General features: G+C 39.6%; 3 protein-coding genes and 1 pseudogene across 4 annotated transcripts; all 4 read left to right on the forward strand.

Moving 5' to 3' along the window:
• Nucleotides 1-3,367: 3,367 nt before the first annotated feature.
• LOC117703932 (olfactory receptor 1J21-like) lies at nt 3,368-8,272 on the forward strand. Of its 2 annotated transcripts, none has more exons than XM_076928231.1 (2): nt 3,368-3,491; nt 5,647-8,272. In XM_076928231.1, the coding sequence occupies exons 1-2, from the start codon at nt 3,399-3,401 to the stop codon at nt 6,598-6,600; spliced, it is 1,047 nt and encodes a 348-aa protein (XP_076784346.1). In that variant the 5' UTR covers nt 3,368-3,398; the 3' UTR covers nt 6,601-8,272. The 2 variants fall into 2 exon arrangements, with proteins under 2 accessions (XP_076784346.1, XP_076784347.1); XM_076928232.1 differs by having other exon boundaries at nt 3,372-3,491; nt 5,650-8,272.
• Nucleotides 8,273-9,723: 1,451 nt separating this feature from the next.
• Nucleotides 9,724-15,491, forward strand: LOC117702880 (olfactory receptor 1J21-like; annotated as a pseudogene).
• A 12,493-nt stretch (nt 15,492-27,984) lies between these two features.
• On the forward strand, nt 27,985-34,600 carry LOC143441288 (uncharacterized). The gene is made up of 2 exons (XM_076928618.1): nt 27,985-28,394; nt 33,291-34,600. The coding sequence occupies exons 1-2, from the start codon at nt 28,197-28,199 to the stop codon at nt 33,477-33,479; spliced, it is 387 nt and encodes a 128-aa protein (XP_076784733.1). The 5' UTR covers nt 27,985-28,196; the 3' UTR covers nt 33,480-34,600.
• A 1,953-nt stretch (nt 34,601-36,553) lies between these two features.
• LOC117703938 (olfactory receptor 1J21-like) lies at nt 36,554-43,464 on the forward strand. The gene is made up of 2 exons (XM_076928619.1): nt 36,554-36,677; nt 38,733-43,464. The coding sequence occupies exon 2, from the start codon at nt 38,745-38,747 to the stop codon at nt 39,681-39,683; it is 939 nt and encodes a 312-aa protein (XP_076784734.1). The 5' UTR covers nt 36,554-36,677; nt 38,733-38,744; the 3' UTR covers nt 39,684-43,464.
• The last annotated feature ends 28,625 nt before the right edge of the window (nt 43,465-72,089 follow it).

Here is a 72,089-nt window from a genome sequence, read left to right on the forward strand (position 1 = left end):
CTGTCCAGGCCATTCTGCCTTTAGAGTTGGGTGTAATTCTGGTACATATTACTTTATATGTTACTTTGGGGGTTTTTTCCATGTGGCTCTTAATTTTCTGCCATTATTTGTTATATTTACTGTTTTGATTATCATGAAGCAGGAGGATTTTTTCTTCTGATCCCATTTATTGTTCTATAAGCTTCTTGGACATTTATAGGCATCTCTTTCTTTAGGTTAGGCTAATTAGCTTCTATGATTTTGTTTAAAATATTTTCTGGGAATTTTGAGCTGGGAACCCTCTCTTTCTCTTGTAACTATGATTCTTAGGTTTAGCCTTTTTGTGGTGTCCCAAATTTTGTTTTTTTTTTTATCTCATAAACTTTTTAGATTTAGCATTTTTAAACTGATGCATCCATTTCTTCTTTAGTATCTTCTATACCTGAGATTCTCTCTTGTTTTTTTTTTAATCTTATTTATTTATTTATTTATTTAGTCAGTGATGCTTGTGTCTGGCAATTCCTATGTTTTTCCTAGGATTTACATCTCCAGAATTGCCTCTATTTGTATTTTATTTTCTTTTTCTCTCTTTATCTTCTTTTTTGTTATTCATTGCTTATGGTAGCTTTCATGTTCTAAAAAAAAGAATTTATTTTATTTTTTAATTGGTTACTTTGTTTATTTATTTGGTTATTAGAATTGCTACTCCAGCTTGTTTCTTGAGACCATTTGCTTGAAAGATTGTTTTCCATCCTTTTACTCTGAGGTAGTGTCTGTCTTTTTCACAGAGGTGTGTTTCCTTTATGCAGCAAAATTCTGGGTCCTCTTTATGTATCCAGTCTGATAGTCTATATCTTTCTATTGGAGAATTGAGTCCATTGATATTAAGAGATATTAAGGGAAAATGATTGTTGCTTCCTGTTATTTTTTGTTATTAGAGGTGGAATTATGTTTGTGTAACTATGTTATTTTTGAGTTGTTGGAAGATTACTTTCTTGGTTTTTCTAGGTTTTAGTTTTCCTCCTTGTGTTGGAGTTTTCCATCCATTTTCCTTCCTGATTTAGCCTCTGTAATTCACCCATTCCAACCCCTCCTCTTTGCCTGTATTAGGGTGCTTCCCATCCACTCCCCATTCCTGCCTCACCACTCTAGCATCCCCTCATGCTGGGGTATCAAGCCTCCACAGGACTAAGGGCCTCCCTTTTTATTGATGCCAGATAAGGCAATTCTCTGCTGCAAATGTAGCTTGAGCCTTGGGTCCCTCCATGTGCAATCTTTGGTTGGTGGTTCTGTCCCTAGGAGCTTTGGGTGGTCCAGTTAGTTGATATACTTAATCTTTCTTTGGTGTTGCAATCCCCTTCAGCTCCTTCAGTTCTTTCCATTATTATTCCATTGGGGTCCTTGGGCTCAATCAAATGGTTGGCTATAAGTATTTGCATCTGTATTGGTCAGGTGCTCGCCAAGCCTGTCAGGGAACAGCTACACTTGGTTTCTTTCAGCAAGGGCTTCTTGGCATCAGTAATAATGTCAGGGTTTTGTGTCTGTGGGTGGGATGGATTCCTACATGGGGTGGCCTCTGAATGGCCTTTCCTTCAGTTTCGGCTCCATTTTTGTCCCAGCATTTTTTTTAGATAGGAACAATTCTGGGTTAAAATGTTTCAGATGGGTGAGTGGCCCCATCCCTCAACTGGAGGCCATACCTATCTACTGAATATGGTCTCTACAGGTTTTTCTCTCCTTTGTTCAGTCTTTCTCAGCTAATGTCATCCCTGTTGGGTTCTAGGAATGTCTTGCTTCCCTGCCATCTGGAACTTTTTAGTGGCTACCCCCAGTTCTCCATCCTCCACTGCTACACACCTCAGTTCACTTTCCTGAACCTCTGTACTTCTCCCACATCTCATCCCACCACAGATCCTGCCCCTCCTCGCTCCTTCCCAGATCCCTTCCTCCTGCTACCCCCAATAATTATTTTCTTCCTCTTCTGAGTAGGATGGATGCACCCACACTTTGGTCTTCCTTCTTCTTGGGTTTCATATGGACTGTGAGTTCTATCATTGGTGTTCTGAGCTTTTTTTGACTAATATCCACTTATCAGTGAGTACATACCATATGTGTTCTTTTGGACTGGGTTACCTCACTCAGGGTGATATTTTCTAGTTCTATCAATTTGGTGCAAATTTCATGAAGTCATTGATTTTAATAGCTGAGTAGTATTTCATTATGTAAATGTACCATATTTTCTGTAACTTTCTTTTGTTTAAGGACATCTGGGTTCTTTCTAGAGTCTGGCTATTATAAATAAGGCTGCTATGAACATAGTAGCACATGTCCTTGTTATGTGCTGGATCATCTTTTGGGTATGTGCCCAGGAGTGGTATAGCTGGGTCTTCAGGTGTTTTTGTTGTTATGTCTATATCCAGTTTCATGTCTTGACCAGTTTTATTCATTTCCTTCACCTGTTTAATTGAATTTTCCTGTATTTCTTTATGAGGTGGGAGACTGGATTGCAGTTATCTCACCTGGTTGTTTTGCCTTATACAAGTCCCTCAATTCATCCTCCAATACTTTTTATATGTTTTCCCATCCTGAGGAAGAACTTTTCTTTTCTTTAATCATTAGATTTATTTTATTTTTTTGCCATATAATTGATCTGGATTATTCCTCATGTAAAAATACCAAATTTATTTGTTGATAAACCTTTTTCTGCTCTTATGAATAATGCTGCTAAATCTAAATTTAATCTGCCTCTACTTGTACCCAGCAATATCCTTGGGTTTGAATATGATATCACAATGCACAGTCATTGGGAATGTGCATTTCAATGGTAAATAAAACTATAATTTTTTCTAAAAGTGTCTAAGCTTACCAACTAATGTAGATCAAAGTGCTCAATGAGCCTACACAACAGTAAATTTCCAATTTTTTATGCACAATGCAGGAATTCCACAGATATTGTCAGAAGTTGTTCCCTATTATTATGGAGGTTGACCATCACTTTCTGTGTTAATAATCTTATTTAAAATTATTATCCCCAAATTATATTAGATTCTGTTTTCAACTGTTTTCTGTCTGTGTATGACAATATTATGTTATTAAATGTTAAGTTATCACAGGGGTCATGTTTTAAACAGGAAAAAAATGATGGAGAATCTTGTTATGATTGCTAGTTCTTGAGTGCAAAGGGACTCTCTTGCCTGCTTGAAAAAAAGTTATTTCCCTAAGGGGAAAATGACAATGAGCCAATTTTATCCTGTATGACTCTAATTTGGATCTGGGGACAAGGATTGCACTTTAGATCTTGTACATGGTTTTCAAAATTAGAGCTCACGTGACCTTCCAAGGATACATAGAAAATGTACATGTTCACATATCTATCATATCTGATTCTAAACTGATTACTCTTCTGATTGTTGCAATGAATGTATGACTGTTTGAGAGGATCCAACTGTTTCCCTGTGTTGTGTTTCATCTTGAGAGGAATGAAAAGGCTTTTCCATGATTCTTATCTAAAGGTATGTGTTCATCATGTATGATAGCCTGTCAGATCAGAAATAGAATATAAACTCTTCCGTATGACCTCATATGTTTGGGCTCTCTCTGTGTTTATCTGTCTATCTTTCTTATTGTCTCTCTCTCTGTTCAGCATGCATTTGACATCTCAAGTTCATACCATAAATGGCAAACAGTTCCCTATACAGTAATTTACACTTGCACCAAGAACCTGCCTAAACTTTGAGATAAAAGAATACACTCCCTCAAAAAATGGTCTACAGAATATTTTTCTTTAACTATCCAGTTTTTAAAAGAAAGCAGGAAAATAATCCTCTTTACTCACATTTAATCTAAGCACAATTTCGACTGTGTTTTATTCCAACTTCTTTCCAAATATATGTGACTTTTTTATGATTACTCCTGATGTTCATATTCCAGCTAGTATTCTTAGCTTCTATATTCTGCTTTCTACCTTGCAGCCAGCATGTCATTTCTTATTTTTACATCATTTTGGGGGGTGTTATGGTTGTTGAACTGGAGGAAACATTTTATTATAGGAAGTTAAATATTATATATGCCTGCTTCTCATATATTCTCCAACATTTACATTTCTATGACTGTCTATTGCCTTGCGTTTTCCTTGTTTCTCAATGCCCCTAGCAATGTACTTCCAAACACTTACCTAAAAACCCACTTTTATAATCTTCTTATGCAGGTTCTTCCACTAGATTCATAGAGCATATATCAGCTTTTTTCATCACCTTGGCTTCTCATGACTTGACATTTTGCAAATCCATGGACACCTACTTTTCTAAACTCTTTTCTGAATATACCATACATAAGAATAATATTGCTTATTTCAACATTGCTCAAAATAGGAAAAGATTAGAAACAGCCTACCATGTACAGATAAATAATTAGCATTTTCATTGTGATAAAGTAATTACTGCAAACACAGAAATTAGTGAGAAATTTAGTATAATTAATTTCAGGCAATGCCACATTAACTGAGTTTTCCCTTTTTTGCAGATTGAGATGGATAATATGTAGGCAGTTTAAAGATGATTTTGACTCAGTTGAGAGGATTCATACATTAACTCTAGTTAAATCCTGGGAAGAGTGAAGAGGCAAAGAGTGAAATGCCAGTCAGAGAGGACAAATTGGCCACTAAACAAGTCTTCAAATAAAATATAACCACAGAGCCATTTCAGCTTCTAGGATATCAACTCTAATTTTATCATGTTCCTTTTCCTGTTGTTAAGTGGTTGCTTGCAAGGGTAGGACATAATTGAAGGAAAAAGAGAGAAATGCCACTTTAACTACAGAGAAAATGTTGAAAACACATAAAATGTAACAGTCTTTGGCTTAAAAACCCAGGTTAAGAGTAAAACCTGTGACATTTTCTTTTACTAAAAGAATACAAGGGATTTCCTTGGCTGATCTTGACATGGAGGAAAAATGAAGTACTTCCAAGTGCTCGGTTATGATGCATGAGACGCTTAGGTTGAAGCTGAGATATTGATATGGAATTGGGGTCATTTTATCCGGTATAGGAAGAGTGATGGAAGAGTGGGAATGTAGATTGGTAAACAGTGTTATTATGGGAAAAACTCATAGCTGCTTGCAAGCTGCGATTGGTACTTTATATCATTGACACAGACTTATGTATTTAATGCTTTGAACATCTGGACATTCTGCTTTCAGTAGTTCTGCAGATCCTGGTATCTTACAGAGCTAATGTAGCTCCATGGGAACCACTATCTGGATGTAATTAATAGCAAGACAGCATTAGGGAAGTAAATCCAAGAAAGTTTAAAAGAAATAACATTGAAATCATGTTGAATATTCTATTGGCTAGTTACAATTACACATTAATTGCTTAATTTAATATATAGTTCTGTAAAATTTAGGCATTGTGATCTGAACCTGGGTTAGAAAATCGTTTGGGTGTTTCATTGTTTCCCTCTAACACACATTCATTTGTTGTCAACTTATACCCCATTCCAAACAGCAACTGCCCATTACTGTGACAAAAATCTTTATATTAGATTAAAACTGACATACTAAGTAGATTTAACTAATGTTATTTTCAGTGCTGGTGGTTCATAAAATGTTTTGACAATGTTATAGGAAAAATCAGATTTCTTTTTTTCCCATTTATTCTTTTACTCACAGCAGAAGATAAATAATATGAGGACTGATAATGAGAGCACTGTGGTTGAGTTTATCCTTCTGGGGCTTCCCATTCAGGCAGAGGACCAAGCTGTATACTCTGCCCTGTTCCTGGCCATGTACCTGACCACGATGCTGGGGAACCTGCTCATCATTCTGCTCATCAGGCTGGACTCTCACCTCCACACCCCCATGTACTTCTTCCTCAGCCACTTGGCCTTCACAGACATCTCTTTCTCATCAGTCACAGCTCCAAAGATGCTCATGAATATGCTGACACACAGTCAGTCCATCTCATATGCTGGGTGCATTTCCCAGGTGTATTTTTTTGCAATATTTGCTGATCTTGACAGCTTTCTTCTTACATCAATGGCCTATGACAGGTATGTGGCCATCTGCTACCCTCTGCACTATTCACAAACTATGAGTCAGAGCCTCTGTGTTCTTCTAGTAGTTTTATCCTGGGCCTTATCCACTGCCAATGCCCTTGTGCACACCCTTCTTTTGGCTCACCTATCTCACTTTAGAGACAATATCATCCCCCACTACTTCTGTGACCTCTCTGCCTTGTTAAAACTGTCCAGCTCAGATACCACCATCAATGAACTGCTCATCCTTGTTTTAGGTAATGTGGTCATCACCCTGCCATTCATTTGCATTCTGGTCTCTTATGGCCACATTGGAGCCACCATTCTGAGAAGTCCCTCAATCAAGGGAATCTGCAAAGCCTTGTCCACATGTGGCTCCCACCTCTGTGTAGTTTCCTTGTATTATGGAGCCATCATTGGACTATATTTTGTCCCCTCATCTAATAACACTAATGAAAAGGATACCATTGTGGCTGTGATGTACACTGTGGTCACACCCATGCTGAATCCCTTTATCTATTGTCTGAGGAATCGGGATATGAAAGGAGCACTGAAATATATCCTTGGCAAGAGACTGTGTTCACAGTGATGTGTGTGGTCTTCCCTCTTAGCATCCCTACTTCCTTCTTCTCTTCTCCCATTCATTCTTTGTTATCTGTCTGAGAATCTTTATGAGGCTCTCTTTCCTTCACTCACTTCTACTTGCAGTTTTCTTGTCTGTCTTTCTATCTTATTATTGTCTTGAGAAGGTTTCTTACAAAATTTATTCATTTTTTGTTTGTTTTGCAGACATTTTACTTGTTTGTATAGTCATTGCCAAGTCTTTTTTATTAGACAAGTTTGTAGCTTTTCTTCTCAAAAGATGACAGAATTATTTCTTCTCTTATTTGATGATTTATTTTTATGTTTCATCATGTAATATACTCTGATTTCTTGGCAGTAACTCTATTCATATATATGTGTGTGTGTGTGTGTGTGTGTGTGTGTGTGTGTGTGTGTGTGTGTGTTACCTACATGTCTGTGTATTATCTATATGTCTATTTCCTGTCAGAAGAGGGTGTCAGATCCTCTGGGACTGGGCTTAGAGATGGTTGTGAGCTACTATATGGATGATGGCAATCAAACCTTGGGTCCCTGGGAGAGCAGTGAATGCTCTTAATTACTGAGCCATCTTTTCTGCCACTTACTTTTTTTTAGTTTTTTTTTTGTAGTTGACATTCAAAAGTGGCAGATATTTATTGGGTATTATGTGATGCTTTAACACATGTAAATAGTGCATAATACCCTCATGAAACAAAGGATATTAATTTACTCAAATATTTACCATGTCTTTGTATGAAATTTTTTACTGTAGCCTTTGGGATACAATATGGTATTTATAATCACCTCACAGTGAAAGATATGGAGACACCTTTTATTCTTACCAAAATTTGGTACCCACTGAGCAACCTATGCTCATGTTTCTTTCCTACTTTACTTGTAATCTTACCCATTTTTCTGAAAATTTTATTATTTGTATAAGGGTGGTGGTTCATAATTCCTTGTCTTTTTCTGATAAGTCTTTGGCCTTGGCTACTAAATAAAGTAAAAATAAGTTGTTTTATATATAAGATAAAAACAAGAGTAAGGCAAGTCCTATGTGAAGCATGAAGGTCCTGTGAAGACAGAAGCAGCTGAGATATCATACTTAGTTTTGAGACTGTGACATAAGCTTCCAGGTGGAGCTGTGGCTATGTGCAATTTTTGCATCCTAAGAAGGAGACTCTTCTTTTCTGAGTGGGTGATAAAGCTAAGAAAATTTCCTGGTATACATGTTTGCCCTGCTGATTTCCTGACAACACAGGTATATGTTGCTCCAAAGAACCATACCTAAATAGGCCAGCTACCCCTGTATACATTCCTTTCTATTGTTTTTAGAGGGTAGTGTGATGGAAGGGAGGTTAAAGCATTTAAAAACTATCATAAAAAGAAGCCTTTGAAAAATTAAAGTTACACCCATGTTTAGCTGTATTGTATCCAAAAGTGCATTCAAAAAAGTGTTAATAAAAATAATCTAAATATAAAGCTAATAAAAATAATCATTGGTTTCTAATACATTAGTATAGAGGAAAGGAGGCATCAATATTTTGAGCAAAATAGATTTTAGGGAAGAAAATACATTGTATATAGTGCTGTAACTGTGGATAAATATTACTGTGCAATTTTTCAACCTAAGTAAACAGGATGGCAAACAAAACAAAGAAAAAAGCAAAAAAAAATGCAAACAACTTTTTAGAATAGAAGATTGATAGGTGGGAGACTAAGTTCTTGGTCCAGTGGAGGCTGGATGTCCCAGTGTGGGGGAATTTGATGGTGGGGAGGTGGGAGTGGGCAGGTGGGTGAGGGCATATCCTTTTGGAAGCAGGAGGGAGATGGGATGGGGGGTTCCTGGGTGGGTGGGAAATGGGGAAAGAGGATCACATCTGAAATGTAAATAAAATATCCAATCAAAAGCAGGAAAAAAACAAACAAAAAGAATAGAAGACTGAACACAAAGCAAGTTTTACTAAATGATAACTAACAAATATTATTTCAAATGAGAAAGATGTACTTTACAAATGCAACTAATCAATACTGGTGTTTTAGTGGTGTTCCATTGTTGTGAAGAAACACCATAACAAGGCAATTCTTATAAAAGAAAATCTAACTGGGAGCTTATTTACAATTTTCATTCCATCAGGGTATCCATCCCATGTGCAGTCACCAAAGGTAGACGCTGGTGTGGATGTCAGGAAGTGCATGCTGACAGGAGCCTGATATAGCTGTCTCCCTAGAGGTCTGCAAGATTCTGACATATTCAGAGGAGGATGCTCACAGCTAACCATTGATCTGATCAAGACCTTCCAATGGAGGAGTTAGAGAGAAGATTGAAGGAGCTGAAAGGGTTTGTGGCCCCATGAGGAGAGCAACAATACCAACCAACCAGAGCTCTCAGAGTCTAAACCACCAGCCTGGGAGCACATAGGGAGGAACCCATGGCTTCAGCTGTATATGTAGGGGAGGATGGCCTTGTTGGGCATAGGTGGGAAAGGAGATCCTTGGTCCCATGGATTGTGGGGGAATTGGAGGGTAGGGAAGTGGGAGTGGGGGGTTAGGTGGCGGCACATCCTCAGAGAAGCAGGAGGAGGGGGATGGTATAGAGAGTTCCTGGGTGGGGGCAGGAGAAATGGGGTAAGGGGATAACATCTGAAATGTAAATAAAATATCCAATTAAAAAAAGAATTAGTCTGTAGTCTGAATGCCATGAATCAGAAAGGCATGGCATTGGAACAGTAGTTGACTGATTTACATCCTGATCCAAATGCAGAAAGACAGACTAGTATGGGCTTTTGTGACTTCAGAGTCCCTTCCCAGTGACACATGGCCTCCAACAAAGCCATAGCTCCTAATCCCTCCCAAACAGTTCCTCTAACTGGTGACAAACCACTCCAATATATGAGCATATAGGGGACATTTCCATAAAACTATGACAAAGGAGAAATGGCATGTGAGTCAAAAGGTTATAACACCATGTAAATTTTCAGAAATCTGAAAAGTATCTAAAATAATTATAAGTTTTCAAAGATGTACTAATTGAAAACTCTGCAGAGTATCTGAGAATTATTATTATGTCATCTGCTTGGTGATAGTTTGTAAATGTAACATTTCATTTTTTCTTTTTTTTACAAAAATAATGGATGGCAAATTACTGCCCACCTGTCATTACGATAGTTCTGTAACTCACCTATTTAGTATCTGTGATACAGGTGGCTGGTTTATTATCATCCAGATTTCTTACACTACTAGTACTGATACTTCCAGGGGAACTATGGCCACAGGTAAGAAGACACTGTCATTTTCTGGGATGTTTATTTGGATCCCTTATTGCTGTAGGAGATAATTAAGCCTGGTTCTTGTATTCCAATATAGCAAAAATCTGCAATCTCACAAGGATATGGGGGACCTTCAGAGCACTCATATTTCCTATTACTATTTTACAGAGTTTGTGTGTATGTGAAATCCATGTTCATATTTGCCATGGTTTCCAGTTTGATGGTTTTTTTTTTGTTACATATTGTATTGTAGACTTTACCAGGCACTTCATGTCATGTGTGAATCCTTTATTGTTCATTCTTTATATTTCAAGAGTGTCTCCCATTATTGTAATGACCAAAATTGTAAGGACCAGAGCATCAGATGGATTACAATAAAAAACTGTCTTCTGTACATGACACAGTTAATATAGTCACAAATGAACAGAAGCAGTGGCTACTAAGTTCTATACAATATTAAAATGCTAGTACTAAGGTGGAGAGGAGCTACCAAGAACACAATCTAGATGAGGACTTACTGAAAGCTGATGGCTATGGGGGAGTGAGAATCCTTCTTTCTGATGTGGACCATTGGTTGATTGCTCAAGGTCCAATGAGTGGTTCCACATCCATGCACATATGAACAGTGCCAATCAAATTTATCAGGTTATTAAAATGTAATAGGACAAAAAGTTGGGAGGCATTTGTTCTGGGGGAACATGTAAGAGTTTGTTAGATATATGTGAATGGTCTTATTTCACTGAATATACATGTATAAAATTTTCAAAGAATAAATTTAACAATAAAAATAAAAAGTAAAAAACCATCTTTAAAAATACATATTTTATGTGTATCAGTGTATGTGTATTACATAAATACAGGGCCTGAGGAGGCCAGAAGTGGACATTAGATATCCTGGAACTGGAGTTACAGGGGGTTGTGAGCAACTATGTGAGTGCTGGGCACTGACCCATGTCATCTGCAAGAGAATCAAGTGTTATTAACACTGGAGGCATCTCTCCAGTTGCCTGGTATATTATTGCATCCATCAAATGTTTGTTTTCATTATTTTATTGATGAAATCACCTCACAATGATAAATATTATGGTTTATTTACAGTAAGAAAGGAATGTGGTATTTGGGAAAGGACAGAGGTTATAGAAACAAAGACTTGTCCTGTTTTCAGAGACTCTGTAAAAGCAAAAGGAATACTCTAATGTACTAGCTCCCACATATACTGAGATTAATTCCAGCTCAACACTCATGTGCCATGAGGATATCCAATTTCTTGTTGTTGTTTCTTCTTGGGCATGAGTACTTAACAAACCATGATCAACATTATCCAGCAACTCCCCAACATCCCACAGGAATGACCACTAACAACCAACTCCACCTTTTAGGCCCTAGGATTTCTATATCATCTGAGCTGTCCCCAGAATTAAAAACATCACCCAATCACAGAAACTACCATGTCCTTACTAGAAGATAAGGCAAATCATATTCAGCTGCTCTGGCCAATCTTAAAAAGCCTCATATCCACACCTGGAATTAAAACAAAAATATATTTTTATGATGTCTTTGTGTTTTTTTAAACAAAAACTCCAAAATTCTCACTACAAAGTGGTTCTAGGGAAGAAGGATGGTATTGGTGGTAGTGGGGACTAGATGAAGTGGAGGTAGGTGAAACTAAGGTTGGTATGAAATGTTTGTAAACACACTAAAATTAGGCATAGGTGTGCCACAGGAAATGGAAGGCAGAGGGAATAAGGTGAAAATCCTCATTGCTGCTGGTTTTGCAAGAAGGTGCTTCTAGGAGAAAATTGGTGTTGGAATCTCATACGATGGTCCCAGATGTCTACAGCCTGGGGAATTATAAGTAGAGGTGTTGACTGGAATATGGAGCCCAGAGGATGTGCATCAGACCTCATGAATCCTGGGATTCCTGGGAGATCTAGTTGGCAGGTGATTGGATCTTGGCCAACTCATCTGATTGTTCCAAGTGGCAGCAGACCTTGATTGATGCGGGCAGACCTGTGGCTTTGGGAATGGAGTACAGAGAGGACAGGGCACAATTCACTGATTTTTTTGTGTCTTTGTTTTTTATTTTATGACTTTTATGTATGGTGTATTACACTGATAGATTTCCATATGTTGAACCATTACAATGTCTCTGGGTTGAAGCCTGCTTGGCCATGTTGTATGATCTTTTTGATGTGATTTTAATTCAGTTTGCTAGTATTTTTGAGTATTTTATATCAATTATCATGCTCTAAAGTTCTTTTTCTTTCTTGAGACCTTGTAAGGTTTGGATATCAGGGTGACTGAGGCCTTCTATTTCTATAATTTAGAATATTTGTTGAATAATTTGAGGAATATTGGAATTAGCTGTCTTTGAAAGTCTGGTACAATTCTGGATTAAAGCTATCTGAGGTTGTATATTTTTGGTTGGGAGACTCTTGCTTACTGCTTCTATTTTCTTAGACATTATAGGATTATTTCAATTGTTTATATGATCTTGATTAACTTTGGCATCCAGTATATATTAAGAAAATTTATTTCTTTCAATTTTACAATTTTATGATTACCAGTTTTTAAAGTATTACATAATGATACCTTTTATTTCCTCATTGTCTGTTATATGTCTCCTTTTTCATTTCTGATTTTGTCAAGTTGGATATTCTTTCTCTGTCTCTTAGTTGGTTTGAATAAAGGTTTGTCTATCTTGTTGATTTTCTCAAAGAACCTGAGAGGTCTGACTGAAACTTAATTTTATAACAAGGCCTAAGTTTCAGTTTTCCAAAGAAGCAGGCAAGGCTTCTAGAAAAAAACACAGACAAGGGGCCATTAATCAGAAATGTCTCTGATATCTAGCCAGGAAAGATTACAATCTCAAGGACGAAGAAAATTCATGGAATTTCTCTAAAACCTAACTAAAATGGTAAAAACTAATATAACAAATTAGAAATAAATTAATGTAATTGCTGCTTACATAGCCTAACATATTAAAAATTACCTAACCATCCCTACAATTCTGCTAGCTCCACTTAAAGGGAGCCTGAGAGCTCATCTCAGTATTGCCATTTAATATGAATGACTGATTGCTGAATGCTCGTTGTTTCTGCAGAATAAACGCTCTTTGCTTTTGCATAGTATTTGAGTTTGAGGTCTTCTTCATGATGCTCAGACCCTTCAACTTGGTGTATTAGTCATGAATTGATGAAGTCCCCATGACTTGACAGTAGAGTACTTTTTAAGAGAGTAATTGGCTCTCTTCCAACTCTGAACAATGCACCCTTTATATCTTCAATTCTTTTCACCTTTGTTGACTGCTACAAACTTGTTTTTTTGGTCTAGTATCACTCCCTGTTAGCATATTTTCTCAGCAGGTATCCCAGATCTCTGACATCTCTTAGATCTTGAGATATTCAAGGCAATTTCATGTTTACACATTCTTGTTCCAATTTCTGGTATCTTTTCATTTCCTCCAACGTGCTTGGGTCATATCTCCCACACTGCCTTCTGTAGCACTCCAGGATCTGGTTCTTTCTACTCTATTTGCTGCTGCTATTCTTGGTGATCATCCCACAGTACTAGCGTATACAATATGCTGGAGTCTTATGCTGTAATAAGGCTTCAACAGTACTCACTCTAGGTTCCCTTCATAGTGCCAAGCCTCAACTTCTTTGCAAGAACCCTTCAGTCTGGGGCCATCAACTACAACTGAAGCTTTACCTTTACCAATGACCTTCCTTGGCCTCTCACAGTTCCAAGCCTCAGTTGCTATCCATGACCCCTTCATGCTTTCAAAACCAGTACCACCTAGTTGATAAGAATTACACATTACCAATACCTGCACATAGGTATAACCATGGCTATTATGGAACACAGCTTCTTTGTGCTCTCAGAAAATACTTTCAGAAGTTTTTACTTCAGTGATTCTGGTCTCTTCTTAATCACCTCTAATTTCTTAGCTAAATCTAGTCAGTATTTGCTTCTATTTTTGACTCTAAAGGCAGAGCCTCATGGCTGAAGCTGCCAACTTTTGCTGCTTGCTCTAGCTTGAAGATTGCCCCCTTATTCTATTTCATTTTTCATTGCTTAAGCTTCACTGTCCTGGAACTTGCTCTGTAAACTGATCTTAAAATCAGAGATCTACATAGCTCTCTCTCCTCCTATATGCTGGAATTAAAAGTGTGTATCACCACGCCTGGAGTTAAGCTTTTTTCTACTTGGACCTTGCTCTGTACCAGGCTGGATTTATTCTCAGATATCTTGTTCCTTTTGTCTTCTGGGAATAAACATGCGCACTACCATGCCTGCACCTGCACCCAAGCTTTTCATGGCCACTATTCCTCAATATTTAGATGAATAGCTTGTATCCTCTCTTTCTCAACTGTAGGTCATTCCAAATTAAAAATCCAAATAAAAATATAATCAGGTTATAATGCCTAACATGAAATAAGTGTTCCTTGTTCAACTGCAAACACATAAAAAATAAGCTTAAATGGGTGTGATCTTGCTCAGAGGTCACCAATCACGTAATCTTTTATCTCCTGGAAGGTAAGATTCAGCTCCATTCTACGTCTTGGTTCTCCTTTATTCATTGAACCATACATTTTGTACCTTTCCTTTTGAAGCTTGCTATACTTGATCAAAATGTTCATCAAGAGACTAAACAAGAGAACAAAGACTCTGGTGGGTTTTTATGAGACTTCTTGGTCAATGCAATTCATGTATATCTCTTTACCTTAGCCACAGGTAGACTCTTCAGACAAGGGCAAAAAGCAGCCACACTCTTCACTCAAATGCCACAAAAAAGTCTCTAGGTCATATACTGAAGTTTTTCTATGCTGAAAACTCTTGTGCCAGGTTTGCTGAGTTGAAATCACCCTCAGAACCTGCTCATCATCCTGCTCATCAGGCTGGACTCTTACCTCCACACTCCCATGTACTTCTTCTTCAGCCACGTGGCTTTCACTGACATCTCTTTCTCATCAGTCACAACTCCAAAGATGCTCATGAATATGCTGACACACAGTCAGTCCATCTCATATGCTGGGTGCATTTCCCCCGTGTATTTTTCACAGTTATTGAAAGTATTTTTAGCTATCCTCAGACTTCCATGGGATATGATCGGTATGTGGCCATCTGCAATCCTCTGCACTATACTAGTCTCTGTGTTCTTCTAGTAGTAATATCATGGGCCTTATCTTCAGCCAATGCTCTTGTATACACCCTTCTCTTGGCTTGCCTATCTCACTTTAGAAACAATACCATTCCACACTACTTCCATGGTGTCTCTCTACCTTGTTGAAGCTATCCAGCTCAGATACCACCATCAATAATCTGGTTATACTTCTTTCAGGTATTGTGGTTGTTTCCTTGACATTCATAGGTATCCTGCTCTCTTATGGCCAAATTGGAGTCACCATCTTGAAAACTCCCACCATCAAGAGAATCTGCAAAGCCTTGTGCATATGTGGCTCTCACCTCTGTGCAGTTTCTTTGTACTGTGTTCTTTGTAGGAGCCAATATTTGCTTGTACTTAGTTACCTCATCTAATAACACCAATAACAAAGATGTTATTGTGTCCGTGATGTACACTTTAGTCACATCCATGATGAATAAATTTATTTTATTTAGAGTCTGAGGAATCGAGAAATAAAATGACTGAGAAATATTCTCAGCAGAACAAAATGATACACATTCTGCTTCCCATTATCTGTCTAGGACTCCTCCTTGATTGGAACCTGTAAAATTCTCTCTGAATGGCCATCTTAAAGATATTTTAATCTGAAACTCTTATGTATATCTTGAATGTTACACTTACTTCAATTTAAGATTCTTGATCTTGATAATCTTGGGAAAGGAGTTTCCAACATATATATTGTCTTAATTGTATTTTCCTTTGCACATGATACCTTTCTACAAAAGGTTTAAAATTCAATGTAATACTCTTCATTTGAGTAGCTTATAGCTTTTAGAGCAAACTCTTTTTTTCCTTTTCATGCCATGAAAAAAATTTTTTAGCTGAGATTATTTTCATTTTTAAAAAAATTTTTGAGTGAAAATGTCTATGTAGCTCTAGATGTTCTAGAATTTGCTATGTAGACAAGGGTTGCCTTAAACCTGTAGAGATCAGCCCACCTCTGCCTCCCGAGTACTGGAATTAATGGCCTGAACCACTATACACTTGATCTTATGTTTTGTATTTAATTCATCAATATTTTGAATTTTCACTGAGAGTAAGCTTAAATAGATACTGTATCTCAGACACACCATCAATGAACTGGTTATGTGGGGTGGGGTTCATTAGCCTCATATTCATGTCTTTTGGCTTCTTAAGTACAGATTGGAGTCACAATCCTGAGATTTCCACACATGCAGGGAATTTTCCAGCCTCTTGTTTGTAATAGAGTTTTCATTTTTATTGAAAAATCAAGACATATATTTTTGTATGAAGAAATGTTTTGATACACATATGTGCTGTATATGTTGTATAATGAATGGGACTATCATATTTTGTGGTATAAGCACTCAGAGTTTGTTCCTCTAATACTTTTGTACTACGTATTCCATCAACACCACCTCTTGTCCCTTTACTATGAAGTCAACACTACAGCTCCCTCCTTTGCTCAAATTTTAATACACTACTAGCTTTTCCTTCTTCCCACATAATTTGCTCATCACTTTGTAATTTGTTCTTCAATGTTCATTTTTTTACAATATATTCTTAGATTGATATTAACTATGCAGTTGCCTTCTTTTTTCTTCCAAAATCAGAGGTCATTGATATAAGGCAGACAAAATGGGTACAGGTTCTAGTTGGTGAAAAGTGTTTTGGAAACTTTTTTGTTTAGGAATATCAAGTTTATGTGAAGTATAAAAGTGTAAAGAAAGAGTTTAAAATGGCCTTTCATAGCCGGGTGGTGGTGACACACTCCTTTAATCCAAGCACTTGGAAGGCAGAGGCAGGCGGATTTCTGAGTTTGAGGCCAGCCTGGTCTACAGAGTGAGTTCCAGGACAGCCAGGACTACACAGAGAAACCCTGTCTCGAAAAACCAAAAAAAAAAAAAAAAAAAAAAAAAAGAATGGCCTTACATATGGTGCTGTAGTTATGTGGCATGAGTCTGTTCACTATAAGGCTTTGGTGCCCAAGTGTATGTGTTGGTGAAAATGATATAAATAAAATGCTTGTATCAAAATATAAAAAAGTTAAACTCAAACATTTAATCCAACCCTACTGTGTTTTAAAATGAAGTGGGCTCCACATTTAATTGCATAAATACATTGTCCTCTATTTCCATCTGAAATGTTGAACTTCTGTTTTTGTTCTTGGAAAACATCCAAAACAAAGGTATTTAGCTTTATTAATGGCATCCGGTTACTCTGACAGATATTTTCATATCTAGTGATTATTATGAAAAAGAGATTCAAGTAGAGTGAACTTAGTATTCTGCTGCCACACTAGCAGTTTTAGTGGATCTTCTCAGAATATTTTATGTGAAATTGAATCCTTAGATTGGTATACCACTTGGAAACTTCTGAAATCTAAGCCATTCCTCTTGTCAGTGAAATGTTAATTTATACCTATAAAAACTAAGATAAGTTCTAAGAAAAATAATATATATATAACATTCACCATTAAAATATATGTGCATATAATTTTGTACCATAAATAGTATGTTATATGTAATATATCATATATAATACATCATATTATATGTTATACATTATATGTATATATTATACATATTATATATATTTATGTTTGTGCCATTGGATGAATACTATTAAAATATTCATTTAAAAGTCACTAGGTTTAAATGATAGACACCAATACTATAAGTGCTAAAGTTCCTTTTGTCACTTGTCAGTTATATCTTCTTGAAGATAATGTCTTAACAGTTTCTTTCTATTAGGGTATAGTAATTATATGAAATGATGATTTTTTTTTGTTTATTCGTTTTTGAGTCAAGGTCTCACCAAATGGCCTTGGACACAAGTGTGGGAAGTTGCGAACACCACAGCCACTGAAACTAAGCTGAGTCTTTATTTCATGTGGATCATGTAGTTCATGTAGACCAGACTAGTTAGTTTTTAGTTCATAGAGATCAGCACACCTCTGTCTCCTGAGTGCTGGGATTAAAGATATCCACCATCATGCTAGTCTCAAAATGATGAGTTTTAATTATCTTGATAATGTATGTAATGTGGTTTCAGGATGCTGACCTGTGTTACACCCTCTTCCATTTACTCACCACATTCCTAAATATCCTCTTTTTTTCTTTCATTCCTTCTGTTTTTCAAAGTACCATATAAGAGAAAATTTCTAAAGCTTGTCTTTGGAAGTCTGGGCCATATAACACAATAATCATTAATTCTATTCATTTTATTCTTTATTAGTAAAATTTTATTATTTTCTCTATTATTAAATAGAATTTTGAATTTGTTCTTTTGGTATTTCATACATGTTGCAATGTACTTTGATCATACCAACCTCCCACTACCTACCTCCAGTACCTCTAGTGAAGAAGTTAACATGTCTCTATCACAGACATGTCCCATTAATACTGCTCTTGTCCACAAGATTGTGGGACCATATACTGTGACCTGCAGAACTTACCAGTGGCAAGACTTGCAAAGAAACATGACCCTTCCTTATTAGCTATCACCTGCCTGTAGTGATCCCTTAATTCCTACATCCTTTTCACATAGATGGCATTGTCAAGTTTGCCTGCCAGTTTAATACAGTTTATGTACACCTCTTGAGCAACATTTGTGGAAGTTTCTATTTGTTGTTGAGTAGGAAATATCTTCTGCCTTTTACCTCACAGGTTGGAAGTGTATCTGGGTAGGTCTTATTCCAGGGGCACACATCCCTTTATTCCAATGCAAATCAGACCTGCCCTTAATAACTATTCTCTTAACAATTCCAGCTTTTCTCCCAAAACAAACCTTAGCTATAACATACTGCTTTCCAGTGTCATTTCCTTTTCCAACGGTACCTTTTGTACTTCTTCCTGCTCCATTCATTCTCTTTCATTGTAAATCTGCATAAGAGTAATTGTGAGTTCCTACATAGCAGCATTAATTTTAAGCTGTCATGAATTCTCCTTTGCTAAAGAAATAATTACTTGGCTTTTAAATTTAGCCTAGGAATGATCTTAAGACAATGGTAGAATGGAGTCACTGTTTGCCAGTCTACCCAGTGACCACACCATCAAAAAGAAATAAAGAAACAAGTAAAAGACTTTCTGGAATTCAGTGAAAATTATGGCACAACATACTCAAACTGATCAGGAACAATGGAAGTAGTATAAAGAGGAAAGTTCATAGCACTAAATGCCATAATACAGAAATCAGAAAAAACTAATACTAGAAACTTAAGAACATACTTGAAGGCTCTAGAAAAAAACAAGTAAACACACTGAAGAGGATTAGACGGCAGGAAATAATCAAAGTCAGGGCTATAATTAATACAATACAAAGAATCAACAAATCCAAGAGCTGGTTCTTTTAAAAACTCAACACAATAGACAAACTCTTAACAAGACTAACTAAAATGCAGGGAGACAGTACGCAAATTAACAAGATCAGTAATGAAAGCAGAGACATAACAAAAGGCACTGAGGAAATTTAAGAAATCCTTTGTTCTTACTTCAAAAGCCTGTCTTCTGCAAGGTTGTCAAATCTGAATGAAATCTGTGATTTTTGAGACAGATATCACTTACCAAAGTTAAACCAAGTTTACTTAAGCTCTCTAAACTATCCCACAACTCCCCCAAAATGCAAGCAATCATTAAAACTCTCCCAACCAAAACCATCCCAGGGCCAGATCGTTTTAGTGCAGAATTCTACCAGACCTTCAAAGAAGGGCTAATACCAATACTCCTCAAACTATTCCACACAATAGAAACAGTAGAAGCACTGCCACATTCATTCTAAGAATTCATAGATACCTGATACCTAAACCACAAAAAAAGAGTCAACAAATAAAAAGAAATCCAGATCAATTTCTCTTATGAACATTGATGAGAATGGAAAGAGAAGCAATAACAAAAAACAGCAAAAGAGGCAATCCAGGAGATGTAAATCCTAGAAAAAAGAACATAAACTACAGACACAAGCATCACCTACAGAAAACAAACAAAAAATGGAAGAGAGAACTCAGGTGTGCAAGATATGTGTTATGTTGATGGTGGTGGAGGTGGTGGTGGTGGTGGTGGTGGTGGTGGTGGTGGTGGTGGTGGTGGTGGTGGTGTGTGTGTGGTTTTGTTTCTAGTATTGGTTTTGCTGTTGTGAAATTTTTAATTTCTTGTGTTTTCTTATATGTAGTCACCCTCTTTGTGTTATAGTTTTCTTTCTAGTATCTCTGTAGGGCTTGATTAGTGGAAAGAGCTTTTTCTTTTTAATTTGGTTTTGTCATGGAATGTCTTGGCATTTCCATCTATGATGATTGAAAGTTTTGTTAGGTATAGTATTCTAGGCTGACATCTGTGGTCTCTTAGGGCCTGCAAGACATCTACTCAGGGCCTTCTAGCTTTTAAAGCCTCTATTGAGAAGTTGAGTATAATTCTGATACATCTGCCTTTATATGTTACTTGATCATTTTCCCTTGCAGCTTTTAATATTTTGTCATTGTTCTGTACATTTACTGTTTTGAATATCACTCTGTAAGCTTCTTGGACTTTTATAGCCATCTCTTTCTTTGTGATATAGAAGTTTCTTCTATGATTTTATTGAAGATAATTTCTGGACCTTTTAGTTGGGAATCTTCTTTTTCTCCAGTAACTATAATTCTGAGGTTTGGTCTTTTATGGTGTCCCCAATTTTCTGGGATTTTTTTTTATATCAGAACGGTTTGTTAGATTTAGCATTTTTTAACTGATGCATCAATTTCTTCTTTCATATCTTGCACACCTGAGTTCTTCATTTTTTTTTTTTTTAGTTTTCTGTAGGTGATGCTTGTGTCTGTAATTCATGTTCTTTTTTCTAGGATTTACATCTATTGAGTTGCCTCTTTTGCTGTTTTTCATTATTGCTTCTCTTTCCATGTTTTAGATCATGACCAGTTTTACCATTACCTTAATCTGTTTGATTTTATCTTCCTGTATTTCTTTAAAATGTAGGGGTTTGCATTGTAGTTATCTCTTGTGGTTGTACTGTTATCAGAAGTCTTCCAGGAACACAAGCAGAGCTGTGGTCTAGGGAGTTGAGTGCACATCTGGGATTATAGGTCAAGCATCATTTTCTTTTTTCTTTGTCTACTTGAAATACAAGGTATATTTTTCATTAATTCATTTATTTATTCACTTTCCTTCCCAACATCAGCTCCTTCTCTCCTTCCACTCTCCCTTCAAATAAATCCTCCACCCACTCCCCCTCTCCTCCTTTGAGAACAGAGAGCTCTCTGTGGCCATCACATACCCACTGTGGGGGGTGGGCACAGAATGTCACTACTGGACTAGATTTATCCTTTTCCACTAAAGCAAGACAAGATGGCCCCATTCGAAAGAAATGGATCCACAGACAGGCAACAGATTGAGAGACAGCACACATTCCATTTGTTGGGGGACCCGCATGAAGACCAAACTGCACATCTGTGTCGGGTCCTAGGTCCAGCCTATGCTTCCTCTCTGTTTGATAGTTCAGTCCCTGGCAGTCCTGAAGGGTTCAAAGTAGTTGACTGATCCTGTGGAGTTCCTCTCGTCTTCAGGTCCCTCAACCCTTCCTCCAACTCTTCTTTTTTATGATTTCCCATACTGTTAAAGGACTTATTTTTCCTTCATCATTAGATTTCTTTTAGACTGTATTTTTCATATACTTGATTATTCCTTATGTAAAATTATCCAATTTATTTATTGATAAACTTTTTTGTAAATTAGGTTGCTACAAACTTTAATCTGCCTCTACTTGCATGTATGCAAATATCGTTGGGTGTAAGTCTGATAACACAATGTGCAGTCATTGGGAGTACATATTTACAATAGTAAATAATGCCACATTATTTCTTTCTTAAAAGTGGCTAGGATTTCCAGCTAATGTTGATAAGAGTGTTCAGTGAGCATACATAAGAATAAATGTACAATTCTTTTTCATTATTTCTTTAATCTTTTTTTACAGTTCAGTCATTATACCCCTCCTGTTCTGCTCTCCAACAGTTCCACATCCCATTACTCATCCCCTGTCTCTAAGAGAATGTACCCACACCTCCACACCCCCCATAACCTAACAAGCCTCCCATTCCCTGGGAACTAAAGTTTCTCAAAGGTTAGATGCATCTTCTCTCATTGAGGTCAGACCATGCAGTCCTCTGCTGTACTGTGTCAGGGGACTCTGACCAGCTAGTGTATGCTGCTTGGTTGGTGGCTCATTGTCTGAGAGATCTCCAGAGTCCAGGATTGTTGAGACTGCTGGGGTTGACCTCCTCCTCAACTTATTCCGTCTTTCTGTAAACCAATCATAGGGGTCACCAACTTCAGACCATTGGTTGGATGTATGTATCTGCTTCTATTTCTGTCAGCTGCTTGTTGGGCCTCTCAAAGGGCAACTATGCCTAGCTCTTGTCTGTAAGTATATCATAGCATGAGTAATAGCATTAAGCCTTGGAGCCTCCCCTTGAGATGAGTCTCATTTTGAGCCAGTCACTGGACCTTCTTTCCCTTAGTCTCTTCTCCATTTTTGTCCCTGCAGTTCTTTTAGACAGAAACAATTCTGGGTCAGAGTTTTTGACTGTGAGATGGCAACCCCATATCTCCACTTGATGCCCTGTCTTTCTAATGGAGGTGGATTCTTCAGGTTCCCTCTCCCTACTGTAGGGTATTTCATTTAATGTTTCTCCTTTTGAGTCTTGAAATTCTCCCAAAGCCCAACTCACTGGAACATTCTAGAGGGTCACCACACCTTCCACCTTCCACTCCCACCTCCTGAGGTTATATATTTCCATTCATTCTGCTGGCCCTTGAAGCTTCACTCCTGGTCCCTCCACAATACCTGATCATTTTCCTCTTTTCTTCTGCCCCTCCTCCCCTCTCACACCCAGTTCCCTCTCTTCCTCTGTTCTTTGCTTTCTTCTTCTTCCCAAGTGTGATTGTAGCATGCACATTTGGGTGCTTTGGCTTGTAAATCTTCTTGAGTTCTGTGGACTGTGTCCTTGGTATTCTGTACTTTTAAAGTGAATATCCACATATTAGTGAGTACATACTATGCATGTCCTTTTGGGTTTGAAATACCTCACTAAGGATGATTTTTTTTCTATTTCCATATATTTGCCTGAAAAACATATGATGTCTTCCTTCTTAATAGCTGAATAGTATTCCATTGTGTATATAAACCACATTTTCCTTATCCATTCTTCAACTGTGGAAGACATCTGGGTTGTTTTCAGCTTCTGGCTATCACAAATAAGGCTATTATGAACATAGGGGTGCATGTGTATTTGTGGTTTGGTGGGACAGCTTTTGGGATATACCCAGGAGTGGAATTGCTGGGTCTTTAGGTAGATCTATTCCCAATTTTCTGAGGAACCTCCAGATTGCTTTCCAGAGTAGTTGTACCAGTTGGGAATCCCACCAACAACAGAGGAGCATTCCTCTTTCTCTACATTCTCTCCAACATGTGCTGTCACATAAGTTTTTTTCTATTTTTTTACTGAATACTATATTTATATTTCAGATTTTATCCCCTTACTCCATTGCCTTAGGAACCCCCTATCCCATTCCCACTCCTCCTGCTTCTATGAGGATGTGCCCACACCTTCCCCCACTCCCACTTCCCCACCCTCGAATTCCCCCACAGTTGGTGTTCAGCCTTCATGGGACCAAAGATCACCTCTCCCACCTATGCCAGACAAGGCCATCCTCCCCTACATATACAGATGGAGTCATGTGCTCCCAGGCTGGTGGTTTAGACACTGGGGAGCTCTGGTTGGTTGGTATTGTTGCTCTCCTCGTGGGGCCACAAACCCTTTCAGCTCCTTCAGTCTTCTCTCTAACTCCTCCATTGGGAACCCCTTGATCAGATCAATGGCTCTCTGTGAGCATCCTCCTCTGAATATATCAGACTCTGACAGACCTCTAGGGAGACAGCTATATCAGGCTCTTGTCAGCATGCACTTCCTGACATCCACACCAGTGTCTACCTTTGTACCAGTTTGGAATCCCAACAACAACATAAGAGTATGCCTCTTTCTTTACATTCTCTCCAACATGTGCTGTCACCTGAGTGTTTTTTTTTTTTTATCTTAGTCATTCTGATTGGTCTAAAGTAGAATTTTAGGGTTGTTTTGATTTGCCTTTCCATGATGACTAAGGACTTTGAACATTTATGTAAGTGATTCTTAGCCATAGGAGATTCTTCTGTTGTTATTTCTCTGTTTAGTTCTATACCCCATTTTTTGATTGGGTTGTTTGTTTTTTTTTTTTTTTTGGAGGTTAGCTTCTTGAGTTCTTTATAATCTGAGGTGATTAATATTGAGTGATTGAGGACTGAGGTGGTTAATATTGGGCTGTCTTTCTAGGGAAAATAGTGGGTTTGTTGGAACAGGGAGGATCAGCTAGGATTTATTGCATAGCCACAACCTATTAATAGAAATCTGTATAATTGTTATTAAAATGAAGCTATAATTTTTAAAAGGTACAAATTTACTTTGATTTCAAATTTAAGGTTTCTTGTTGGTATGAGCTTCTTATGAATATAAAAGTGAGATGAATATTGTTAATCTCATAGGCATTGTGCCTATATAACACATTTAGTACAACAAGGCTTAGACTCAGTTCTTCTTTAACTTTTTGAACTGATTTGAGATGGTTAGCCTGTGAGTTAAAGGACTATAGCAAATTCATGGCTTTGAGTTTATTGTTAGGGTGTTATCTATATTTTATTTAGAAATAGCTGAGAGGAGTTAACCGACAACAGTCCAGATTACCTTACATGGATAGCTGGTTTTCAAAACATCAGAAGTCCACAGAATTGATGTTACAAACATTTCTCTGTTAATGTTCATTTTGATTAGAGACCTGTCTGCTTCTGACAGATTCCTGTCTTGGATTCTAATAAGAAATTGAGCATCTTTGGAGTTACTCAAGTTTTGGTGAGACAGCCAGTAGGTAAGAATTTCCTCTTTTCATCTACAGACAAATTACTGTCCAGAAAAGGATACACACTTGTGGAATAGTCGACTGATTATATCTGCCAAAATAGAGTAATCAGCCCTTAATAATTCTGCATCACTAGGTCTGTCAGATCATCCTGGGCCAGAAGGCTGAAGATTGGCTACTCCAATGTTTTGTAGTATAGGGACTGTCCAGGTGTTCAGTGACCTCTATAAATTGGCTAAGTTTTAGAAGCTATGCTTTGTGCCTCCCATAGTTTCAGTTAACTCAGTCATTCTGGATTTCTGGCAGGGTTGAAAACTTGTTGTCTCATAGCCAATCCTGGCTGTTTATTTTGAGAGAAAAGATTTGAGAGGATGGTTTTCAGCTGACATTCATTCTAAAGCCAAGAAAAAAGCCAGGTTCAAAACTAAGTCTTTTAGTTAGGAGAGATGACAGAGGTTCTGTTTAGTCAACACAACGATGGACTGGGTATTAGGTCTATCTTGTACTTTACTAACACAAATTGGTATAGTTATGCTCTAATTGTATTTTGAGAGAAAAGTCTTATTTTAACAGGAAGGGTGACATGTAGGAGGAGCTAATGTGGGAGGGGCACAAAGAGGAGGAGGAAGAGAAGGAGAGGAGGAGCTAGGTGATGAGAGAAAGGAAGAGAGAGAAAGAGAGAGAGGGGGGAGAGAGCAAAAAGGAGAAGGGGGCATGTGATAGGGGTGTTCTAGGGAGGGAAAATGGGGAAAGGGGATGGCATCTGAAATGTAAATAAAATATCCAATAAAAAAAGTATTGTTTCACTATCCTGGGTTTTATCCTGGAAACTGAGAATTGCTCTTTCCATGTTTTTGAATAACTGGGTTCGAATTTTGATGGGGATTGCAATGAATCTGTAGATTACTTTTGGTAGGATGGCCATTTTTATTATATTAATCATGCAAATTCATGATTGGGGAGATCTCTCCTTTTTCTGAAATCTTCTATTTCTTTCTTGAGAGACTTAAATTTCTTGTCCTACAGATCTTTTACTTCTTTGTTTAGAGTTACCCCTAAGGTATTTTATATTGAGACTATTGTGAAAGGTGCTGTTTCCCTATTTTCTTTCTCAGCCCATTTATCATTTGCATAAAGAAAGGCTACTGATTTGTTTGAGTTACTTTTATATCCAGTCAACTTTGCTGAAGTTGTTTATCAGCTGTAGAAGTTCTCTGACAGAATTTTTGTGGTTGCTTATGTATACTATCATATCATTTGCAAAAAGTGATACCTTCAATTCTTCTTCACTAATTTGGATCCCCATGTTCTGTTGTTGTTGTTGTCTTACTGCTTTGGCTAGAACTTTGAGTACTATATTTAATAGGTATGGGGAGAGTGAGCATTCTTGTCTTTTCCCTAATCTTAGTGGGATTGTTTCAAATATCTCTCCATTTAATTTGATATTGAACATTTGTTTGTTGTATGTTGCATTTATTATGTTTAGGTGTGAGCCTTGAATTCCTGATCTCTATGATACTTTTAACATGAAGTCAAATAATTTTTCAGCACAGAAAAGGATGATCATATGATTTTTTTCCTTTGAGTGTGTTTATATAGTGGATTACATTAATGCATTTTCATATATTGAACCAACCTTGCATCCCTGGAATGAAGCCTACTTCATTGTGGTGAATGATCATTTTGATGTGTTCTTGGATTCAGTATTTTTCTATTGATACTCACAAGCAAAAATGGTCTTAAGTTCTCTTTCTTTGTTTGGTCTCTGTGTGGTTTAGATATCACAGTAATTGTAGCATCATAGAATGAATTATGTAGTTCTCATTCTGTTTTTATTTTATGGAATAGTTTGAGGAGTGTTGGTATTTGCTCTTCTTTGACATTCTGGTAGAATTCTGCACAAAAGCCATCTGACCCTGGGCATTATGTTTTTGTTATTGCTATTGCTGTTGTTGTTTTGGGGAGGTTTTTAATGACTTCTTCTATTTCCTTAGGGGATATGGGCTGTTTAGATGGTTTATCTGATTGCCATTTAACTTTTGTACATGGTGTCTGTCTAGAAAATCACCTATTTCATCTAGTTTTTCCAATTTTGTAGAGTATAGGCTTTTGTAGTAGGATCTGATGATTTTTTGAATTTCACCAGCTTCTGTTCTTATGTCTCCCTTTTCATTTCTTACTTTGTTAATTTGGATACTGTCTCTGTTCCCTTTAGTTAGTTTGTCTAGGGGTTTATTTATCTTGGTGATTTTCTCAAAGAACCAGCTTTTGGTTTTATTGATTCATTGTATCATTCTCTTTGTTTCTACTTGGTTGATTTCAGCCCTGAGTTTGATTATATCCTGCCATCTACCCTTCTTTTTGCTCTCTCCGACTTCTTAATGAAGGCACTTAGCACTATCAGTTTTCCTCTTAGCACTGCTTTCATTGTGACCCAAAGTTTGAGTTTGTTGTGCCTTCATTTTCATTAAATTCTAAAAAGTCTTTAATTTCTTTCTTTATTTCTTCCTTGACCAAGTTATCATTGAGTAGAGAGTCGTTCAGCTTCCATGTGCATGTGGGCTTCATGTTGTTTTTGTTGTTATTGAGGTCTAGACTTAGTCCATGGTGATCTGATAGAATGCATGGGATTATTTTAGTCTCCTTGTATCTGTTGACATATGTATTGTGACCAATTTTATGGTCAGTTTTGGAGAAACAGACCTATGAGGTGCTGAGAAAAAGGTATATTCTTTTGTTTTAGGGTGAAATGCTCTGTATATATCTATTAAATCCATTTGGTTCATAACCTCTATTAGTTTCACTGTGTCTCTGTTGAGTTTCTGTTTCTATGGCCTGTCTATTTTTGAGAGTGGCATGTTGAAATCTCCCACTATTATTGCATGGGTTCAATGTGTATATTGAGTTTTACTAAAGTTTCTTTTACAAATGTGGGCTATTGCATTTAGGGTATAGATGTTCAGAATTGAGACTTGCTCTTGGCAGATTTTTTTCTTTAATACATATGAAGTATCCTCCACCTCACTTGATTGTGAGGAGCCGCCCTCACATTCACCGTTGCAAGATGGCGCTGACATCCGTTCGACCAACTGACAAATGGTTTGCGCGTGTGCTAGTGCACTGCCTCACCTGTGACACAATACCGGCCAACGGGCTACAGCCAACCATTGGGTGCCACGTCCTAGGCGGGGAGCAGTTTCCTATATAAGGGCTGGGATTTTGCCCCCTCGGGGTCCTCTTCATCTGTAAGCTTATGCTCTCCCTCTCAAGACGCATAAAAGCTTTACTGCAGAAGGATCCTGTGTGTGCCGCGTCGTTCCTGCTGGCGGGAGGTTGCGCGGGCCATCTGGTGCCGAAACCCGGGAGATCTCGACCTCGTCATCGTCAGCACCTCAGAGGACCCCTCGATTCAGAGGAGGATTCAGAACTGCAGGGAGGTACATTCGGAGAGGTATGTCTGCCCCTGAAATTTATGGCCTGATCTTCACTGTGATTTTCATGGTCCTTGTTCTAGTTGTTAAAAACTGTTTAGGAGATGAAAACTATAAGGAAGCAGTAAGTGAAGGGCAGGTTACTCTCGAGGGAGTTCAGGACAGCATGTCAGAAACCGAATGGAGTGAGAGGTTGGGCGCGCGCAAGAAAAAGGACGTCCCAAAAAAGAAGGATAGGCACCCTCCTAAGACAGGAGAGATACCCCCGATGGAGTCCAGTATCCCTCGTAAGGAGAGAAAGGGTGGGCTCTACCCCTCTTTGGAGCTGGAGGCACTGACCCTCGACAGTTCGGAAAGCTCCAGTGATGATGACACCTCTGGTAAGGATACTCTTAACTCGGAGGAGGAGGCTGAGTTAGATGAAGAAGCAGCTAGATATGAGGCAGAGAGATATCACCCAGATGATAACAAGAAATATAAAAAATTACCTAGAATTCCTCCTCAAAAGACGGTGCCCTCTGCACCTCCGCCTTATGAGGCGCATCCTCCATCAGGTTACTCGCTTGTACCAGAAAAGGTGAGGAGAAAGATCAGGACTGTATTCCCTGTTTTTGAAACAGAAAATGGAGGGCGAATTCATGTGCCAGTAGATTTCAACCAGCTTAAGGAACTGGCCGAATCTGTTCGCAAGTATGGGACCAATGCTAATTTTACCCTGGTACAGCTTGATAGACTTGCCAATTCAGCATTAACACCAGCCGATTGGCAAATGATTGCAAAAGCCGCCCTCCCTAATATGGGCCAATATATAGAATGGAAAGCACTGTGGTATGAGGCCGCACAAGCACAAGCCCGGGTCAACGCTACTGCCTTGACCCCGGAACAGAGAGATTGGACTTTAGACCTGTTAACAGGTCAAGGGGCTTATACTGCTGATCAAGCTAACTATCATTGGGGAGCCTATACCCAGGTCTCTGCCACAGCCATTAGGGCATGGAAGGCACTTTCCCGAAAAGGGGAAGCGAGTGGACAACTCACAAAGATAATTCAGGGACCCCAAGAGTCCTTTTCAGATTTTGTGGCCAGAATGACAGAGGCAGCTGGGCGTATTTTCGGAGACATAGGTCCAGTCGAGCCCCTAATCCAACAGATAATTTTTGAACAAGCCACTCAGGAGTGCCGAGCAGCCATTGCTCCACGTAAAAACAAGGGCTTACAAGATTGGCTTAGGGTCTGCCGAGAGCTCGGAGGGCCCCTTACTAATGCTGGGCTGGCGGCTGCTATTCTTCAATCACAGAGGCGTCCCCTGATGAGACCCGGTCCAAAGGTCTGCTATAATTGTGGCAAGCCCGGTCATTTTAAAAAGGATTGTACAAATTTGAATAGAAAGGTAGAGACTCCCACTCTTTGTGACAGATGCGGCAAGGGATATCATAAAGCTAGTGCATGCCGTTCAGTAAGAGATATTAGGGGCAGACTCCTCCCCCCGCTGGATAATCAGTCAGACGAGATGCCAAAAAACGGGACATCGGGCCCCCGGTCCCAGGGCCCTCAAAGATATGGGAACCGACTAGTCAGAACCCAGGAAGCCAACAGAAAGAGAAATCAGGAAATAACCCAGGAAGACCCACAAGGGTGGATTTGCGAGCCGCCTCCAACTTCTTACTAATGCCACAAATCAATATTCAGCCAATTCCGGTGGAGCCTATAACACCCTTGCTTCCTGGAATCATGGGCCTTATCCTCGGCCGAGGATCACTCACCCTGCAAGGTTTAATAGTGTACCCCGGGGTAGTGGATGGCCAGCATTCTCCTGAAATACAAGTCTTATGTTCTAGCCCTAGAGGAGTTTTTTCTATTACAAAGGGAGATCGAATAGCCCAGTTGCTATTCCTCCCTGAGGTGGGAAGGGTCAATAGAATGGGAACAGAACAGATGGGCTCCTCAGGTAGTGATCTAGCTTACTTAATGATTCCCTTGAATGAAAGGCCTAAACTGTGTTTAAAAGTAAAAGGAAAAGATTTTGAGGGTATTCTAGATACTGGGGCTGATAAGAGTATCATCTCCTCACACTGGTGGCCCAAAGCATGGCCCACCATTGAGTCATCACATTCGTTACAAGGCCTAGGATATCAGTCTTGCCCCACCATCAGCTCCACAACCTTGACCTGGGAATCCCCCGAAGGACAGCAGGGAAAATTTATACCTTATATTCTTCCTCTTCCCGTTAACCTCTGGGGAAGAGATGTCTTGCAGGGTATGGGTCTCACCCTGTCAAATGAACCTATTCTTAAAAAACCATATTCGGACCAGGCAAGAGACATGATGATTAAGATGGGCTACAGGGAAGGAAAAGGACTGGGAAAGTTGGAACAGGGCAGGGTGGAGCCTATATCCCCTAGTAGAAAACAAGATAGAAAAGGGTTGGGTTTTTCCTAGGGGCCGTTGGGGTAGTACAGCCTATACCGTGGAAAACAGAGGACCCGGTGTGGGTTCCCCAATGGCCTTTATCCTCTGAAAAACTAGAAGCTGTAACAAAATTGGTAAAGGAACAATTAGAGCTCGATCATATTGAGTCTTCTACCTCACCTTGGAATACTCCCATCTTCGTGATCAAAAAGAAGTCGGGAAAATGGAGATTACTCCATGACCTCAGAGCTATTAATGAACAGATGAAATTGTTGGGCCCAGTCCAGAGGGGCCTTCCTGTGCTCTCTGCTCTCCCTTGTGGCTGGAAGCTCCTCATTATAGATATTAAAGATTGCTTTTTCTCCATACCCTTGTGCCCTAAAGATAGGCCTAGATTTGCTTTTACTATTCCTTCCATTAATCATATGGAACCAGACAAGAGGTATCAATGGAAAGTCTTACCCCAGGGCATGGCCAATAGCCCCACCATGTGTCAAATTTTTGTTCAAACAGCCTTGGGACCGCTAAGACAACGATTTCCCACCTTACTTGTCATCCATTATATGGATGACATACTTTTGTCACATAAAGAGTTAAAAATATTACAAGAAGCCTACCCCTGTTTGATACAAACTTTGGCACAATGGGGGTTACAAATAGCAGTGGAGAAGGTTCAGATCTCTGAGGTGGGCACCTTCTTGGGGACTGTTATTTCTCCTACCAATGTAATTCCCCAAAAATTGGAAATCTGTAGAGACCATCTGCACACCCTCAATGATTTTCAGAAATTATTGGGAGATATAAATTGGCTCAGACCCTTTTTGAAAATTTCTTCAGCTGAGTTGAAACCTTTATTTGATGTTTTAGAAGGAGACCCCCATATCTCCTCTCCTAGGGCCCTTACTCCTGCCGCAAGTCAGGCCTTAAAGAAGGTAGAGGATGCCTTGCAAAGAGCTCAGCTGCAGCGCATTGATGAATCACAACCTTTTATCCTGTGTGTTATGAAAACCATTCGGCTGCCAACTGCCGTGTTGTGGCAGAAAGGGCCCTTATTATGGGTTCATCCGAACGCCTCTCCTGCCAAAATTATAGACTGGTATCCCAATGCAATTGCCCAGCTTGCGCTTCGAGGAATAAAGGCAGCCATTACTCATTTTGGACGAGAGCCTAACTCTCTCATTACACCTTATACTGCTGCGCAAGTACAAGTTCTGGTGGCCACCTCTAATGATTGGGCAATCTTGGTTACCTCTTTTTCAGGACAGATTGATAATCATTATCCTAAACATCCTGTTTTACAATTTGCATTGAATCAGGCTATAGTATTTCCAAAAATTACAGCTAGGCAACCTCTTAAGGATGGGATTGTTGTATATACAGATGGGTCAAAGACTGGTCTGGGTGCTTATGTAGTAAATAATAAAGTGGTGTCAAAACAGTTCAGTGAAACATCACCTCAACTTGTAGAATGTTTGGTGGTACTGGAGGTCCTTAAAACCTTTCCAGGGCCTCTTAACATTGTGTCAGATTCCTTTTACGTGGTTAACGCAGTTAACCTTCTTGAAGTAGCTGGAATCATAAAGCCCTCTAGCAGAGTTCATGGCACCTTTCAACAAATACAGCTTGCTTTATTGAATAGAAGATCTCCTATGTATATTACTCATATCAGAGCCCATTCAGGACTCCCTGGCCCTATGACTTTGGGAAATGAGCTAGCAGATAAAGCTACCAAGCTCGTGGCTGTTGCGTTATCATCTCAAACAGAAGCAGCAAGGGAGTTCCACAAACATTTTCATGTGACGGCGGAGACCTTGCGTCGCCGTTACTCACTTACCAGAAAAGAAGCCAGGGAGATTGTTATTCAATGCCAAAATTGCTGTGAATTCTTGCCTGCTCCTCATGTGGGAATAAACCCACGTGGCATAAGGCCTTTACAGGTCTGGCAGATGGATGTTACTCATGTCCCTTCCTTTGGAAGGCTTCAATACTTACATGTCTCTATTGATACATGTTCTGGTATCATTGTTGCCACACCTCTAACAGGTGAAAAGGCCTCACATGTGATCCAACATTGTCTGGAAGCATGGAGTGCCTGGGGGAAACCCAAACTCCTCAAAACAGACAATGGACCAGCTTATACCTCTCAAAAATTTCAACAGTTCTGTCACCAAATGGCAGTAACTCACTTGACTGGACTTCCATACAACCCTCAAGGACAAGGCATCGTAGAACGTGCCCATCGCACACTTAAATCATATTTAATAAAACAGAAAGGGGGAGTTGAGGAGGCTCTCCCCCCAGTACCAAGAGTAGCTGTTTCCATGGCACTCTTTACCCTTAATTTTTTGAATCTTGATGCTCAAGGCCACACTGCGGCTGAGCGTCATTGTATAGAGCCTGACAGGCCAAAAGAAATGGTAAAATGGAAAGATGTGCTAACAGGAAAATGGAAAGGCCCGGATCCTATTTTGATAAGATCCAGGGGAGCTGTTTGTGTCTTCCCACAGGAGGACGAGAATCCCTTCTGGGTACCAGAGAGACTGACCCGCAAGATCTTTGAACATGAAAAACCGATGCTGCCAAAGTCTACAGTTGATCATCATGATGAAGATGTTGATAAGCCTGAGGATGGTAACAGGGACACCATGGTGGGGGATTATGACAACCTTCCCAATTCCCATGCCGGTGACCAATAAGTCTTTGGGCTTGGCCTATATCCCTTATGATGATCAGATTCAGAGCGTGCCCACCAATAACAGCTATCGCTTGTTAGGAAGTTTATGTTTTATATTTTACTTTCTCCCCAGATATTAGCACATATTATAATGATACCTTTATGGGATTTAATTTCACATACATGAATCCGAGAAAGGCAGATGTGAATCCGTTTGACCAATGGCTCCTTTGTGGGGTAAACGGAAGTTGCACCGATCTGTCACCCCTTGTTATGCTAGGGAAGGGGGCCACCGCTAAGGGACAATTGTCATTTGACTGGACGGGTACCCTTGGTGGTTCCCTTGGTAAAAGAAAATCGGGGGGTAGCTTTAGTTGGCAATCTGCTAACACCAAGTATACTGAGTTTAAGAGCATCACATTTGGACCTACTCTGGTCTGTGTATGGCCACCTTTTGTTTGGATAGTGAGCAATGATAGTTTTATCTGGAATGAGACCTTGACATGCGCACCTAATACCTGCTTTTTTGTTCTCTGCTGGAATGCTACAATGTTCCCTTTTGCCATGGTTACCCGCTTGCCAAGATTTGTTCCTGTGCCAGTAGAGGCACCCAACACTTTAGCCCATTTTAGAATTAGGAGAGATTTTGGAATTTCTGCCATTATAGTGGGCATTATTGCAGGGGCCGCTGTAATAGGATCGGTTACAGCCTCTGCCCTTGCATTATCCTCCTCGGTGCAGGCGGCAGATTCTATAAACCAACTGTCTGCATCAGTCACTCCAGCATTGGATGTACAAGCCTCCACCAATTCTCAAATCATGGGGGGATTGATGCTAGTGAATCAGAGGATTGACCTGGTTCAAGAGCAAATTGATATTTTATGGCAGTTGGCTCAATTGGGATGCGAACAGAAGATGCCTGGGTTATGTATAACATCCATACCTTATGATAATTATACCCGCACCACTAATTTGTCAAAAGTTTTTTCTCAGTTTTTATTGCAGAATTGGACCCTAGAATTCGAAGAAACGCTTCATAAATTGCGCTTTGCCATAATTGAGGTGAATTTGACCCGCCTTGATTTATTCTTGACCGAGGAATTGTCGTCATGGATCCATTCAGCCATCTCCTTCTTCAAAGAGTGGGTGGGGGTTGGCCTGTTCAGAGCTGCACTCTGCTGTGGGGGTGTGTTACTCCTCTGGTTGGTTTGCAAGCTTAAGGCACAAACGAAAAGAGACAAGGTGGTTGTCACCCAGGCACTCACGGCACTAGAACAAGGTGCCTCCCCCGATATTTGGCTCTCTATGCTTAGGCAATAGATCACTGGCCACTCAGCTCTTGCACCCCAAGAGGCTGCCCTCACTGCACTGGGTAGAGTGAGTGTGCTTCAGCAGCCCAGGAGAGTTGCATGGCTAAGCACTGCAGCAGAATGGCCCTGCGGTGTTAAATGGGCCTATTCTGGGGAGATATGTCATCTTGCATGAAGGTTGAGTGCCTAAAATAACCTTCCCCCAGGAAAAATGGCACAGAGAGAGTTGTAGGCTATATCAGCCCTTGCACATCGCTGGGCGTTGCCCATTGCACGCGATAGGGTGATCTTGCCTTACTCTAATTTGCTTACTGGGGATTTGACCTCTATCTCTGCTCTCAGCATTGGGTGGTCTATTGCTTGATGATTAAAAGAAAAGGGGGAGATGTGAGGAGCCGCCCTCACATTCACCGTTGCAAGATGGCGCTGACATCCGTTCGACCAACTGACAAATGGTTTGCGCGTGTGCTAGTGCACTGCCTCACCTGTGACACAATACCGGCCAACGGGCTACAGCCAACCATTGGGTGCCACGTCCTAGGCGGGGAGCAGTTTCCTATATAAGGGCTGGGATTTTGCCCCCTCGGGGTCCTCTTCATCTGTAAGCTTATGCTCTCCCTCTCAAGACGCATAAAAGCTTTACTGCAGAAGGATCCTGTGTGTGCCGCGTCGTTCCTGCTGGCGGGAGGTTGCGCGGGCCACTTGATAACTTTTGGTTGAAAGTCTATTTTATTGGATATTAGGATGGCAACTCCTACTTGTTTCTTTATACCATTTGCTTAGAAGACTTTTTTCCAGCTTTTAACTCTCAGGTAGTGTCTGTCTTTGTCTTTGAAGTGTGTTTCTTGTACACAGCAAAATTCTAGATCCTGCTTGCATATCCAGTCTGTTAGCATATGTCTTTTTATTGGAGGAAGTGAGTCATTTTATATTGAGAGATATTAGGTATACATGATTGTTAGTTTCTGTTATGTTTGTTGTTGTAGGTGGCATTATGTGTATGTGATTTTCTCCTTTTGGTTTTGTTGTGACATGATTATTAACTTGTTTTTTTCCTTGGTGTAGGTATCCTCCTTTTATTGAAGTTTTCCTTCTATAATCCTCTCTGTAGGGCTGGATTGGTAGATAGATAATGTTTAAATTTGATTTTTTTTTCATGGAATAGTTTGATTTTTCCATCTATAATGATTGAGAGTTTTGCAAGGTATAGTAACTTAGGTTGGCATTTGTGGTCTCTTAGATTCTGCATGAGCTCTACCCAGGCTCTTCTGTCTTTTAGAGTCTCTGATGAGAAGTCTGGTATAATTCTGATAAACCTGCCTTTATATGTTACTTGGCCTTTTTCTCTTACAGCTTTTAATATTCTTTCTTTTTTTGTGCATCTAGTGTTTTGATTATTATGTGATAAGAGAAGTGTGTGTGTGTGTTTGTGTGTGTGTGTGTGTGTGTTCCAATCTATTTGGTGTTCTATAGATTTCTTTTACATTTATGGCCATCTCTTTCTTTAGGTTGGGGAAGTTTCCTTTATGATTTTGTTGACATTTTTAGGTCCTTTGAACTGGGAATCTTCACTCTCGCACAGAGGTCATGTTTTAAACAGGATAAAATGTTGACGAATCTTGTTATGGTTGCTACTGTTAGTTCTCAAGAGTAAAGAGACTCCCATACCTGCTTGAAAAAAAAAGTTCTTTTCCTAAGGGAATCAATGACAATAAATCAATTTTATCCTGTATGCCTCTAATTTGGATCTGGGGACAGAGAGTGCACCCTAGGTACTCCACATAATTTTCAAAATTAGAGCTCACATGAACTTCTCAGTATATGTAGATATTGTACATGTTCACATATCTATCATATCTGATTTTGAACTCACTCTTCTGTTTGTTGAGATGGACAAATAACTGCTTCAGGTGATCCAGCTGTTTTGTCTAGAGAGAAATGCAAGAGCTTTGTCATGCTTTTTTGCTAAAGTTAACTGTAGTTTGCTTGTCAGAACAGGCATATTACATAAATTCTTCTGTATCACTGCATACATTTAGGGTTCCCTATGTGTCTGTCTGTGTCTGTCTGTCTTTCTTATTCTCCATCTCTCTGTTCAGCATGCATTTCCCATCTCAATGATTACCCCATGAACTGGCATACATTTCCCTATGCAGTAATTTACCTTGCACTGAGAACCTGCCTACACTTTGAGATAAAAGGATATACCCCCTCAAAATGTTCCATAGAATATGTTTCTTAAACTTATCCATTTTTGAAAGAAAGCAGGAAAATAATCCTTTCTGCTCACATTTAACTTAAACACAGTATCTATTTTGTCTCAGTCCAGCTTCTTCTCAAATCTCTGTGATTTTTCCATAATTACTCCTGATGTTCACATTCCAGCTAGGGTTCTTGCTTCTCCATTAGTATACTTTGATACTTTTTTTTTTGCAGGGGGTGTTTGTTACAGTTCTTAAACACATGGAAACTTTTTATCATAGCAAATTAAACATGATATCTGCATGCTTCTCTTATGTTCTTCAACATTTACATTTCTATGACTGGTTATTGCCTTGGGTTTCCCTTGTTTTTCAAAGCCCCTAGCAATATACTTCCAAAAGTTACCTAGAGACCCATGTTTACAATATTCTTATGTAGCCTCTTCCATAAAGACTTTTCATAGAACATATATAAGCTTTTTTAATCATCTTGGCTTCTTGTGTCTTGACATTTTTTGTAAAACCATGGATGCTTATTTCTCTAAACTAATTTTTCTGAATATGTTATATATAGTATCTAAAATGACATAAAAATAATACTGCTTATTGCAATACTGGTCAAAATATAAAAAATATTAGAAACAGTCTACCCATGTACAGATAAATAATTAGCATTTTTATGTTATAAAGTAATTACTACTAACACAGAAATAACTAAAAAATGTAGTATAATTAATTTTATGCAATGTCACATTAACTTATTTTTCCTTTTACAGATTGAGGTGGATGAAGTATAGGTACTTTAAAAATGGTCTTTACTAAATCGGGAGAATTTATACATTAACTCTAAGCTTGGAAAAAGTGAAGAAGCAAATAGATGGCTGCCAGTCATGGGGACAAACTGGCCACTAAACAAGTCTTCAAATAGAATATAACCAGAGAGCTCTTTCAGCTGCTAGGATATCAATCTAATTTTATCACATTCTGTTTTGTATTGTTTTGTGATTGCTCACACAGGTAGGGCGTGATTGATGGAAAAGGAGAGAAATGCCAGGTTAGGAACAGATTAGAATGCTCTGAATGTATAGGTCACAGTCTATGACTTAAAAACCCCAGATTAAGAGTAAAATATAACATTTGCTTTTGCTAGAAAAAACACAAGGTATTTCTTTGGCTGATGTTAGGGGAAGAACTCATAGCTCCTTGCAAGTTAGAATACATATTTTATATTATTGGCCCAGACTCATACTCTTAATGCTTTGAACATCTGCACATCCAGCTTTCAGCAACTCCCCAGATCCTGGTATCTCACAGATCTAATGTAGCTCCATGGCTACCAATATCTGGATTTAATTGATGGGAAGATACAATTGGACAGGTTCATTCAAGAAAGCTTAGAAAACATAAAATCATTGAAATTCTATTGAATTTTCTATTGACTGGCTTCAATTTATACACTAATTTCTTAATTTAATTTTGTCTTGGTAAAATCTGGGCATCTTGATCTGGAATCAGGTCTCATCCGATAATTGTTCTAATCATTTGTTATTTCCTTCTAAAACATATTTTGTTGTTTCCAAGCTATAGCCCTTGCTAACCATCACTAGCATATTACTGTGACAAATATCTCCATATTAAGGTTAAAACAGGTATACTAAGTGGTTTAAACTAATGTTATTTTCAGTACTCATGAGTCAAAATATTTCTATAATGTAATAGTTAAATTCACTTCTTTTTCTCATTTTTTCTTTTCACTACCAGCAGAAGAGCAAGAACATGAGGAGAGATAATGAGAGCATTGTGTCTGAGTTCATCCTCCTGGGGCTTCCTATTCGGGCAGAGTACCAAGGCATGTACTCTGCCCTGTTCCTGGCCATGTACCTGACCACGGTGCTGGGGAACCTGCTCATCATCCTGCTCATCAGGCTGGACTCTCACCTCCATACCCCCATGTACTTCTTCCTCAGCCACTTGGCCTTCACAGACATCTCTTTCTCATCAGTCACAGCTCCAAAAATGGTCATGAATATGCAAACACACAGTCAGTCCATCTCATATGCTGGGTGTATTACCCAAGTATATTTCTTTTCATTTTTTGCTGATCTTGAGAGCTTTCTTCTGACCTCAATGGCCTATGACAGGTATGTGGCCATCTGCCACCCTCTGCACTATTCACAAATTATGAGTGAGAACCTCTGTGTTCTTCTAGTGGTTGTATCTTGGGCCTTATCCACTGCCAATTCCCTTGTGCACACCCTTCTCTTGGCTCACCTATCTCACTTTAGACACAATATTATCCCTCACTACTTCTGTGACCTGTCTACCTTGCTGAAGCTGTCCAGCTCAGACACAACCATCAATGAACTGGTCATCCTTGTTTTAGGTAATGTGGTCATCACCCTGCCATTCATATGCATTCTGGTCTCTTATGGCCACATTGGAGCCACCATTCTGAGAAGTCCCTCAATCCAGGGAATCTGCAAAGCCTTGTCCACATGTGGCTCTCACCTCTGTGTAGTTTCCTTGTATTATGGAGCCATCATTGGACTGTATTTTGTCCCTTCATCTAATAACACTAATGACAAGGATGTCATAGTGGCTGTGATGTACACTGTGGTCACACCCATGCTGAATCCCTTTATCTATTGTCTGAGGAATCAGGATATGAAAGGAGCACTGAGAAACACACTCAGGAGGAGACTGTGTTCACAGTGATGTGTGTGGTCTTCCCTCTTAGCATCCCTACTTCCTTCTTCTCTTCTCCCATTCATCCTTTGTTCTCTGTCTGGGAATCTTTATAAGGCTCTTTTTCCTTCACTCACTTCTTGCACAGTTTTCTTGACTATTTTACTACCTTACTGATATTCAGCATCTCGGAAAGGTAACTCACAAAATTCATTCTTTTTTCTTTGTCTTGCTAACATTTTACTTGTTTATATTGTCATTACCAAGTCTTCTTTACTAAACAAGTTTGTAGCTTTTCCCCTCTGAAAATGACATGACTATTTCTTCTCTTAGATTTATTATTTATTTTTATCTTTCATCTTATAACATACTTTAATTTTTGGCAGTAACTCTTATCACATTTACTTGTTTAATTTAGTGTATTGGTTCACTGCCCATATGTATGTCTGTGTATTATGTATGTGCTTATTGCCTGAAAAAGTTAGAAGAGGGTGTCAGATCCTCTGAGACTGGAGTTACAGAAGGTTGCAGGAACATATGCATGCAGGAAATAAAATCTTGGGCCTCTGAGATATCAGTCAATGTTCTTAATTGCTGAGTCATCCTTTCTGTCCTTTATATTTCTCTTTTAACTTTTGTAGTTGACACTCAAAAGTGACAGAATTATATTGAGTATGATGTGATATTTTCATACATGTAAATAGTGCATGATATCCTCATCAAAGAAAGTATATTAATTTACTCAAATATTTACCATGTCTTAGTAATAAATTATTTTAACCTTTGGAATACTATATAATGTTTATAATACTACACAGTGAAAGCAATGAAAACATTTATTTTTCTTACCATAATTTGGTGCCTACTCAGCAACCTATGCCCATGTTTGTATCTTATTTTATCTGTAATCTTATTCATTTTTGTAAATATTTTTTATAATTTGTATGTGTAGTACTACTTAATATGTTTTTGATAAGTGTTTGATCCTGGTCACTAACTAAATTAAAAATACACTGTACTCTGTAAAAAATATAAACAAGGATAAGGACAAGCCCTGTGTGGAGCATGAATGTCCTGGTAAGTTGGAGTGAACTGAGGCATCACACCTAGTTTTGAGATTTTGACATGAGCCTCTAGGGGCAGGGATGCTCTGGTTATGTGCAGAATCTAAGGAGACTCTGCTCTTCTGAATGGGTGATGAAGAGTGGCTAGATGGACACCAGGAAATATCAAACTCTTCAATTAACTTCAAGGAGATCTGAAGAGAAGTTTAATTCAAATATATTTTATTATGAAAAAGAGAAAGACAGCTCCTTGCTTAATGTCACATCCCATGAAGTGATTTTGCCTTTGGTCCATGAGAATCATTCTCTGTGGAAGCACAGGAATTTAATTCAGTTAAGAGTAGTTGATGATATTACAGATACATAGACAAAGTATAAGAGGAGAGTTTATAGCCTCCGAAAATGCTGCTCAGCTAGCACTTAGCAGAACTTCAGCTAGTGAGAGTGTGTGCATATCTGTGAATGTGTTAAATTTCTGCTACTTATTATTTTTAAAACAAGCAATACAGTTATTGTATTTTTTACAGTTATTGGACTATTTAGAACATTAGAAATAACATTGTGCATTTTATACATGTGTTAGCTATGTGTACTGTATTATATATTTATATGTGTTACATCAACTATAGACCAATATTTAAATATATGAGCCTATAAGGTATATGTCATATACCTATAACATCTTAATAATAAGATTAAACAAAATACTCATTAATTTCTAGACTTAAATAGTAGAAAACTCTCAATGCCATTGTTATCGGCATTGCCTGCTTCTTGGACTATAATAGTTATTGATATAAAGGATTGCTTTTTTTCTATTCCATTATGTGCCCAAGATAGTGAACGTTTTGCCTTTACCGTTCCATCCTGTAATCATGAAGAACCAGATCAGCAGTATGAATGGGTGGTTCTGCCCCAAGGGATGGCAAATAGTCCAACTATGTGTCAGTTATTTGTAGGAAAAACCATTGAACCATTGAGAAGAGAGTTTCCAAAAATGAGGTGCATTCATTATATGGATGACATTTTGTTGGCTGTTGCGAATGAAAAGGTACTAGAATTGGCTTTTGGAAAATTAATTTTATTATTAGAGAGTAAAAGATTGTATATTGCCCCAGAGAAAGTACAGAGAGATCAGGTAGTGAATTATCTTGGAGCCAGGATACATAATATGAAAGTTGTACCACAAAAGGTTGAAATTAGGAAAGATCATTTAACAACTTTAAATGACTTTCAAAAATTGTTGGGAGATATTAATTGGATACGAGGTTATGTAAATTTGCCAAATTATGAATTAAAGCCCCTATATAATATTTTAATTGGTGATTCTGCTTTGGACTCCCCCCGCCAATTAACTCCAGAAGCTAGATTGGCCCTTATTAAAGTTGAGGAAAAGTTGCAGGGTGCCTTTTTACAGAGATACAAAGAAGGGCAATTAATTATGTTGTGTATTTTGGCCACATATCAGCAACCCTCTGGGGTGTTATGGCAGGAAGGTCCATTATTATGGATTTATTCACATGTTTCTCCAAGCAAAGCCATTGAGCATTATCCAACAGCTGTTGCCACTTTGGCCATGCATGGTATTCAACAATGTGTACAATTTTTTGGAGTTGTACAAGGAAGCTTAATTATTCCCTATTCCATTCAACAAGTTAAAGTATTATGTGCCACAATAGATGATTGGGCAATATTAAACTGTAGTTATGATGGTGATATTGATAATCATTATCCCAAACATCCCCTTTTGTCCTTTTTTAAGGAACATCCTGTTGTTTTTCCAAAGATTACAGCTAGTGCTCCCCTTAAGGGGGCATCTAACATATTTACAGATGGATCAAAAACTGGCTGTGGAGCCTATATGGTAGAGGGTCAGAAACCAGTTTTATGTCTCCTCAAATTGTTGAATTGAAAATAGTGATAGAGGTCTTTAAACAATGTAATTTCCCCTTTAATTTGCTTTCAGATTTGCATTATGTGGTTAATGCAGTTAAAGTTTTGGAATTGGCTGGTCCCATTAAAAATACCAGTACAGTGTGTAATTTATTGAAACAACTACAAATGTTGATTTGGCAGAGACAACATCATTTTTATGTTTGCCATATTAGGGCTCATACAAATTTACCTGGTCCGTTGAGTGCTGGGAATGCCGTAGCAGATGCTTGGACCAGAATGGAATGTATATTTTTAAATTCTGCCGTTGATCAAGCTGTTCAATTTCATAAAGATTTCCATGTTAATGCTAAGACATTACAGCAAAAATTTCACTTGACTCGAGCTGATGCCAGACAAGTAGTTCTTAATTGTCCTCAATGTGTTATTTTTCACCACCCCCCAGGTGTGGGAGTCAATCCCAGAGGACTTTTACCTTTGAAAATCTGGCAAATGGATGTGACTCATCTTGCTGAGTTTGGAACATTGAGATATGTTCATGTTTCAGTGGATACTTGCTCTGGCATTATTCATGCAACTCCTTTGAGTGGAGAAAAGGCACGCCATGTCATAAATCATTGCTTAGAGGCCTGCGCTGCGTGGGGGAAGCCACAGCAGCTTAAAACTGATAATGGCCCAGCATATACAGCTCAGCAATTTATGAGCTTCTGTAAACAGATGGATGTATATCTTAAACATGGATTGCCCTATAATCCCCAAGGGCAAGGCATTGTGGAACGTGCACATCGCACCCTTAAAGAAAGTCTGCAAAAACAGAAAGGGGGAATTGGCTATAGCCACACCCCAAAAGAAAGATTATCCCTTGCCTTATTTACTTTAAATTTTTTGCAACTAGATGTGGATGGCCGCTCGGCAGCTGAGCGGCATGCCACCTGGAAGCCTGCAGCTCAAGGTCTTGTTAAATGGAAGGATGTGCTTACAGGCCTATGGTGTGGCCCGGATCCAGTGTTGGCCTGGTCCCGAGGCTCTGTTTGCGTTTTTCCGCAGGACCGTGAAGATCCGGTGTGGGTACCAGAACGTTTGGTCCGCCGGTGCAATGTTGCTGATTCTCCTGCTTCTTCTGCCTCTGGTGAATCCTGTGATGACGGAATTGCTATGGAGGATCCTATCAGCATTCCCGATGCCGATGCCCATAAGACATGATGCTCAAGTATTTATATTAATGTATAATCAAACAGCTGCCACGTTAACAAGTAAATACCCTTTGGCAGTTGGCTCAATTGGGATGTGAATGGAAAATGACGGACCTTTGCATTATAATAATATGTCCAGAGATGCCAATTTATCTATACAATTATCTCAGTGATTGCTAGGAAATTGGTCAAGGAGGTTTGATTCCCTCATGCATGAGTTTCGCGTGTCCATCACCATGGTGAATTCGATCAGAATGGATCTATCATTGGCAGATGGCTTGATCCTGCAAGCAGTTCAACATCTGAAAGAGTATGCGGGGATAGGAGTGTTAGCAGTTGCCCTAGTGGGTGTCTGTCTGCTCTGCTTGTTTTGTCTCTGTCGTATGGCTAGATCACAAAGACGAGGGAGAGCCTTGGTGGTGCATGCCTTTCAAGCCATTGAGGCTGGTGTCTCACCTCAAGCTTGGCTGACGGCTTTGAAGCAGTAACTCTCTATAACCCCTTATATTCAGGATTGGACAGCCCTTGTACCCCTGGAGACTTGTGATCTCATTGCACATGGGATGGGTGTCCTACCTGTTTGTGTAGACCTCAGCTCTTGCACCTGGTGGGTTTGACCCATTGCAGCCAGTAGAGTGAGTGTTCTAGTCTTAGCCGCTTGCGTTCGATTGTGAGCTCCTACGGAATGGAGCCTGCTTGATCAAGCAATGCTTGCTTTTGCAGTAAATAAAAAAGGGGGAGATGTGGAAAGCTTCTGCTGTGCCCTAAAGATGGTGCCTATTGCCTTAGCCCTCTTGGGGGGAAAAGTCCTTATTTGGTGAGGAGGTTGCACTTTGCCAGTAGCCTGATCTCTCGTCATGAGTGTGAACCTATGGTGGAGCAAAACATAGTATGGGCTGATGGGCAGTCCACTAGAGGCTACTTAAGCTGCACTCACGGGAGGCACGGGGGCACACCCCTTGATCTTGTAACTGAAAGGCAATTCCTGAGTAAAACTGTCACTGGAAGGAACTGGTGTGCTAGTCTTTCTTCCCTGCTGGTCAGGGTGGTCGGTGCAGCACACCACGGAAGCATCTCCATAGTCATCCAAATGCTCCTTCTTCACCTTGGTCAGTGTTTTCCCACTGACATGAATGTCTGTCATCATTTTTTTCACAGAAGGACTACCATCATCCTCCATCCCGTTCTGCTTTTTATTGGAACCCTGAACCAAGGAGAAATTAGACAGGAGGTTTTCCATGGCCCCACTGGAGTTTTAAATGACTAAGTCTGCAATTGGCATGTTGTTCTCAGTTCCTAATTTGAAGAGAAAAGGGTAATGTACACAAATACTTCTGACTCACTTAGAAATGTTTAGTTTGCAAGGATGAATTTTCTTACTCAATAGATTGAACAACTCTGTTTTGGTTTAGCTGTACCTTAGGAGATAACTGAAAATGCTACAAAACTTCTCAGTTTGCTTCTAATAACAAAGAATATAATCATAAACAGGCTTCTGAGAAAATTCTTATTTCTTGAGTACTTCAGAGATTTGTATTAAAATAAAGCTAATTCCTCAATGCAAGAAGTCCATAGTTTGGCGTAATGGTTGAATTTGGTTGGTTTTGTTTTTTAAACAAAGCATGTGGAAAGTCTATGCCATGACTGTATCCTGAAACTACACCCAAACATGAGTTACAACGATGCAATGGATTTAATTTTTGCCAAGAACAGCAAAACAAAAGAGGCAGGTATCTTCACTGACAATGGTGGTCTGCTGCTCTGTGCTGACAAATTGAAGACTTGTCTAAATCTCCACACCAGTAGGAGCCTGACTCCACCTGAACTTTTATAATATATACAGTAAATCATCTTCAGGGATTACAGTTCATTCTTCTTTTATTGATCTGTGTCCAACATCGCCATCGCTAGCCCGCTGCCTTCCTTCGCTGTGCGCCAGGGGGACAGCGAGGGCTGTAGGCGGTGGAACCAAGGGAAGGAAGCCAGCGGTGCGGAGCGGCCCCGCGACAGCCAGTCACTCGGGCGCCCATGCCACCAGGCTTATTGTGGCTCCTCGAAGTCTGCGCGCTTCAGGCTGCACAAGCAACTCCAGTCCAGGCCAGGGAGCATGCCTGGTGCCTCAGCAACGCACGCGTGTGCGCTGGTCTCCCGCTCCCCACTCCCGCGCGTGCCAGGCGCTGCTGGCCCCGGCGCTCCCTCTGGGCCGCTGGTGCACTGCACTGTCTTTGATGCCTGGCACAGACATAGATTTTTAATATACAAAAATAAAATTTGCATTAAAAGGTATGATTTCAGCACTCTATCCCCAATTGATCAGACAGTCAAGGAATCTAGAATTGTATCAGAGATTGTCTGATTGGTTGTAATAAAGATCTGATGGCCAATAGCTGGGCAGGAAGTAGGAGGTGGAGGAGTGGGGGAGACAGAAAGAGATAGAGACCAGACAGAGAGACAGAGACAGACAGAGACAGACAGAGAAAGACAGAGAGACTCTAGGAGAAGAAAGCAGACACAGGAGAATTGAGATCAGTCATCATTGAGGGGGAACAGACACAAACTACAGCAGAATAGAGTGGTATTGAGCTAGTCACATGGTGGGTTGTGGGCCAGATAGTCAGGTTAAATTAGATGAGCTAGCTGGGAGACTGCCCTAGCAAAAGGCCTAAGCTTTAAATTATAATAAAAGCCTCATGTCATTATTTATACCTCTGACGGGTTGAGAAAGTCCTGTTGTAGGTAATGGAAATGTTACAATGTAGTAAAACCAGTCTAAGGGGGCAAAACTTAGCTTCAGCCCTACCAGCAATAAGATGTGGGCAGAGCAAAATCACTTAAACTTAGCAGACTTCAGTTTCTACATTGGATACAGATTAGAAAGTTCCTAAGACTCCTACAGACCTAATATCACATAATTCCATGACATGAAATAATAATTATTTCTAGGAACATTAGGAAAAATATTTAATTGTCCAGCATGTACAGAAAGAAGAAAGTGAAGAACACAAGACTCCATAATTTGCCCAGTCTTAGAATGTGCTGTAATGCTCATTGCTGTCTGTGGTTGAATATGCAGGGTACAGAGCACAGGCTGTAACCTGTGCTCCTTTGTGTCTACCTTCATAAAACTGTGTTTGTCTTTCTGCTACCTCTGTTGCTAGCTACACCACAACTGCTGTGTCAAAGAAATAGGATAGCACTGGAATGTATTACAGGAGCATCAGTGTATAACACACACTCTAGTGTGATAAACACTCCAAATTTTATATATACATATATAATATATATGTACATATATATGATTCTATTACATTTAATTAAATGTATGTGTACGTTTGCATGTGTGTGTATATAAAGAAGTATTTGTTATATCAATAAGTACATTGGGCAGGTGAGTTTGGTATCACTGTAGATGCAATAAAATGTGCGTATTGATGCTTTCCACAAGTTCTGCTGAGGCTGGAGTAGGTTTCAAAACTGTTCTTAAGACACAACCTCCAAAACACAGTAGCGTTAAAATCAAAGCTTTTTCTCAAACTCATAGACCAATTATAAAAGTAAATATTCCTTGTTTTTATAGTTTTCCTTCTAGGAATCTATGACAAAGGTACCCTGGTAGAAATAAAAGGAAACATTATTTATTCTGTGGTGTGTGGTGTGGTATGGTGTGGTGTGTGTGTGTAGGTATGCAAGTGTGTTGGGAGGCCAGAGGTCAATGCTGTGTCTTTTTTGGATCAATCTCTACCTTTCATTTTTGAGTCAGGAGGCCAGAAGATAACAGCCTTCCCAGATAAAACTTCCCAAATTTCCATGTTGAGAATTCCCGAGGAATGTTGAGACCTGGCATTATTTTTAGGTAATGTTATTATGACTACACATTTGGAGCTTTTAAGAGGCATTGAAGTCATGGTATACTCTGTGGATACCCAATAGATGATGACAAATGTATCCATACTGTATCCTTTAGGACATATATTTAGGTACCACTAAAATATGGTGCACACATTCACATGTTCCTAAAATAGTCATGCAGACCAAATTAATGAGAGTTACAACTGTATTACTCTAAAGCCACTTAGGAAAGAGATATTCATTCTGGGTGTATACAAGAAACCTAGAAATCCAGAGTTATTTGCCTCTCATTTCCTTGAAATACAGCCTCCGGGATAACTCTAAAATTGAAATAATGACTTCCCAGATAAAAACTTCCCAAATTTCCATGTTGAGATTTCCCACACATGTTGAGATGTGGCATTATTGTTAGGTAATATTAGTGTGGAGACACATTTGGAGCTTTTAGGGTGTTGCTCAGATTTGGAGGGCTGTTGTTTGTTTTCTTTAATTTATGTGTATCTTTCCCTGCTGGATGTCTGTGCACCACATGCATACAATTCCTCCCGAGGCCAGAAGAAGGCATGGCCTTCCACCTAGAGCCAGAGTAATGGGATTGTTAACTGCCCTCTGGGTACTCTTGTGGATGGACAAATGCTCTTAATGGAAGAGCTTTCTCTCCAGTCCCTACATTTGATCTTTGTCCTTCCAGACTTGTGTGGCTTTTAATTGAAAGAGATTACCCCACATCAAAGATAGAAGTTATTGGAGAACTTTAGGTACAGGTGCATGAAGATGGCATGCTAGTTTTCTTAGGTCACCAGGCACCCATGCAGTACTCTTGTGGGTTCAAGATTATGCCCTAGAATCACAGATTGTCAGGTTTGGAGGAGATCTGTCACCTCTCATTTAGGATAATCATGTAGATTAGGCATGAAGTGCCTAATGATGAAATGCTGAATTGAGAAAATCCTCTTCGGGGCAGAGGTGGAGTAAGGAATCACCATTTAAACTCAGCTGACCGGTGTTGGGATGAAGCTTCAAACTATCCTGCCTGGATGGAGCCTGAGGCAGAGGTCTTATGCCTCTAGTGGAGGGCATATCTGTGCAAAGCTAAGAAGGGAGAGGTATCTGTGGTTGATGTTGATCTTTAGAAACAGTAGATTTCAGAGTGTATTGAGGAAGTATTTCTTCCAGTGGATGCTTTAGTCTTGTGAAGTTCCTCTGGATCAGAATTGATTTCTGAGACTAACAGTGAGACAGAAACTTAATGTGTAAAGGAAACAATCCCCTGCCTCTGCAACCTAAAGATTAAGAAAATATTATCCCTGTCTTATACAATTAAAGGTATAGGAGAAAGATATTGGCCTCTGGGAAACAGGGAAAACCCAGGTCAGTGGTCTGTATGGCACATGAATTGACTTAGGTGGTTACATTTATTATTGAGAACAATTTCCCACATCCATGTTCCCTAGAGATTTAGGTGCTAACAAAAATATCTTACCCATGTCAGGGTCCTAACTAACTCTCCCCATCCAAAGCACTTCACTTGTCATGAAGCAGAGAGAAATCTCTAACTTTGGATGGAGAGGTTGCCAAAGGGTATTCCCTGGGTCATATGAAAGACTCCAGGAAAGGACACACCAGAAATTGGACAATTTGGGGACAGCTATTTAACAGGTAGGTCATGGCAGTACCCAGTGACATCATCAGGAATGCCATCCTTGGACATTCTCTCATATCTAGGAAAGAAGTAGAATCTTCTGTGATGTCACCTGTGTTGTGGTGACAACAACTGCCTGTGGGATATTTCTTCAGTGCCTTTTGGGTTCACAAACAGGCATGTTTTCCAGGCTGCTACGGCTATTTCGGAAAGAGAATGGTGATCAAGGAGAGACCTCTCCGAGTAAGAAAGAAGCTGCCCTCCTGTCTTGTAAGAAAGGAAGACTGAAATCGTTCTGGGAAAGGCACAGTGAGTCCTGGGTAGAGTTGGGGAACTTTCTGGAAGAAATAGGCTTGAGCTGGGCCTTCCAGGAATATGCCTTACAAGCTGGTGCCTTGGAATTTCTCAATGGTAGAACAAGAGTCAAGAATTTCTGATTATTAGTTTGACAGAGAGCCAGGTACTAACAAGCCTGCAGCTACTTTTCTGGGAGCGATTTAATTTCGTTTTGAGTGGCAAAGAATGCCAGGAGGAAGAACTATGAGATTAACAGTGTGTCCATTCATGGTAGGACTTGAAGCCCTTCATCCTCTAGATTACTACAGGTTAAAGGAGTCTCTGAGGACAAAAACAGAGAAGGATGCTACACTGGTCATGTGTGGAGTCTCAGACACTTTGGGTTTCAACACACATGATTAGACCTTGATGGTGCTAAGCAATATGAACTCCAGGATTTACCTGCATCACATCTGATATGAGCTGACAAAGATCCCTAAGTCTTTATGTCTGAGGCAGCTTATGGATTTCAGTGCATAATACTCTCTGTAATAGAGAGTGTGGCATATGTATGATGATGGTGGTTGGGAAGAGGAATATAGCTGAGCAGAACAGCTCAAAGATTGCTTTTCTGCTCCTTCTGGGACTCACCCTGTCTCTAGCTTTTCCTCTTCCTCACCATTCTTTTTGAAACTCAGAATTGTCTCTGCTGCCCTTGGGCCATCCACTCTGCAAATTCATTTGTGTTTATTTATCTCCAGGCTCTACTAGGCAAACATCATCCCAGAATTCCACCATCAGTAACTGGAAAGAGATGACGAGATTAGAAGAACTGAAATTGAAGATCAAGAAGATGAGCTTTGAGGAGGAAGAAATTAGTCAAATGCTGAACCTGTACAATTATCATGATTTGAACTACAGGTAGTAATTATGCTCAGTCCCCTGTTGACTGTATTGTGCCCTCTCTATTAACCCAAGATTTCCTCTCATCAAAGGAGTGTGTCACCTCTAATCATGCTTTTTATAAAGCCCTGACAGGTGTTGTGAAGTAGGATACTTGACCTTGAGGTACTTGGAGTTTGATTGGTTCTGTCCACAGCTGGAAGGCCCTGGTCAGATTTGCTGCCTCTCAGTGTGTGAAAGAAATTCCTGCAGGTAGTCCCTGCTTTACTCTGAGTTTGGTCCTTATACTCTGAGACTATGGCACCTCCCTGGATTTAGTTGGCATTCTAATTGTGTTTGTGGGTGGGTTGTTGTGTATTTTTGTGAATGTAGTTATGTGTGTGTTGTTCAGGATCCAAGGCTCTGCGACCTTTGATGGGATTTGAGGATTTGTCTGATGCACAGTTTGCAGGTCAGGATAGTGTTGAGTCAGTAGACAACCAAATTGTTCAACTGGGTACTTTGCTCTTTGTGTTTGCACTGGTGTCACATAGGAATCTCCTGGGGGAGGAAGTGTTATTAAGCCTCTCCCTGGAAATACTCTTCTTGTCCTCTGAGAATCCATGTAACAATAGAAACCAAGGATTGAGAGGCCTGCCTTAAAAATAAAAGAAAAGTCATCGTAAAAATCTATTGGGCCCAAGATTGTGGCGGAGACTAGGAGAAACTTCTCACAGAACTAGTGTATTCCTTCAGGCTCACACGAGATGCTCTTGGAGGTCTGCTCCCTCCATTTGGTCCCCTGGCTCTTCTGTCCTGTGCCAAGGATTATAAGTTTAATCAGCAGCAATAGGCCCCATGCCCAAAGAGCAAGGATGAGGCATATATTATTGGCTGGGGTAGTCCAGGATACAGCCGTTCTGCACATGACCCTTACAGAAATATTTGCTCTGTGTGCCATGCCCTAACACAGGATGAACATCGAATTCGATATCATTAAAAGAAACCACGAAAAGACCATTATGAATATCCAGAAAATGACAGAGTCAGTAATTGATGCCATGGAGAAATACAAGGATCTCATTGAAGAAAACTATTCCTACAGGTGAGTGACTGACACAGCTGAGACCCCAGCTCTAGACAGGGAATGCTTCTGTCCTTCTAGGACTTTGAACAAAAGTAAAGGCTCTGGTTCTATACTAACTGTTTCTTAACAGGAACCCTGCCTTGAGGCAAGGGTCATGGATTTGTACCTCTTGCACTCAGGTGTCCTAAGTCTGAAGAGTGTAGAAGTGTATACGTTTGTAAGACCTTTCAGTCTTTATTCTTCCAAATTCAGGATCCTCTACATAGAAAATATTTTCACCTCAATGGGAATATCAAGCAACACTGAACCTCTATGGCTCTGACAATAGATCTAAAGATCTGGGATCCATGACAAAAATGGAAAGAGTGTATTCCTGTTGGGTCTTCTCTCCTCTGTCAGAGGGGAATTGCCCTCTACCTGCTGATGGTTTTCTAGTACCAGGGACATATAAGCACCCATGAGGAACATTTCATCTTCCTTGATGGACATAAACCCACTTGCTATCAGGCCTTACAGAAGTACTTTCAGTCTGGGGGAATGTGGCTGGTCTCTGGATGTGACCTGCCTCTAATTGGTGCTGATATGTATACTGGGGACTCTAGTCTGAGGCTGTCTAGGGATTGGGACACTTGCAGGGATGATGGTACTGGGAGGACTGACAGGCAAATGGAAGCTGGCTGGGAATCACCATTTTGTTTGTTTGTGGTTCAGCACCAGGCACTGCCAACTCCTTAGAGAATGTTCTCAACTGAAAGACAATGTCAGGATATTGCTGCAGAGCGGGAACAGAAATCTGCTGGTGGAGCAGAGTGAACCACAAGTGTCCTATGGAGAAGAGAAGAGCTTCTGTGATGAGGCCAACAAGAACATCTATGTCCCGGGCGCCAAGCATCAGCAGGTAGGATGAAACATCAGAGGCAGAGTGTCCTCATGTCTAACCAGAAACATGGATAAACCAGTGTCACTGTCCACCAACTTATCTAGGCCCTCGCCTATGTCTCATCCAAGTGATCATTTATGTGATCATTTAAAAGGCTTTGTGTGGACGTAGCCTTTTTCAAAAACTCCATGTTTAGAAACTAAATGCTCTATAGGTCTTCAACCCTGTCAGAAGTCCAGAATGACTCCGTTAACTGAAATTATGGGAAGATTAAGCATAGCTTCTAAAACTTAGCAAATTTATAGAGACCACTGAAGACCTGAAAAGCCCCTATACTACCGAACTTTGGAGCATCAAATCTTCAGCCTTCGGGCCCAGAGTTATCTGACAAACCTTAGGGATGCAGAATTATTAAGGGATGATTACTCTGTCTAGGCAGATATAATCAGTCGACTATTCTGCAAGTGTGTCCTTTTCTGGGCAGTAATTTGTCTGTAGATGGAAAGAGGCAATTCTTGCTTAATGGCTGTCACCGCACAACTAGAGTAACTCCAAGGATGCTCAATTTCTTCTTAGAATCCACAACAGGAATCTGTCAGGAGCAGACAGGTCTCTAATCAAAATGAACATTAATATAGAAATATTTGTAACATCAATTCTATGGACTTCTGACGTTTTGAAAACCAACTATCCATGTAAGGTAACCTGGAATGTTGTCTATTAACTCCTCTCAGCTATTTCTAACTAAAATATGGAAAACACCCTAACATTAAATTCAAACCATGAATTTACTATAGTCCCTTAACTCATAGGCTAACCGTCCCAAATCAGTTTAAAAAGTTAAAGAAGGACTGGTTCTAAGCCTTGTATTCCTAAATGTGTTATACAGGCACAATGCCCATGACAGTATCAATATTCATCTCACTTTTATATCAATATGAAGCTCATGCCTATGAAATCCTTAAATTTGAAATCAAAGTTAATTTTGTACCACTTAAGAAATTATACCTTCATCTTGATATTAATTATACAGATTGCTACCAATAGGTTATGGCTATGCAATAAGTCCTAGCTAATCCTCCCTGTTCCAACAAAACCACTACTTTTCCCTAGAGAGGCAGAGCAATATCAACCACCTTAGTCCCCCAAGCCCAGGGAATAGGGACACTGACTCTTCTTTAACTTCTTACTTTGAGAGAAAAGATCTGAGTGGATGGTTTTAAGCAGACATTCATTCTAAAGCCAAAAAAAAAAAAAAAAAAAAAGCCAGATTCAAAATTAAGTGTTTTAGTTAGGAGAGATGACAGAGGTTCTGGTTATTCAACAAAATGATGGACTGGGTATTAGGACGATCTTGTACCTCACTGGTACAATTAGGAATGATTATGCACTAATTGTATTTTGAGAGAAAAGTTTTATTTAAACAGGAAGGGTGATATGTAGGAGGAGAAGGGGAAGGAGTACCGAGAGGAAGAGATGGAGTAAGGAGAGGAGAAGATGAAGGAGAGGAGAAGCTAGGTAATGAGAGAGAGAAAGAGAGAGAAAGGGGGGCATGGAGGCAGACGTTCACGTGTCTCCACCAGTCAAAGATAGTTCATATATCTAGGTTGGGTATTGGGTTACATTTCTGATTGAACATTACCAAACTTATTAAGCCTGTGATTAACATTTAAAAAAATTCTATAAAAGCCAAAAGGAAAAGGGGGCATGGGATAGGGGTTTTCTAGGGAGGGGAAATGGGGAAAGGGGATGGCATCTGAAATGTAAATAAAATATCAAATAAAAAAATTAAAAAATTAAAAAAAGGAAAGCAAATGCTCTTGCTCTGCTTGAGTCTGCATTTTTTAAGGGCGATGGGTTGGCTACACACCACACCACTGCATGCCATTAAGTTTGAAGGGTGCTAGGTGGAAGCCCTTCTTTAGCATAGCACAGGGCTTAGAAAGATGAAGAAAAGACCTGTATCTCATTTGCTTTACAAGGATCATGTGAGATTCCAGGTAGGAGGTAGTTTTCAGGGATGAGAGCATAGTGGAAATGACAAGTAAGTGGATCTCACTGTTGCCTTTGGCAGATGTTGTTCTTCTTCTCCCTCTGCCCTTTTCCCTCTATCTCAGGTTGGTCTCTTCAGGCTTCATAGATCTTGATCCACAGTGACAGATCCTCAGTAGCAGCTTGTCAGGCTTGTTTTCTCTGAGTGCTGCTATAGAGGTCATTGTTCCTGGGCCTCACAGTTTGGCCTTACAGTCTAAAGCTGGCTGGATGAGCAGGGATGTGGGAACAGATTCTCACAAGCTGAGGTTTCTTTTGAGAGATTTGAGTCTTCAAAGAAAATTTCTGCATATATACCCACCCCCATTCTGAACATGAAAAGTTTTCTCTAGGGTTTTTTATTTCTCTAGGAAGAATAGCAGTGATGTAGGTCTCACTTGAAACATCTGCTTTGCCTAGACAAATGACCTTTTCTTCAAACATGACAGATTCCTTATTGTTTTCTGTTCACTTATGATTTTTGGTGTTACTGTGTGTGTGTGTGTGTGTGTGTGTGTGTGTGTGGTGTTAGTGTGGTGTTAGTGTGTTTCTTCAGACATGCAGCTGTGTGTGTCTTGAGATGCCAAGTTTAATGAGAAAAACACTCTGAGATTTCAGTTTGTTTCCATGAAACATCAAATACAGCAGTCAAATTATTCTGCATCTCCACCTAGCTCTCAAGGGAAACAGGACACAAAGTATTCTTGTGAAGTCAGATTTTCAAATGGTTAGGGGCAAAACTATTGATTCTCATTGAAGTCCTTTGGAGCAAATCAAAGGAATATGGTACATGGAGGTAAGGGAAAGATCATTATATAAAATCCATGGGTTTATGTCTCTTTTCTGCTCTTGGTGAATTGTCAGGGCCCACTGGAATGTCAGGTGGCTCACTGTGCCTTCTTAGCATTCCAGGTTGTTTTCCTCATTGTCTGATACCATTTCCTTTCCACCTACTTCTTCTCAGGAAAAGTTTACCTTCAAGTTTGTCTTGGATTTTATTCCTTGAGAGATTGAGTTGCTTGGAGCTGTATCTGCATCCAGCAGAAATCCCAGGGATGTGGTGCAAGAACAGGGGTGTTTCAAGAGCCCCTTGAGGCTCAAGATCTCTAAAGCAATCACCCTGTGTTATCTGTGTAGCATTCTGCAACTACTGGTATTCAAAATAATTTCCTCTCAGATAAAATCAGCATCAATAGCGGTTGAGAATAATGAGGACCTTCAGACAGGTCTGGTAGTATAAAATCGGGTAGGTCTGTGAGAAGCCTTTTTCAGAAAGTGGAAAAGAAGTCCCATTTTACACAGCGAATTAGAACAAGTAGTAGATGTACACAGAGCAAATAGGGCACATCAGGGTTGTAGTGGTCTGCAGAGCAGCCCTGAAGGAGAAACTATCCAGATGTTCATTAGCTAAAGAGTGAAAATGCACCATTTGGTGCAGCCCTTCCATGGACTATTGCTCAGTGTGAGATAATCCAAACAATAATTTGGCATTTCAACTAGTCAGCCTTATCTCATTCAAAATATCCTTGACACAGTCAAATGATGGGGAAAAGTTTTACATTTTTCCTAGTTATGGGGAATTCTTATTATTCTGGGCTCATAGCTTTGAACACCAAGTCAGTCAGGCTATGGTAAAGGGAGCTCCTATTGGAAGAAGTTGTTTACTTGGGGACAAGTCTGAAACAGTGAAGAAGAACAAGAAGCTAATATACCACCAACATGTGATCCTTAGCTGGGAAACAAGCCTAGTCTACACAGCCTTGGAAACTTGCTAAGGCAGATTAGATAATAAGCCAAGAAGCCTGATTCCAAGTTAGGTTTAAGAGAGGAAAGCATATCATTGACTGCATTGTCCATATGCTATGCCACTATGTACCTATCCCATTCAAGATTTGATATTTTTATACCTGAAAAATATACTGGACAATTTTTATATTAGCCATAACTGGGAAACTAAATTGGTCAATGCAATATACCATGATCATATTGTGTGAACAAATATATTTTTTGTGTTTGAGAGTGTGCCCTACAAAACCCATAGACATACAGGTTTATGTTCTGTTTCTTCATGACCATCACCTTATAGTTCAGTGGAGTAACTTTCTTTAACACACTCTCGCTGATTATAGGACCAGAGCAGTGCCCATGGATTTCATGGGAGATGGTTTCTCTGGGTATTTTCAGATAAAGGGACTGACAAGTGGAACACAGGCAGGTTCCGGCACTGGAGAAATAATCATAGTCTTCAATTCTTGGCAGATTTTTTATAAGACATCTACATGGTTTTCTAGGTAACTCTCATGTGTCTTGAACTCAAATTCAGACATTGCTACAATGTTACTACTCAATATAATATACATGGACTACTGGAAAAATATAATGTTTTTTACTCCAGTAGAGTGTGTAGTTCACAGTTCAGTTTCTAGCAGTTTTTAAAAGCTGAGGAAACGATAAAGCCTGGGTACTCTATGACACTTGGGCATCAAGGAATGGCCTCAGCTGATGGGTCATGCTGGACTGTCCAGCTGAATAGAACTGGTGTTGGAGGGGGAGCTGAACTGACAAATCCTTACCAGGACTTTGGCCCTTCCTTCCATAGGTCTAAAATGTTCCTGCAGAACCTCAAACATCGTTCAGACCAGGACAAGATCTCCCACCAAGAGATGTGTGATGTGCACTGAGTGTGTGCAGCAAATGCACCACTATGGCATCTCATCCCTAATCACCATGGCAATCGTGGGCTGCAGTTTCTCTTTATATTGCTTTCCTTGGTGTGAATAGGCCTTAATTTCATCTAGCCACTAGCCCAGCAAGAGTGCACATTTGGAGGAATTCAGGGCAGTGCTGAGGCACATCAAGAACTGCTGGGCATCCAGGAAGAGTAAGAGTGTACAATTTTCTTGCCCTGATGAAGAATAACTTCATGGATATCTGTCAACAAACTTGCAGACTTTAAGCCAAAAACTGTAACATGTCTTATGCTCAGTCTTGGGAGGACATATCCTTCAAACACAGACTCCAAAAAGAGAAGACCTGCTTACATTTCTCTTGAAAAGATTATTTCCATCAATAACTGCTTTCCTACTATGTTGCCAAGGCCAGCCACAGGCTGTAAGTCTGTGCTGCAAAATGAGCAGCCAAAGAATGCTGCTTCCCACAGTTCTGAAGTTTAGATTTTGGTTTGAGTTTTTCTAACTTTGGTTATTTGTTTTATCTTGTTTTCATTTGAAGTTTGTTATTGATTTATTGTTGTTTTGTTCTTGTAATTGATTTGATATTTTGATAAGCCTATACACATATTGACAGTACATATTGACTGCTTGGTTTCAGTCACTTTTGAGTAAATTGAATGTAGTCTTATGAATGAAAGAGTGATCTTTTAACTCTTCACTTATAAGAACTTTCTTTATTCAGGTGTGGTGCCACCATGTTGAAATTCCACACCTATTAGACAGAGATGGATGTCTAAATTCTCCCAGGGGTTGGGCTTTTTAATTACTTCCTGATCTGGTCTGTCCAAGTCAGTGAACAGGCTCTATCTAGCAAGAGAGAGAGAGTGTTGGGATGGAGGGGCAAGAGGCACAGAGAATGGAGACAAGACAGACTCTGATGAAGTCCCATTTATTGCAAGGAAATTCTGGGTACTTATATCCTTTACCAGGTGGCTTACAGGCATGGACAAGCAGAGGAACACAGCTGAAGGTGCTTTTCATGTGAGCCTTGCAGCTGGGGACAATAAACAGCAAAACAAGATATATAAGCAAAACAAGATGTTTATCAGAGTGTGCTCAGCTGTTGTAGGCTGTTTGCAAAACAAGTCTCTTATGTTGGTATATTGCTCAAATGGTTGCAAAGAGGGTAGCCACTTTTTGCTAGTAGTTGGCTCCCAACAACTTTCCAGCCAGACTGAGCTACAAAGGTGTTGGGAGCCCACCCCTAGCAGAAAGCAGCTATTCTCTTTGCAGCCTTCTTGGGCCATATATATGTAGGTTGATCCTTGTCCACCCTAAATAAAGACTTGTTTTTCTAGGCTGATATTTTTGCAAGCAGCCCACAACCACTGAGCACACTCTGAGAATCATGTTGTTTTCCTCAGACATACCCTGTACTTGTTGTTTAGTGTCCCCAGCTGCTAGGTACTTGTGGTTAAGTGTCTCCAGCTGCACTCCCCTGCTTGTGCTTATATACCCATAATTGTGTTTCAATAAAAGAGACTTGATCAGAAAACTGTCTTGTCTTCATTCTTTGCATCTCTTGCCCCTGAATCCCCACTTTCTTCCTTGTAGAACCCATTGATTGACCCTCATGGCAGGTCACCTGGCAGGCAATGTGGGGCAGTGAGAACAAGAGGCTCCTTGAGGGACATTATTGAAAGAAGGGTCTTTGACAGGAAATTCAAAAGTGTAACAAAGGTGGTCTCTGCTGGAACCTGCTGCACTGACACTGGTAAGTCATAGTATGAGAATGGGGCAAGAAATAAGTCAGCATGACCTATATGTGGAACAGATGAGAAATGCTTTAAAGATGAAAGGAATAAGGGTGAAATTCAGCATTTGTTGTCATTTTTTTATTTCATTAAAGACTTATGTCTGTGGATTCCTCAAGTAAGAACTATTGATGAGAAAAGATGGCATAGAGTTGGAGATGCACTTAAAGAATTTTATAGGCCATTTGGGCCTGAGAAGGTCCCAGTTACTGCCTTTACATAATGGAACTTGATAAATGAAATGATCTCACAAAGTGTCTGTCGATAGTGGTGGTTGTTGAAGAGGGTGAAAAAAAATAAAAGACAGTGAAAAGAAAGAAAAAAGAAAGGAAAGAAAAAAGGTTGATTCTTCCAAGGAAGATATAGATTTAATTTCTCTAGATAGTGATGATGATCAGAGAGGGACCTCTCCAAGATCATCCAGTAGGCCCCAAAATTTGGATCAGACTTTAGAGACAGAGAATCCAAGGGGGAAGGAAGCCAAACCAAATAGAGTCCCTCAACCCAAAGAGAGAAATGACTTAGCAGTTCAAAGAAAAAAGATAAAATGCATATACCCAAAATTAAAATCCAAAATAAGACCAAAGGATGATAACTATTTGTCTTAGTCAGACTAGGATAAGTTGAACTCAGGTACTGAGTCCCCTTCAATGGTGTTCTTATTCTTCCCCACTGCTTTGACCAGCCATGTCTTTTGTGCTTCCACATGAACTTTAAAATTGTTTTCTAATTCTGTGAAGAATCAAAATTGGCACCTTATTCACATTGTATTTTGTTTATAGATTACTTTTCATAGAATGATCATTTTCACAGTATTAATCTTACCAATCTCCAGTTGTGGGAGATCATTCTATGTTCTAGTGTGGTCTTCAATTTCTTCAGTGTTTTAGTATTCATTTCAGATGGGTTTTATGTCCTTGGTTAGGTTTACTCCAAAATATTCTCTTCTTTAGGCTGCTGTGAATGGTTTTGTTTCCTTGATTTTTTTCCTCAGTATATTTATCATTGTTACATATGCTGGCTAGTTTATGGTCAACATGTCATAAGCTAGAATCAGTTGGGAAGAAAGACCCTCAATTGAGAAAATGCCTCCATAAAAATGGCCGACAGGCAACTCAGACTGTTTCCTGAATAATTATTGATATGGATGGGTCTGGCCCACTGTGTGTGTTGCCAACCCTAGGCATTGTTCTGAGCTGTAAAACAAAGTAGGCTTGATGAGGAATGAGCCAATAAGCATTGTCTCTCCATAACATCTGCTTCTGTTTCTGCTTCCATGTTTCTGCCTATGTTTAGAACATAGTCTTCATGCTGACTTCCAGGCAAATGAATGTTGTTGAAGAAGCAGAACCTAAACATAACAAGTGGATCATAACAATCACATAATACAGTATCATGGTTTCAAAGTGAGTATCACAGCAAAGTGGTCACCACAGGAGGTCACAACATCATGTGGTCGTAATTATCTGTAGAACAAACAAAGGCATTTTGCCATTTTGGAACAGGCATAATACACAGCCCTTTGAGTTAAGGTTATTTATTAGGTATAGGAAATTCGAGAAATGTATTTAATCATAAACAGCAACGAACATAATATTTCTTTAGTATAAAATTGTTTTCAAGCCTAAGATGGAGGCAGGCTGGTTTATCAATATTATCTAAATGGCTATTTGTTTTCTAGGAGAGATTTGAAAGGGTGTGATTTCAGATACAAGGAGAGGGAGAGAGGGTCTTAGAAGAGTTGGTGGAGCTGAAAACAATAAGTATTGTATGAAAAAAACATTTTCAATAAATGAAAACTAGAAAAAGGAAGAAAAACTGGCTGCATTCTTTCAATTTGAAATTTGAGTGAAGCTAACTTCAAAAATAAAAGATGAATTAATATGGCAAAAGAAATTCTAAGACTGCATGAAATGATCTGTAGTGACCACATTTAATGAGGTTTACAGTGAGAATTAGAAGTAAAATGTAGAGCAAATAGATGTAGAAAAGTGTGTGAGAAAATCTAAGGATTAAGACTAAGTGGTAATTATTAAAGAAGTAAGTGCAGTTAAGAAACCTAACAGCAAAATCCTGAAAGTTTGAAGTGGTGGGTAACTCACTGCACCCCCAACATTAAAATCAGAGGACAATTTGTAGGTGGTTTGCTCTTTCCTTCAACCATGTAGGTATAAGGGAAAAAACTCTAGAGAGTTGGCAAAAACAACTTTACTTGTTGAGCCAACAAACCACCTGATCACCTCAGTCACAGAACTGAAGAAGCTCTGAACCTATACTGAAGTTCATGTGTATATCTGTCCATCACTCATAAAGAGGTGATTCTTTTTACTCTTGGTTTTGACAATACCAGTCTTGAGATGCACAGGATTACTTCCTCCTCAGTCTTAGAAGTCACACTATTTAGGGGAGATTCACCAGAATCAGTTACTCATCTGAAGAAACATTTTCTAATATACTGTGGGATCTACTATGGTAAAAGTGCAACATCTATTTGTAGGGGACAGTTCTGATGTTAAGGTCCTGTTCTCAATTGTTTGTTGACCTGTCAGTAAAAAATGCCATGGGCTAATTGCAGAGCAGATGGTACAGGTCATTGGAAGAAATGCGGACCAAAGGAAGGGGCATGAGAATTGGAGAAAAAAGAACAACGCAACAGTGTGAGGTATCAAACAATGGCCACAGAGTCTGCTCCTACAGGCAGGTGGTCAGGGGCATTTAGCAGGGAACAGATGTGACTGAAAGGCTAAAATGTAAGGGAGGTGGAAGAGGTAGAAATAAATTGACAAAGACACCCTTTTCCAGTCTGAAGATATTAAAACCCCTGGAGACAAGTAGAAAATGAACAACAGTGTGTGTGTGTGTGTGTGTGTGTGTGTGTGTCTGTCTGTCTGTCTGTCTGTCTGTGTTTTAGCCTCAGATTTAAGGGAAGCTGGGAGGGTCCTGGTATCAGAGTCACTTCCCAGAGTAAAGCCTGAAGGTAGAGCAAAGATACAGGCAACATCTACCATCCCTCTCACTTGCTAGCCTTTAATGGAAATATTCACCCCACAGTCCTGTGTCCTCTGCTGCAGGCTCCATCCCTCTGGGCTTGTCGGAAGCTTAATATAAAACTGTTTTGATGGCACTTCAACATGATTTATTTACCACTTCTACCACTCAGAGTGTTCTCAATTCTGCATTTCATCTGATAAAGCCTAATCTGCACTGTCATGCAGGATGAGACATGAGAGATCTGCTCCAACCCTGACAATAAGAGATCCTGAGGCATGATAAAAAACCCACTCTAATACCCTACCTGGAGGCCTCAGAGTTTAAACATTGAACATGCCTGCCCCAAGTATGCCCCAAGTATAGGTCTCAAGAATCTTCTCTCCTTGGTTGGGTGTGATCCAGTGCAGCTGATACAGCACACAAATAAGGAGAAAAGTCCAGGCAGGGGCTAGATATATGGCTGATTCATTTGATAATTTGTTTTTCAGAGGACCTTAAGAGTGATGATTAACAATCCTCTGTCACTTCAGTTCCAGGTGGAATCCACTACCTCTTCTGGCCTTGAGAGAATTGCATGCATGTAGTATACAGACACACAGCAGGTAAAACACCCATACATATAAAAGAAATAATGCAAAAACAGAAACAACACCCTAACCAAATTAAAAAAAAAAAAAAAATCAAAAACATTGTCCAGGCCAAGACAACAAAATCATCATCAGTAGAACAATAACACCACCAAAACAAAATAAACAAACAAACAAACAAAATCCCAACATCTCCCAATAGGTCTTGGAATTCATGATCTCTGCTGTGCAGTTATAAGTGATGCTACCTTCCAAGGAAACAAGAGGCATACAGCTCTGTGGTTACTAATTTTTTGATACTCCCTTAGTAAATAATTTTATTTCTTGGGATATATTAGAGAAACACTCCTATGTTTCTCCTCTGTTTTTTCATCGAGAGCATCTACGGAGTAGTCCATTTTAACATAGCTGAATTTATGACCACAAAGATACAGCATAGATGTGTTTTTCAGTATGAATTTGGGATTCACAAAGTGTGTCACACTATCCATATCATAAACACAATTCTTTGTGTAGCTCTGACTGGTTGGGAACTAGTAACGAAGTATAAGCCACATTACACTTGTAGAGGTCCATTCCTACCTGATACTTCTTTTTTTTGATGGAATTAATTTCTTTTATTTAATTTCTTTTATAAATAGTTTCTCTTTTCATACAGTATACTCTGATTACACTTCCCATTCTCCCAACTCCTCTCAGGTCCTCCCTACCTTCTTTTTTTTTTTTTATTAGATCTTTCATTTACACTTCAGATGCCATCCCCTTTCCCCATTCCCCCCCTTAGAAAACCCCTATCCCATGCCCCCTTTTCCTTTTTGCATTTATACATTTTTTAAAAAAATGTTAATCATAGGCTTTATAAGTTTGGTATTGTTCAATCAGAGGTGTAACCCACTACCCAACCTAGATTTATCTACTATCTTTGACTGGTGGAGATACATGAACATCTGCTTCCCTGTCTCCCCCCTCTATCTCTCTTTCATCACCTAGCTTCTCCTCTCCTTCTTCTTCTCCTCTTCTTACTCCTTTTCTTCCTCTCAGTACTCCTCCCACCTTAGCTCCTCCTACACATCACCCTTCCTGTTAAAAGGAAACTTTTCTCTCAAAATACAATTAGAGCATAATTATGCCAATTTGTACCAGTGAGGTACAAGATAGTCCTAATACCCAGTCCATCCTTTTGTTGACCTACCAGCACCTCTGTCATCTCTCCTAACTAAAACATTTAGTTCTGAACCTGGCTTTAGGATGAATGTCAGCTGACGACCATACACTCAGATCTTTTCTCTCAAGGTAAATAGCTATAAGTTTTCAACCCCATCAGAAATCCAGAATGACTGAGTTAACTATGATTGTGGGAAGCACAAATCATAGCTTCTAAAACTTAGCCAATTTATAGAGACCTCTGAACACCTGGACACTCGCTCTACTTCAAAACGTTGGAGCATCTGTTCTTCTGCCTTCTGGCCCAGGATCATCTAACAGACCTTAGTGCTGCAGAATTATTAAGGGCTGATTACTCTGTCTACGCAGATATAATCAGTCGACTATCCTGCAAGTGTGTCCTTTTCTGGACAGTAATTTGTCTGTAGAAGGAAAGTGGCAATTCTTGCCTAGTGGCTGTCTCACCACAAATGGAGTAACTCCAAGGATGCTCAATTTCTTCTTAGAATTTAACATAGGAAGCTGTCTGGAGCAGACAGGTCTCTAATGAAAATGAACATTAATACTGAAATGTTTGTCATGTCAATTCTAAGGATTTCTGATGTTTTGAAAACCAGCTAACCATGTAAGGTAATCTGGACTGTTGCCTGTTAACTCCACTCAGCTATTTCTAAATAAAACATAGAGAACACCCTTATAATAAACTCCAAGTCATGAATTTGCTATAGTCCCTTAACTCACAGGCTGACCATCTCAAATCAGTTAAAAAAGTTAAAGAAGGACTGGGTCTAAGCTTTGTATTCCTAAGTGTGTTATACTGGTACAATGCCTATGAGAGTAACAATATTCATCTCACTCTTATATCACTAAGAAGCTCATGCCAATGAAAACCTTAAAATTTGTAAACAAAGTAAATTGGTGCCATTTAAGAATTTATATCTTCATCTTGATATTAATTATACAGATTTCTACTAATAGGTTATGGCTATGCAATAAACCCTAGCTAATCCTCTCTATTCCGACAAAACCACTACTTTTCCCTAGGGAGACAGCCCAACATTTACCACTTTAGTCCCCATGCCCAGGGAATAGGGGCGCTGACTCATCATTAGCTTCTTCAAGCTGATTATGGGCGTTGAGATATTAGAAGAGGAGTGGGGGGGAGAGCAAATTGACAATCCTCTGATGCTGTGTCTTCGCTGCCTCCAGAAGGAATTCACGGACCTCAGAGGTTTGAGCAGGTCTGCCCAGCTTGCTTGTTGAGTAGATACACCAAGGCTGATCATTCTGCAATATACAATTCTCAAAACAAATTTTAGTATCAAGATAGTTTTTTTTTTTTTAGAAGAGGGCTGACATTTTATTAAGAATGTTGGTTCTAACCGCTTTTCTATTTTTCCCCTCTTTTATTGGATATACTATTTACATTTCAAATTTTATCCCCTTACCATATTTCCCCCACCACCCAGGAACCCCTTATCCCATCCCCCCTCCTCCTGCCTCTATGAAGGTGTTTACCCACCTACCCCCAGCCTCCCTCCCCACCCTCAGATCCCCCCCCTTAGTGCTCAGCCTTCAGGGTACTAATTATCTTGTCTCCCACCTATGCCCAACAGGGCCATCCTCCCCTACATATACAGCTGGAGTCATGTGTCTCTCCCTATGTGCTCCTAGGCTGGTGGTTTAGACCCTGGGGAGCTCTGGCTGGTTGGTATTGTTGCTTTCCTCACGGGGCCACCAGCCCTTATGGTTCACGGTTCCTTCAATTTACTCTCTAACTCCTCCATTGGGAACTTTGATCAGATTAATGGATAGCTGTGGGTATCTGTCTCTGGGTATGTCCGACTCTGAGAGACCTCTAAGGAGACAGCCTTATCCAGCTGCTGTCAGCTTTCCAATCCTGACATCCCTATCAGCGTCTATTTTTGGTGACTGCCTATGGAATGAATACCCAGACACAATGGTCTCCCTACAACCCCCCCCCTTCAGATTCTGACCCACACTTTGTCTCCATATTTGCTCCCTTGGTTATTTAGTTACTCCTCCTAAGAAAGACCTAGGCATCCTCACTTGTTCTTTCTTCTTCATGAGCTTCATGTCGTCTTGTAGTTGAATCTTTGTTGTTTCAAATTTTTTGGGCTAATCTCCGCTTATCAGTGAGTAAATACCATGTGTGTTCTTTTGTGATTGGGTTACCTCATTCAGGATGATATTTTCTAGTTCCATCCATTTACCTAAGAATTTCTCGAATTCATTATTTTTAATAGCTGAGTAATATTCCATTGTGTAAATGTACCACATTTTTTGTATCCATTCCTCTGTTGAAGGGCATCTGGGTTCTTTCCAGCTTCTGGCTATTATAAATAGCCCTATTTATAATATGAACATAGTGGAGCATATGTCTTTGTTATTTGTTGGGGCATTTTCTGGGTATATACCCAGAAGTGGTATAGCTGGGTCCTCAGGTAGTGCTATGTCCAATTTTCTGAGGAACCGCCAGACTGACTTCCAAAGTGGTTGTACCAGCTTGCAACCCCACCAACAATGCAGGAGTGTTCCTCTTTCTTCACATCCTCGCCAGCATCTACTATCACCTGAGTTTTTGATCTTAGCCATTCTGACTGGTGTGAGGTGGTATCTCAGTGTTGTTTTGATTTGCATTTCCCTGATGACTAAGGATGTTGAGCATTTCTTGAGGTGCTTCTCGGCCATTCGAGTTTCCTCAGTTGAGAATTCTTTGTTTAACTCTGTACCCCATTTTTTAATGGGGTTATTTTGTTGTTTGGCGTCTAATTTCTTGAGTTCTTTGTAAATATTCGATATTAGCCCCCTATCAGATGTAGGATTGGTAATGATCTTTTCCCAATCTGTTGGTTGCCGTTTTGTCTTGTTGACAGTGTTCTTTGCCTTACAGAAGCTTTGCAATTTGATGAGGTCCCATTTGTCGATTCTTGATCTTAGAGCATAAGCCATTGGTGTTCTGTTCAGGAACTTTTCCCCTGTGCCTAGGTATTCGAGGGTCTTCCCCAACTTCTCTTCTAATATTTTCAGTGTACCTGGCTTTATGTGAAGGTCCTTTATCCACATGGAGTTGAGCTTTGTGCAAGGGGATAAGAATGGATTAATTTGCATTCTTCTACATGTTGACCTCCAGTTGAGCCAGCACCACTTGTTGAAAATGCTGTCCTTTTTCCACTGGATGAATTTAGCTCCCTTGTCAAATATCAAGTGACCATAGGTATGCGGGTTCATTTCTGGGTCTTCAATTCTGTTCCATTGATCGTCCTTTCTGTCTCTGTACCAATACCAAGCAGTTTTTATCACTACTGCTCTGTAGTACAGTTTGAGGTCCGGAATGGTGGTTCCCCCAGAGGTTCTTTTATTGTTGAGAATAGTTCTCGCTATCCTAGGTTTTTTGTTATTCCAAATGAATTTGTAAATTGCTCTTTCTATCTCTATGAAGAATTGATTTGGAATTTTGATGGGTATGGCATTGAATCTATAGATTGCTTTTGGCAGGATAGCCATTTTTACTAAATTAATCCTGCCAATCCAGGAGCATGGGAGATCTTTCCATCTTCTGAGATCTTCTTCAATTTCTTTCTTCAGAGACTTGAAGTTCTTGTCATACAGATCTTTCACTTACTTTGTTAGATTCACTCCAAGATAATTTATTTTATTCGTGGCTATTGTGAAGGGTGTCATTTCCCTGATTTCTTTCTCTGCCTGTTTATCCTTTGAGTAGAGGAAGGCTACTGATTTGTTTGAGTTGATTTTATATCCAGCCACATTGCTAAAGTTGTTTATCAGGTTTAGGAGTCTCTGGTGGAAGTTTTAGGTTCACTTAAGTATACTATCATATCATCTGCAAATAGTGAAATTTTGACTTCTTCCTTTCCTATCTGTATCCCTTTGACTTCCTTTTGTTGTCTAATTGCTCTAGCTAAGACTTCCAGTACTATATTGAATAGGTAAGGTGAGAGTGGGCAGCCTTGCCTAGTCCCTGATCTTAGTGGGATTGCTTCAAGTTTCTCTTCATTTAGTTTGATGTTGGCTACTGGCTTGCTGTATATTGCTTTTACTATGTTTAGATATGGGCCTTGTATTCCTGATCTTTCCAAGACTTTTAACATGAAGGGATGTTGAATTTTGTCAAATGCTTTCTCAGCATCTAGTGATATGACCATGTGGTTTTTCTCTTTGAGTTTATTTATGTAGTGGATTACATTGATGGATTTCCGAATACCGAACCATCCCTGCATTCCTGGGATAAAGCCTACTTGATCTTGATGGATAATTGTTTTGATGTGTTGTTGGATTCGGTTTGCGAGAATTTTATTGAGTATTTTTGCATCAATATTCATAAGAGAGATTGGTCTGTAGTTCTCTTTCTTTGTTGGGTCTTTCTGTGGTTTAGGTATGAGTGTAATGGTAGCTTCATAGAATGAATTGGGTAGTGTTCCTTCTGTTTCTATTCGATGGAATAACTTGAAGAGGATTGGTATTAGATCTTCCTTGAAGGTCTGAAAGAATTCTGCACTGAAACCATCTGGCCCCGGACATTTTTTGGTGGGAAGATTTTTAATGACTGTGTCTATTTCTTTAGGCGTTATGGGACTGTTTAGGTGGTTTATCTGCTCCTCGTTTACCTTTGGTACCTGGTATCTATCTAGAAAATTGTCCATTTCCTCCAGATTTTCCAATTTTGTTGAGTATAGGCCTTTGTAGTAGGATCTGATAATTTTTTTAATTTCCTCTGTTTCTGTTGTTATGTCTCCCTTTTCAGTTCTGATTTTATTAATTTGAATGCTGTCTCTGCGCCCTTTGGTTAGTCTGTCTAAGGGTTTGTCTATCTTGTTGATTTTCTCAAAGAACCAGCTCCTGGTTTTGTTGATATTTTGTATAGTTCTTTTTGTTTCGACTTGGTTGATTTCAGCCCTGAGTTTGATTACTTCCTGCCGTCTACTCCTCTTGGGTATACTAGCTTCTTTTTGTTCTAATGCTTTCAGGTTTGCTGTCAAGTTGTTGATGTATGCTCTTTCCACTTTCTTTTTGTGAGCACTTAGAGCTATGATTTTTCCTCTTAGTACTGCTTTCAATGAGTCCCACATGTTTTGATATGATGTGTCCTCATTTTCATTTAAATCTAAAAAGTCTTTAATTTCTTTCTTAATTTCTTCCTTGACCAAGTTATCATTGAGTAGAGCATTGTTCAGTTGCCAAGTGTATGTCGGTTTTCTGATGTTTTTGTCCATGTCAAAGACAAGTCTTAATCCATGGTGGTCTGATAAGGTACTGGGGATTATTTCAATCTTTTTGTATCTGTTGAGGCCTGTTTTGTGACCAATTATATGGTCTATTTTCGAGAAGGTACCATGAGGTGCTGAGAAGAAGGTATATTCTTTTGTTTTAGGATGAAATGTTCTATAGATGTCAGTTAAGTCCAATTGGTTCATAACTTCTGTTAGTTTCATTGTGTCTCGATTTAGTTTCTGTTTCCATGATCTGTCCATAGCTGAGAGTGGGGTGTTGAAATCTCCCACTATTATTGTGTAGGGTGCAGTGTATGCTTTAAGTTTTAGTAAAGTGTCTTTTATGTATGTGGGTGCCCTTACATTTGGGGCATAGATGTTGAGAATTGCAAGTTCCTCTTGGTACATTTTTCCTTTCATGAATATGAAGTGTCCTTCTTTATCTTTTTTGATTACTTCTGGTTGAAAACTGATTTTATTTGATATTAGAATCGCTACTCCAGCTTGTTTCTTGGGACCATTTGCTTGGCAGATTGTTTTCCAACCTTTTACTCTGAGGTAGTGTCTGTCCTTTCCACAGAGGTGCGTTTCCTAAATGCAGCAAAATGTTGGGTCCTGTTTACGTATCCAGTCTGATAGTCTATGTCTTTTTACTGGAGAATTGAGTCCATTGATATTAAGAGATATTAAGGAAAAATGAGTGTTGTTTCCTGTTATTTTTGTTATTGGCATTGGAGATATGTTTGTGTAGCTACCTTCTTTTACGGTTTTTGGAAGATTACTTTCCTGCTTTTTCTAGGTTGTAGTTTCCCTCCGTGTGATGGAGTTTTCCACCAATTATCCTTTGAAGTGCTGGGTTTGTGTTGAGATACTGTGTAAATTTGGATTTGTCATGGAATATTTTGGTTTCTCCATCAATAATGATTGACAGTTTTGCTGGGTATAGTAGTCTGGGCTGACATTTATGTTATTTTAGGGTCTGTATGATATCAGTCCAGGATCTTCTGGCTTTTATGGTCTCTGGTGAGAAGTCTGATGTAATTCTTATAGGTCTGTCTTTATATGTTACTTTGCCTTTTTCCCTTACTGCTTTTAGTATTTTTTTCTTTGTTTTGTACATTTGATGTTTTGACTATTATGTGGCGGGAAGTATTTCTTTTCTGGTCTAAACTATTTGGAGTTCTGTAGGCTTCTTGTATATTTATGGACATCTCTTTCTTTAGGTTAGGGAAGTTTTCCTCTATAATTTTGTTGAGGATATTTACTGGTCCTTTAAGTTGGGAGTCTTCCCCCTCATCTATTCCTATTATCCTTAGGTTTGGCCTTCTCATTGTGTCTTGGATTTCTTGTATATTTTGGGTTAGTAGCTTTTTGTATTTTGCATTTTCTTTGACAGTTGTGTCAAGGTTTTCCATGGTATCTTCTGCACATGAGATTCTCTCTTCCATCTCTTGTATTCTGTTGGTAATACTTGTGTCTATGACTCCTGATCGTTTTTTTAAGTTTTCTATCTCCAGGGTGTTCTCCCTTTGTGATTTCTTTATTGTTTCTACTTCCATTTTTAGATCCTGCATGGTTTTGTTTAATTCCTTCTCCTGTTTGGTTGCATTTTCTTGCAATTCCTTAAGGGATTTTTGTGTTTCCTCTCTAAGGGTTTCTATCTGTTCTTTGAGAGTGTTGTTTATGTCTTTCTTAAAGTCCTCTATCATCATCATGAGAAGTGATTTTAATTCTGAATCCTGCTTTTCTGGTGTGATGGGGTGTTCAGGGCTTGCTATGATGGGGGAACTGGGTTCTGATGTTGCCATGTAACTTTGATTTCTGTTGCTTACGTTCTTGCGCCTGCCTTTTGCCATCTGGTTAATTCTAGTGCTACCTGTACTTCTGTCTCTGATTGAAGCCTGTCTTTCCAGTTGTCTCGCTTGTGTTTGGTCTTCTAGGAGTCCAGATGTCTTTGTGATTTTTTTCCAGCTGCCCTGATTACAGTGGTATCTCTAGGATGCCTCAGGATATGGTGCCTCCTATGTAGCAGTCCAGCTAGATGTCTGCTGTTCTGGGTGCAGTGTCTCCTCTTGGATATCTCAGGGTATGTTGTCTGACACTCTGAGTTCAGTTGTTCCTCTGTGGCTCTGGGTTGAGCGGACCTTCCAGTATGTCTCAGGCGGTGACCGGGGTCCACACAACTGCAGACCTGGTAGAGGTCTGGTCCGGGACTCAGACCCAGGAGATGGGCAGAAAAGGGGTGCTAGCTGGCAGGGGCGCGGGGGAAGGGGGGCGGGGAGGGGTATCTGCTGGGTTCTGAGCACTCAGGGGGCCCAGCTATGAGCTCAGGGTAGTATGTGGGTTTTCCTACCTAAAGCTGGTTGTGGGATCTGTGGATCCCCCCGAATATGTCTGGCGGAATCTGGGGTGCACTCACCCGCAGGCCTCAGACCGGAGGAGGGGCGAGCAGCAGAAGGAGCGTGCTAGCGATGGCTATGGGTTCTATGGATCCCCCAGAATGTGTCTGGCAGAATCCATGGTGCACTCACCCGCAGGCCTCAGACTGGAGGAGGGGCGAGCGGCGGAAGGGGCGTGCTAGCGCTGGCTATGGGTTCTATGGATCCCCCAGAATGTGTCTGGGGGACACCTGGGTACACTCACCCGCAGGCCTCAGACTGGAGGAGGGCCTACCTGATACTTCTACTGTTACAAGACTGTGAAACACACATGAAGACTGATGGTTTTTATGAGATAAAAATTAGAGATTGCCTTTTTATTCATAAAAATATATTAATTTTTTTAATACCAGCTTAAAGTGGAGGAGTCAAAGTATACTGTACACAGCCTTAGCAAAACAGCAAATTATAGTAACAAAAAATAATAACAAAACTTCAAATGAAAAGAAAGAAAACCATGTACTCAAGGCAAGCAAAATTCTAACCAAAACCAAAACACATTAAGCTAAGCAGCATTCTCTTGCTATAGAATTTGCTGCACTAACCTATAGCCTGTTGCTGGCCTTGGAAATATAGTACAAAGGCAGTCAGCAATGGTAACAATCTCTTCAAGATGAATGTAGGTATGCCCCATTGGGGTGGGGGTTTGCTGTTGGGCAATTTCTTCCAAGGCAAAGCATGAGTCATATTACAGACAATACCTCAAAGTCTTTAAAATTTG

The sequence above is a fragment of the Arvicanthis niloticus genome, chromosome 2 (genome assembly GCF_011762505.2).
Source record: "Arvicanthis niloticus isolate mArvNil1 chromosome 2, mArvNil1.pat.X, whole genome shotgun sequence".
Taxonomy (NCBI): Eukaryota; Metazoa; Chordata; class Mammalia; order Rodentia; family Muridae; genus Arvicanthis; species Arvicanthis niloticus.

Bases quoted from the DNA above. Each gene is read 5' to 3' on its own strand.
- LOC117703938 (XM_076928619.1), top strand. From the start codon at position 38,745: ATGAGGAGAGATAATGAGAGCATTGTGTCTGAGTTCATCCTCCTGGGG.
- LOC143441288 (XM_076928618.1), top strand. From the start codon at position 28,197: ATGCTCTCCCTCTCAAGACGCATAAAAGCTTTACTGCAGAAGGATCCT. The intron at 28,395-33,290 runs GTATGTCTGCCC...GTCTTCCCACAG, and splicing joins AGGGAGGTACATTCGGAGAG to GAGGACGAGAATCCCTTCTG.
- LOC117703932 (XM_076928231.1), top strand. From the start codon at position 3,399: ATGTATGACTGTTTGAGAGGATCCAACTGTTTCCCTGTGTTGTGTTTC. The intron at 3,492-5,646 runs GTATGTGTTCAT...TTTTACTCACAG, and splicing joins TCCATGATTCTTATCTAAAG to CAGAAGATAAATAATATGAG.